This window comes from Lucilia cuprina, chromosome 6 (assembly GCF_022045245.1).
Source record: "Lucilia cuprina isolate Lc7/37 chromosome 6, ASM2204524v1, whole genome shotgun sequence".
NCBI lineage: Eukaryota > Metazoa > Arthropoda > Insecta > Diptera > Calliphoridae > Lucilia > Lucilia cuprina.
The window spans coordinates 18,242,717-18,314,805 of record NC_060954.1 but is presented as its reverse complement, the minus strand read 5'-3'; the positions used below and the strand labels follow the sequence as shown (position 1 = coordinate 18,314,805).

Below are 72,089 nucleotides of genomic sequence, written 5' to 3'. Positions count from 1 at the left end.
ACCTTTTAAATAATAGAAAAACGCCCCCAAAATTGGAGACGAAAAAGCCATTACCACAGTGGCCATAACAAAGCGAAAAAATAATGTGGAATTAAAATTGTCTTTTCGATTTTCATCTCTAATTATATCCAGTTCATCATCGCGACCTAGTTTTTAGAGGAAACTAAATAAATGTAAATATTTAAAAATATAAATTCCAAGAAGAACAATTTTACCTTCCAAATTCCACAACCATATATGACGCACTAAATTAACAACTTTCTTCTTATTCCAGAAAAATACCCACATTTTTATTAAGGCCAATAGAGCTTGGCAAAATGGGGCCAATATATCGGTCATCAAGTCTATATCATGTCGATATTGAGCAGCATAAATCAACATAAATACGCAAAGAGTCGTTAGTAAAGCCATGGGGATCCAGTTTAATAACGGATTAAATATAGTTCTATTCTGTGATGTCACATCGATGCCCATGCAATTGAAAGCGAATTTTTGCACAGCAAAATATGTTTTTAAACCATGTTGTGGTGGTAGGGCATCGGATGTAGATTTGTGTTTAAACAGACGCATTTTCGTTTTTCAGTGCAAATCTTTTAACTCTAAAAATACTTTTATTCTTAAAACCAATTAAATGTTATAGAATAAACTTATTACACATTTCAAGTTGTTAGTTGGTACTGAAGTTTTAAATGATATTAGAATATTTGGATTATTTTATATTTTGCTTTTACAAAATTATGTTCTATTTAATTATACTTTAATGATAATTTATTGTAAACGCCTTGTCTGCAAAACAGAAAACGTTCAATTTAAATTGAATGTTTTATATTTGGATAGTTTTTTATTTAGTATTTTATTTGTATTAGGTGAATGAACTTTAACTTAAATAAATTACTAAGAACCAGATAATTATACTGATCTATTAAAATAATACTTAATATCAAATATTTCAAATCATTTATTTTAGTCTATACTCTAGTCTATAGTTCAATCTGTAGTCTAGTCCATAGTCTAGTTTTTAGTCCAGTCTATAGTCTAGTTTATAAGTCTAATTTATAGTCTAGTCTATAATCTTTTCAGCACGTTATAATACGCATCAATAGAAAGTGTTTTAAATAAATATTTAAAAAGCAGACACAGACCCATGGGGTAAAGCATATAGGGTGGTTACTTCTAGTCAGAAAGGGAAGAAATCCTTACAAATCTAAAAAACCCTCTGGAGATCCCGCGTCTTACAGACCAATCCATATGTTCATGGAAACCAAACCTTGCCTTAAATAATTGGGGGTCATGACAGACGCTAGAATGAACTTCAAAGCCCATATTGATTACATATGTCAAAAGTCATCAAGTGGCTATTGAGCGAATGTTGACAAACGTTGATGGTCCTAGGCAATCTAAGAGAATAACAGTTTCTAGGGTCATCACCTCATTAATTCTCTACGCAGCCCTCTCTGGAAATAATTTGGGCAAAAAAATTCAATCAGTGTACAAACTCTGCGCCTTGCGTGTATGTTGTTTATACCGACCTACATCAGACAATGCTGCGTTCGTCAGTCTAGTCTATAGTCTAGTCTATAGTCTAGTCTATAGTCTAATCTATAGTCTATTCTATAGTCTAGTCTATAGTCTATAGTCTAGTCTATAGTCTAGTCTATAGTATAGTCTATAGTCTAGTCTATAGTCTAGTCTATAGTCTAGTCTATAGTCTAGTCTATAGTCTAGTCTATAGTCTAGTCTATAGTCTAGTCTATAGTCTAGTCTATAGTCTAGTCTATATTCTAGTCTATAGTCTAATCTATAGTCTAGTCTATAGTCTAGTCTATAGTTTAATCTATAGTCCAGTCTATAATCCAGTCTATAGTCTAGTCTATAGTCTAGTCTATAGTCTAGTCTATAGTCTAGTCTATAGTCTAGTCTATAGTCTAGTCTATAGTCTAGTCTATAGTCTAGTCTATAGTCTAGTCTATAGTCCAGTCTATTGTCTAGTCTATAGTCCAGTCTATAGTCTAGTTAATTGTTTAGTCTTTAACTTAGTCTCTTCTATAAATTTAATAAATGACAAATATTTTATTGAAATCTCAAAATTTTCCACTGTTTGCTCTAAACTAAATAGTTGTAAATGCAGCAATTTTGTTCTTATGCTTTTAGCTGCAATTAAAACATTTTTGTTTTTGTTTCTTCTAATCAACCGCAAACTAAAATTGAATTCTTCTTAAAAGGTTTCCAAATACTCAATGACAACACAATATCGAACAAATGAATTAAATGGCATTCGATCAAATGTTTATCAAATCAAAAACAAATCAGTATCATTGACTCGAAGTCACTGACCAAAGTTGAGTTTTTTGTTATTGATGAAGCTTTTCTTGCAATTGTTTTTGTTTTAGTTTGTTCATATTTTCCATTTTTTTATATTCTTTTTTGACCATACGGACAACACCTGTATTTGGTTGGTGTCGTCCGTCCAAATACACAAGTATGTATAACGTACTTTTGTCATATATCAACTGAAGCAGCAGCAGCACACGTACCCAGGCCATGACGACGGTAAGTGATATGATGACCATATTTAATCATCATGTAGTACACAAATATGACCGACCTATCGTCTGGCCATTCACTAGACCCCAGCTAGAAACAATAGCAACAACAAAAATAACTCAAAAGTTGTTATTACTGGAAAATTAAAAACAATAAACTTTCATATGGGAGAGTTCGAATAGATGACAATCCTACTGTATTAAAATGGTTGCTAAATTTTATTTTTTAATAGAAATTTTGCGCAAATTTTATTTTTCAGAAAAATTTTCGATTAATAAATTTAATTTTTCTAATAATTTTTTTTTTATAAATTATATATTTATTCTTGAAAATTTGTTATTTGAGACAATATATAAAAAAGTGTTTAAATTCGATTAAAACAATTAAATAATTGATGAACACAGTGTAGGGTATTTTCAGCACACATTGTAATAATCTTTGGTGAACGCATTAATAACAATAACGCAGAGTTATTAAACTAAAATAATAATAAATTAAAAAAAAAAACACCGAAATAGTGTAATAAATTTTGAAGACCATTAAAATGCCAAACGCTCGTACCAAAACTGAAAATAAACAACAACAACATAGAAAACTTTAATTCCAATATTAAATTAATGTATCTAGCGACGACTACTATGCACAACTATGGATGGTTAAGACTTTTAGTTACTAACACTTAGCTATATATTTTATTTAGTTAGTTTAATTTGCAGTTACTTTATACTTAAATGTAACTGTTTTTTTTTTCGTTTTGGTAGGGGTTTTTTGAAAGGCCTTCGTTTAGAAAAAAAAAAACAACTTAAACATGTTCAGTTTCTATAATTTTGGAATTCTTAAAATCGATTGAAATTCCAATTAAACGTTTATTTTTCTTTTAATATTTTTTCGTTTTTTTTTTTTATAAACTAAAATTAATTAATTCTTACCACTTTTCAGTTTGATTTTATTTTAAAGATACAGTTGATTTTTTTATTTTTATTTTTTACAAAATTTTTAGAATTGTGCAAGCAAAATTTTATAGAACAGTTTGTCTTTTATGGTTAAAACGAAAAATTTTTATGTGTTTAAACTTATATATATTTATTAAAGAGAAATACGATTAATTTTTAAGTTACATATTAAAAAAATGGATTAATTTGTCCTAATTAGAAACTCTTATGTTTGAACTTAAATGTTTAGGTTCATTTAGTTAAGTTATTTTCGTAATTTTCAACAAAAACGTATTTTTGAATACTTAAACGTTTACAAAATGTTTACAAAATTGCATTATTTCCACACAAAAAAGAGGTGTGTCACAAAATTCAAATGAAATGTCTTAATTAATAACTGGTGATTAATTTACTTAACAAATAGTGTGCATGGGGTGCTTCGCTACTTTAAAAGAAAAAATAATATGATAAGATGCTAATTAGTACTAATAGATAGATAAAATCAATTTCATTCTGCAGCTCATTATAAGTAGGACCCTTACAATCCCATCAAATGTAGAATACTTTCCTAGCGCCTTGGATGTGTAGCTTTTGTATTGTTGTTGTAACAGATTGGCTTTGGCTGGATGTTATTCCCCGGGAAAAAAACTTCCGTTTAATACAGATGGTGATAGATAGATAGATAGATAGATAGATAGATAGATAGATAGATAGATAGATAGATAGATAGATAGATAGATAGATAGATAGATAGATAGATAGATAGATAGATAGATAGATAGATAGATAGATAGATAGATAGATAGATAGATAGATAGATAGATAGATAGATAGATAGATAGATAGATAGATAGATAGATAGATAGATAGATAGATAGATAGATAGATAGATAGATAGATAGATAGATAGATAGATATTAGAGAGTTATTTCATGATTCTAGGTGCGGCTATTTGAATTGTTCAGTGATAAATCAGTTACTCACTAACGCAATTCTTTCACATATACAATATGTTGGTATATAAACATATATATTAGGAAAACGTAAAAAAATAAAACCAAACAAAGTAATGTCTTTTAACTTTATATTGCACCTTTTGCAACATTCAAACATTTGTAAAACAAATATGAAAATTCAAATATTCGGTCATTTACCAACTACACTCAACCATTGTACTCTATTTGCTTTTAATTAAAGTCATGTTTAGTGTTAATTATCAAGTTTTGGGCTTTAATTGAAAAAATTCTTACGATGTGGTAAAGACACTCATAATCTTTTTTAGCTCAAAGCAGTCAAAATCAAGAAATTAAGGAAAAATCATCAAAGCAAAGTATGTTTCTTAAGTCTTTTGTTTTTGGTCAACAAAAATTAAGCAAAAAATCAAAACCAAAACAAAAGGCCATTAATGTCATTATTCAATCAACTTTTTGGGCAGTTAGTTTTTTTTTTTTTTTTTTTGAGATGATAAAAGCAATCACAGTTATATCATCGCTATTTACTGTGGTTTTTTATATTATTGAGTAAAGTAAAAAACTAGTGTGCAACTGTATTTGTGGCGGATGGATCACCAACCGCAACAATGCGTAACTTATCACCTCAAATTGAAATTTGTTTTTATTATAAACTTGAATTTAACAGCGGGATATACAAATAGTATCCCATACTTAATCACATACATATGTATATTAGTTTTTGTTTTAATTTTTAATTATTATTATTTGTTTTTTTTTTTGGTTAAAACTCATCAAAAGTTGTAACCATATAAACGTGTATGTTCATTCATACATCTTCATTTAGTTTTAGTTTGTCCGCTGTTATCTAAACAAATACTTGTTGCCTTTAATCTAAACATTCCACTTGAACTAGCGTAAAACTTGCACAGACACAATATCTTTGTCATCATCTGGTTTGGTCATAAAATTGAAAAACTATCGCTGATATAATAATCAATTTTTTATACTTTTGTGTACCCTACACTAACTTAGTTGGAAAGGCACTCTTATATATTTGTGATTTTGAACACTTTAAAATATTACATTATTAAAATTATATTGTGACAATAAAGAAAGTGTAATAAAATTTATAGTCTAGTCTATATTGTAGTCTATAATCTAATCCATAATCTAGTCTATCGTCTAATCTCGTCTTTTGTCATTGAATCTTGAGCATTTGAAGAATACGTGTTGTGTGTCCTCCGTCTCCATACAATTTGGTGAGTCATCATGTCCACATTTGAATAACCACTGTGATTTGACAGAAATTGGGTAAGATAGTAATTCACCTCCCCGTGTCTGGGATCAGCCTGTACGTCCATCTTCAATATTGAGTGTGTTCCCATCTTCTTTGCCATTTAATCATGGTTTCGTTGCGCTCTAATAACTTTCTTTCTCTTCTATTCTCATTTACATTAGCTTCCTTCTCTACATAAAGTCTATACAACTCATCAGCTGCTAAGTCTATTGGGATTATTCCTGCTATTACACGTATTGCATCTGAGGATATAGTCCTATATCCACTGCATACTCATAGGTAAATCTGCCGGAAAAGGGACAGAATTTTTCTGCGGGATGTGTCCTAATTGATTTCGCCCGCGCCATATAGTAAGACAGACGTCGTTATAACAGTATCCTTCGAGATTGTTTGAGTCCTTCAACGTTCGGCAACGTTAGGGCATTATTTACTTCTGCAGCCTTTTTGCATGCATAATCTATGTGATTTTTGATGTATAGTCTTTCGTCAATAATAACTCCGAGGTATTTTATTGCCGCAAATGATTTAATATCTACAGCTCCTACTTTGACTGTTGCAGCTTCATGTTTTCTTCGACTACTAATGATTACTACTTCAGTTTTATGGTCCTCGAGTTCCAAGCCGGACTTCTGAAGCCGTTTATTTATAAATTATTCTCTCCAGGACTTTCACTATAGTTTCCAATAAGCAAATAGGGCTGTGAGATGATAAGTCACCAATCTTTGAGCTGATTTCAATTAATTCCTCTTCCAAGGAGCTGGGGCATTTCACCTGAGTTGTCCTTTGCCCCTTAAGATGTGACATTACTATTCTATAAGCACCTTCCGACGGATTCGAGTCCACTTCTCTCAGAAGCTATTCGACTCACTCTTGTTTGCTTCTTCTTATAGATTACTTCAACAATCTATCTCGCCTTGCTATATGATATGCTTCCCTTCGATTGTTGGAGTCTCGGCTTGACCTTTTTCTTTGGAATATTCGTCTTGTCTTGAGTCTGGTCTAGTCTATAGTCAAGTCTATAGTCTATTCTATAGTCAAGTCTATATTCTACTCTATTGTCAAGACTATAGTCTAGTCTATAGTCTAGTATATAGTCTAGTCTAAAATCTAGTATACAGTCAAATCTTTTGTGTAGTCTAATGTCTATTTACAGTCTAGCCTAAAGACTCTATAAAATAGTCTAAAGTCTAGTCTATAGCCATGTCTATAATCTAATCTCCAGTCTAGTCTATTGTCTAGTCTATAGTCTAGTCTATAGTTTAGTCTATAGTCTAGTCTATAGTTTAGTCTATAGTCTAGTCTATAGTGTAGTTTATAGTTTAGTCTATAGTGTAGTTTATAGTCTAGTCTATAGTGTAGTTTATAGTCTAGTCTATAGTCTAATCTTGTATATAGTCTAGCCTAATATCTAATCTAATGTCTAGTCTATAGTCTAGTCTACAGTCTAGTCACTTTGTTTAAAACGAGAGTTGCCCTTATGAAAAATTCCTGTCCATTTTGGAGCTTTAATCAATGAATGACTTATTTATCATCGTTTTGTCCAAATGATAAATATAAGGATATGCAGCAAAAGTCATCTGATGATTGCTGTAAAGTATTTTACCATCGATCATGCTTGATTATACATTCCAACCTGATTCTTATATTTTCTTAGAGACAAGGTATTATACATTTAAATTACGTTACAAAAATATTGGTCTAATACCCACCTAAGAATCATTTTTTTAATCGATTAAGACATGGCCGTCCGTCCATCTGTCCGGCTGGCTGTCCATGTAAACCTTGTGCGCAAGGTACAGGCCGCAAATTTTCAAGATAATTTGTTGAAATTTATACCAAGCATGTTTTTTGGCACAGGGACGAAGCCTATTGAAAATGGTTGAAATCTAGTCCCCATACAACCGTACCTTCCGATTTGGGCTTTTTATGTCATAATTACGTCAAATATTCTAATATCTCTCTAAAAATTGGCACAAATTTGTTCTATATGACAAGGCAGATTTTCGTAATGATCGGCCCTTAAAAACCCCCCTTCAAAAGTTTTCTTAAACGTCTAAAATTGACTTGTAACCATTTGTATCGCAATGAAACTCAACAATACTAACTGCTATTTAAAAATATATCCTTTTCCCAAATTTACCGAGGATCGGCCCATATTTGACCTATATAAAGCCTCATTCAGAAAATTTTGTTTTTTTTTATCAATAAATTGCTTAAATACTTTGGAATTAAGGTAAAATTTAACATAAATGTTTCTTTAAGAAAAATAAAAAATTTTAAAAATACACTCATGGTGTAAGGTATTATATGGTCGGCCATGCCCGACTATACTTTCCTACTTGTTTATACATGGCAGGTGGAAAGTTAAAATCATAAACTGCGTAAGAGTGTAATTTGGTAAATTTTCATTGAATCAAAATCAGATTCAGTGCCATCAGGAAGAAAAACAGTAAAAAATTGTGTTTAAAGTTTTTATGAAAATTAATTTATTTTAAAACATAGTATTTAAATCGAAGTATATGTATATTGAGGTATTTTCATATTACTTATATAGTTATTGTAAGAATTTTGTAGAAATCTCTATAAAATAGCCCCATATGCTAATATTTTTTTGCAACACAGCATTCGCAATCATCTCAAAATCTTTCTTAATTTCCTAATTTCACAATGAATTCATAACAAGCTCTTGCAAATAATTACATTTTATAACTTAATGTTTTTAACAAATGTTTGTTTTTTTGCATTTTATAAGATTTCTAATAAGAAAATTTGATTTGTTAATTTGAACATTAATGGATTTATAAAACATGCACCAAACCATATAAATACAATGTACATAGTACATATGTACATATAAATATTTATTTTGTTAATTGCTGCGTAATTGGTTTGTGAAATAAATCTCACAACTTTTGGATATGTTGTCCAACTACTTGTAACGTAAATATTTTCTTTGATTTTGCAAAATTTTTTTAATAGGATAAAGCTGACGAAGATTTATTACATTTTAAACGAAACATGGAAAGACTTACAACTTTTAAATAAATGTGTATTTAATAGCATGTTAAAATATTAAATAATAAAATAGTAATATTAATAGATGACTCGTCATCACATAATTTATTTACATTTATTTGTTTTTACGAGTTTTGACTGGGTGTTATGTACATATTTGGATTTTTTCGGTTCCTGTTAGCGCCTTTATTAAGGCAGATATTTGAAAACTTTTTCGGTTCCTGTTAGCGCCTTTATTAAGGCAGATATTTGGAAACTTTTCTGTTTGATGTGTCATTTTGGACACAATTAATTAGCATTTCTGAAATTTTTTTAGTATCAAGTTTTCCAAAAAGTAGTACTTTTTATTATTAGGTAAGATTGATCTAAAAGAGGATCCAAAACGGCTGTTTCCACTACTCACCCATAAAACAATACTTGTCTATATTTAGTATAAGAACGATTCAAAAGCAAAAACGAACGACTCTCTCTTATTGATATTTATACAAGATGAACTGCTAATATGGTACAATGTTGTACTAACTACCACCTCAGTCCTTGTACTCATCGTGCAACTCCTGCAGTGGTCGTTAGATTTCACATCTGTTGACCCTTGAAAACCCTAACAAATTTATTGACTTTCGGCCATAAAAGAGAAAGCCACCTGATCTTAGTATACCTATAAAGTTTCTTATAAGAGATGCGTAATATTAGAAAGGAGTTCCAAATATTGTGTTTAGATTCTCTTCATGTGGACTAAATGATACTAAAATTCGAAATCGTCGCCATCTCGTCAAGAGACAATCAACAAACTAACTAACTTACTAGCTAACTAACTAACTAACTAAGGGCAAGTTTTTCTGATAAAGATAATCTTCATTCTTTGTTTAAACCTGGTTTAATATATGTTTAGTGATTTTCAGTTATCACTAAAGTTACATATTATCTTAGTTTAACTGAGTGTAATTGGCCAATTAAACTCAAGTTATAAGTAAGAAAACACAATTAACAAAAACAATAAAACAATGATTTCGGAAGAACAAAAACTTAATATTTTAAGTAAATTGCAATTTTATGATATGTTTTGTTTTATTTATTATTGTTTTAAATGTTTATTTAATATTTTTCCAAAATTTTTCATTTTACAAAAGTATTGTTTGCAAAAAATAGCTGTTTATTGTTTGAGTGAAAAGTTGCCAATACTAACAAAGTTAACTGACTGAAAAACACAGTCATCGGTTAAAGTCCGCCTAAATTTGTTCCGAGTTTAATCTAACAGCAAGTTAAGCCCAGTTTAACTGAGGAGTAAGAAAGCGGCCCTAACTAACTTATTTACTACCTAACTAACTAATTAACTAACTATATGCATAATAACAAGGATCTGGAAAGTGGAACTATAACATGTAAATAAATCTATAACAAACAAGTAATATTTCTATATTCGGCTGTGCCGAATCTTATATACCCTTCACCAAGTATGATTTCAAAAACAGTTTTATATTTATTTTGTATCTCTGCACACATGTCACACATAACATACACACCGTTGTACTGTAATACCACCGTCAAACTGTATTACCACCCTCAAACAAATATCAGCTGTATTACCTACATATTTCTGCTTTATCTCCTTGTTCTTGTTATACCCACTTATCTTCGTGAGGACAGAACAGCATGCAAACATACAAAAAAAATACACAGCTGAATAAAACCAAATACATCTCCACATGCACATGTACATCTTTATCCAATTCACAGTATTGTTGTTGTTTTTTTAACAAAGCATGAAAAAATTGTGGCTTTTTTGAAGAAATTTTCAGAGATTGTCTCGGATTTTTGCTCATATCTCCGTTATTTATAGACCGATTTTGCTGATTTTAAAAAGCGATCTCCTCGAAAACATGTCTAACTGAATTATTGAAGATTCGGATCTCGCCGATATCTGGGGACCTCCAAAAACTGATTTCAACAGACAGACAGACGGACAGACGGACATGGCTTAATCGACTCCGCTATCTATAAGGATCCAGAATATATGTACTTTATAGGGTCGGAAAATTATATTATAGAAATTACCCTTCTCACGAAGATGAAGGGTATAATTATCAAATAATAACTTTTAACTATTGTAAATTTTACGTTGAAAATGTAAAGTGGTTTCATTTTGAAAATATCCCATTTACTTCTTCGAAAAAGAAGAAAAAATATATATATTTAACGGCTCATTTAAATTGACATCACGCCAATCTGTTTGTAAACAAAACAAAAACATAATTTTGACACATTCCTTTGATTTATGATGCTTCTAACAAAAAGGTAAAGATTTGTTACAATTTAACTTTTAACTTTCCTACACACTACGGAAATATAATGTATACTCCTTTACATAAATATACATATCTGCCTTAAATTTTTATTTTCTTGTACTACAACACTTTTTTCTATGTCTACTCCCGTAGTCAAATTTCAGCAACATAATATCTATTTCTTTGTAGTTGTCCAAACAAAAATCATAATTTAAAATGCCGCTGAAAGAAATACTAAACTTTTTAAAGTCCAATATGCAGAAAATATTTTGCAGAAACAAAAAACTTTCACCTAAAAGTGCTGCAACAAATGCAACAAAATAAAAAATGAAACAAAATTACAAAATGTTGTAATAATTTTTATTTTAAGTATTTAACAAATGAAACGAAACCTCTTATACTTGAACAACGTCCAACAATTTGGTTCCAATCTATCAGTTTCACTATGTAACCAGACACACAATTGTTATAGTTTTCTTTACTGTTGTTCGGGTAGGTCAGTTAAATTTTTTTATTTTTCATATTTTTTTATTATTATTAATAATAAAGTAATATTACAGAGTTTGGTTTTTTACCAAAAATTTTTTTTATAGTTCATTTAATTATTATTTTTGCCCACATTTATGCTCGTGAAAAGTTATACCCTACATGTTTTTTAATGACACTGACAGTTTGTTGATAGGTGTAGGCAATTATAAATCTGAATGATTAGTATGCATACATACTTGTTTGGATTGCCGATCTAAGTCAGAGTAGTACAGTTAAAAATTGGTATAATTGTTAAAAATAATAAAATTAGTGAAGAGCAACAGTGTCTGTTCCTTTAAAATCAAACGAAAATAAGAATCAAATATTTGTCAGCATTTAGAGGAACGGGCACAAAAACTATTAGTTATTGTAGCAAAAAAATAGTCAAACTCTCTTATTTTTTTTTGGAATATTTCGCCTTTCTGAATTTGACCAATTTTTTCATAAAACTTTTAATTTTGTTCTACAATTCTAGAGCTGTAATTAGAAACCAGATGGTCGAATGAGACAACCTGTAGAATGACAAATATCATGTGGTCATCATATAACAGTATACGATAGTTGGTCTTGCTGACTTTTTCACGAGCCTGGCAATAGACCGACGGATTAACGTCTTTACTCGTGTTTCAAAATGGATTGGATAAGATAGAGAGTAATTTAGTCGAAATTTGTTGACCTCCTTCCATAGAATAGACTATAGTCGGAACTATATAGAATAGACTACTGTAGGGATTATAGAATAGACTAGTGTACCACCCCTAATTTACAATTATAAAAGGTATTTATACAGAAAAGTCTACTTTTGTAATTATCATCTAGACTATAGTCAGGAGTAAGCAATAGACTATAATCGGAACTCTAAAATAGAACTCTATATAGACTATTATAGAAAATACTATATTCGGAACTTTAGAATAGACTATTACTGGGACTTTAGAATAGACATTAGTAGGGACTATAGAATGCTATTGAAGCTATTGTCTTGATTATAGAATAGAATAAAGTTCGAACTTCATAATAAACTATAGTCTGGCGTATAGAATAGACTATAGTATAGGTTATAGAAAAAACTATAGAATAGTCGGACTAGTTGGAACATTAGAATAGACTGTATTCGAAACTATAGAATATACTATAGTTGTGTATTTAGGATAGACTATAGTCGAGACATTTGTCAAGACTATAAATAGACTAGTCCGGACTATATAAAAGACTATAGAAAATACTATATTTGGGAATTTAGAGTAGACTTTAGTCAGGACTATAGAATAGACTATATTTGGGACTTTAGGATAGACTATAGTCGAGACATTAGTAAGGACTTTATAATAGACTAGTTGGGACTATAGAGTAGACTGTAGTCGGAACTACAGAATATACTGAAGTCGAGACATTAAAAAAAAATACAGTCAGGAGTTTAGAATAGACTACAATCGGAACTTTAGAATAAACTATAGCCGGTACAATAGAAAATACTATATTCGGAACTTTCGAATAGACGTAAGTCGGACTTTAGAATAGAATAAAGTCGGGGCCCCATAACAAACTATACTCTGGAGTATAGACTATAGTTTATGTTATAGGAAATACTATAGAAAAGACGATAGTAGGAATTATCTAATAGACCATAATCGGACTATTTGGAACTTTAGAATAGACTAGTCGGGACTATTAAATAGACTGTAGTCGAATCTATAGAATATACTATAGTTGTGACTTTAGTAGAGACTTAAGTAAAGACTATAGATTAGACTAGTCGGGACTATATACAAGACTATAGAGAATACTATATCTGAGAATTTAGAATAGACTTTAGTAAGGAATACAGAATATACTATAGTCGGGACTTTAGGATAGACTATAGTCGAGACTTTAGTCAGGACTATTGAATAGACTAATTGGAACAAAAGACCAGACTGTAGTCGGAACTATAGAATATACTGAAGTCGGGATTATAGAATATACTGTAGTGAAGACTATAAAATAAACTATAGAATAGACCTTAGTCGAGACGTTAGAAAAAGACTATATTCAGGCCTATAGAGCAGACTATGGACAGGTCTACAAAAAAGACTACAGTCGGGTCTGTAGAGTAGACTTTACCAAGACTTTAAAATATACTGTAGTTTGGACTATAGAATAGACTATTGCCCGGATTAAAGAATATATAGAACAAATTTTTTAAAAAAATTTAATTTATAAACTTTTTATAAAGTTTTATGAATAAGATCCTTAATAACTGCAGAAACTTAAATTCGCTTTAAAGGCCGACTGATCATATTAAATCATTAAATGGACATTAACATGATAAACATAAATTTATTTTCGTTAGACGCTTCAGTACTTTCATTATTTTAGTATTTTTTATATTTTCATAAATTAATTTAATGAATTGCAATTATGTTTTTAAAATGTTGTTGTAACAAATTTTTAAAAATACCAATATTTCTTTGCACAACTGTTATTGTTAAATTATTGCTGAGAAAAAAACTTTTCGTATATATAAAGATTATAATTAAAAATTATTTAAAAAACATAATTAGGATTTTTTCAACTAATTTATCATAATAATATGTCGATGTAAGGTGGTGTTGTTATAATTTATAATTTGAAAACTAATCTGCTAAATTTCGCTGTAAAGATGTATTGTTATAGATATTTTACACAAAGTGAACAAATGTTTACAATTTTTTATTTTTTTTAATGTTAAGCTTAATTTTGTGGAAAATTAAATAATTTTATAAGAAATTCATAATATTTCCTATGAATTTTATTTTGAATTTTGATCTCTGTAATAAATCAATATTTCACAGCAATCGGTTAGTTTCTTTTTAAAATTCCACATAAAAATTGTAATGCATTTTTAATTAAAAAAATATATATAAAAATTTCAAATCATTTTATAACTAATTCATAGTACTTTTGTGTATGTGTTCAAGTACTATACCTCACACGCTATATGCATAGTGTGACAATGTCAATTTGACAATTAAATTTCTTTGACACGCACCGGTAAAACACATCCAAAACAACAAACACACACACTCACACACACTTGCCATATTAAATTTATAATTTTCTTTCAAGTTTAACATTTATCGATGGATGATTTCTGTTAATTTTGAAATTCCAAAAACGCAAACTTAACTTCCAAAATATTCAAGGTCATTTTAAAGAACACTACTTAACTTGCGTTTGTGCTTTGAAAGAAATAAATAGTTTTCGAACATAAATTTATTATAATACAAATGTTTTTATTTAGTTATTTATTTTTATTATAACATACAAATGTAGATTAATTTAGTACGAGTAAATATTTATTAACATCCCGCGTATGCAATATAAAAAATTCATGAACAAAATCATTCGATATAAATCGAAAAATAAAATTTGTTTTTTTTTTTTGGGCATTTTAATAAAATAAACCAAATGAATTTGCATTTGTAGATCACTTCCTTATTTGAAATAATAAATATATAAAAACACGTGCAAATGTTATTTGAAATAGAAATATTGAGGAGTGTCCTGATACAAATTGTTTAGGTTACCTTGATTAATCATATTTTGTAAATTGTTGAAATTCAGCATGAGTCACGATACTTCTTATACTTCAGACCACATGAGTTTATCAATTCGTCAATCATTCACTAAAATATCTTAAAGAAAGTGAATTGCTACACCCACGATTACCATGTCATTTACGAATTTGGAAATTTAAAAAATTTCTCTGTGAACAGTTCTTTTTTCCTGAATAATTTTTCAGCAAATCATGCATAAAACATATTTTGAAATTGTACAAATGTAGCATTTTCATAAAAATAGATCCAAGTCACTGCTGTATTTATTTCAAATTGTATGAGTGCATATTAGGGGAGACTTTTTTTATAAGAAATTTTTGCAAAATTGCATCTCAATACTAATCTATACCCTTAAGCTTAGTTTATAGTCTAGTCTATCGTAAAGTCTTTAGTCTAGTACATAGTTTAGTCTATAGTCTAGTCTATAGTCTAGTCTATAGTCTAGTCTATAGTCTAGTCTATTGTCTAGTCTATAGTCTAGTCTATAGTCTAGTCTATAGTCTAGTCTATAGTCTAGTCTATAGTCTAGTCTATAGTCTATTATATAGTCTAGTCTATAGTCTAGTCTATAGTCTAGTCTATAGTCTAGTCTACCGTCTAGTCTTTAGTTATTCTATAGTTTAGTCTAGTCTATAGTATAGTCTAGTCTATAGTCTATATTATATATGTCTTGACTGTAGTCCAGTGAATTTAGTTTACAATTAAGTCTCGTATATACGGTCTAAATATCTTACTATATAATGTCATATTATATTAACAACGTAACCTAAACTTCAGATTCATATACGCCACTGCTTCACTTTAGCTACACAATTATCTATATAGATCTCTGTATACAAGCACCTTTAAGTTCATAGTTTACCATGATGCTGTCTGTTGTATACCCTGCACGTCTGCACTGGCTCACAAATATGGAAGTGGCATGTGTTTCTGTTTTTTTTTCAGCAATATTGCCCGAAATCCAAAAAGAGTGTTGGCTGGTATGTAGTCTCTCAAGAAATTGTTTAATGACAAAGATTTAAAGGCGAGAGGAAAACAAAAAGGAAAAACCAGCTGTAATTTTAAGAAAAAAATAACGGAAAATGGGAGCAGTTGAACTAAAATGTTGGTTGTATAAATTGCGTACGAGTGTAAGCAAAAAAACAGCTGAAATTTAAAAACTTGTCTTTAGTAAAATTACTATAAAAAAACTTCAAGTACTTTATAGAGGCTTGTTAAAGCCCCCCAAAAAAAATTGGTTGCATGTTGCACTAATCAAAAAATCTTTATAACAGCAAATTGTTCATTATAGAAAAAAACGCAATCAATATATTATTTAAGTGCGAGTATTTTTGAAAAAATTTAGGTCAGTTTACTTGTTTTTAGTTTATTTTGGAATACAAGAAAATTTACTACCTACATATAAGTACATACATATATTTTGATTATTTTATTAATTTTATTAGCAAGTTTTCAAAACAATATGAAAATCTTAACAATTTGTTGCGGCAGCAGCAGCCCAAAAGAAGTCTTTGTGTATTACATACAAAAACTCTGGCGCAATAAACAATTTTGCGTGTTTTGATGTTTATTAAAAAAAAATTAAATTGATTGAGTCTTTATTATAATTTATCACACGCAGATTGTTTTAGACACCCTACAGCCAATATAGAAAATTATTGAAAAACAAAAGTTTATTTAATATGTAAAAACTCAATACTACAACTTTGCAGCCAATATTATAACAAAGCTGCGTATGTATGTTGTATGTTTAAACAACAGAATGGTTCGGCCCTTGTTAGTCTTAGTCTTCTTGATTTTATCCCAAATCACTTTGTACCACCTTTTATAGTTGACGCTGCTCAATTACAATTATCTTGGCTTAATTACATGTTTATGAACAAGTTAAAACATATAAATATCTTTCGTTAAATTTAAAATGTTTTGACATGAATGCTTACAATAAAAGTTTAATGAACTTTAAAAATAATTATTAATATTTTCTTGTTTTTTTCTGTTAACAATTTTATGTAAACTTATTCATTTTATTAGAAAATTACATACAAAACCTATTACTAAATTTTTTGTCTATAAACACTTTCATTTAATTGTATGTGTTTTTAATAAATAATTTTACAAACAATTTATAAAACTGTGTTAGCTCTAATTTTAACACCCACCATTTCTATGTATAATTGTTTATTTTATTGTAATTATTTATATTATTTCTTAAAATTTCTTTTTTTTTAGTTTGTCATGGCTCATTATGTTTATTTTACTTTCATTACTTTCTTTCTTGTTGCTGTTCATTTATTTGCACGCAAGATTTTGTTCTGTCAAACAAAAGACTTAGGAAACGAACTTTTTAGTAGCTAACATATCAATTAAATTTTAACCTTCGTATTCCCCAAACATATTTAAAATATGCAGAATTTTTGCATTTATGTTGATTATGTCTTCAAATTGGTTATAGGTTCACGTAAGGATTCTTAAAAGTTTTAAAGACATTTAGCCATTAACCAGATTTGAAGTGTGTGAAATAATAATCTGTGTCTCCGTGTTTCCTGTTCATAACATACAAAAATATTGGTCTAATACCCACCTAATACCCACCGATCGATTCAGAATCATTTTTTGAATCGATTTAGACATGTCCGTCCGTCCGTCTGTCCGGCTGGCTGGCTGGCTGTCCATGTAAAACTTGTGCACAAGGTACATGCCCCCATACAACCGTACCTTCTGATTTGAACATTTTATGCAATAATTACGTCAAATATTCTGCTATCTCTCTAAAAATTGGCACAAATAAGTTTTATATAAGTATAAATAACACTGCAGATTTTCGGATCGGCCCTTATTTGATCCTAGCCCCCATACAAACCCCCCTTAAAAAATGTCTTAAACGTCTAAAATTGACTTGTAACCATTTGTATCGCAATGAAACTCAACAAAACTGTTATTTAAAAATATATCCTTTTCCCAAATTAACCGAGGTTCGGCCCATATTTGATCTATATAAAGCCTCATTTAGAAATTTTAGTTTTTTATCAATAATTGCTTAAATATTTTGGAATTATGGTAATATTCAACATAAAAGTTTTTTTATAAAAATTAAAAATTTTTAAAATATACTCATGGTGTAGGGTATTATATGGTCGGCCATGTCCGACTATACTTTCCTACTTGTTTTATATGAAGTAATGAGTTTGAAGGTCCATCTTCCTTTGTGACTTTCTTTGCATCGGGATTGCTAATACTCAAACATGTTTCCATTTCCAGCTTATTCCGTAGCTGGGATTTTAGTTTCCTCCACTCTTTAGTAGATTCGATTTGCTTCTTCAGCTATATCAAATAGAAGTAAGTATATGACATACCCCGATGTTATTCAATAGGAACATCATGGGCAGCTTATTATGTTGATCTTACTTTAAAGGATTTAGACCAAATAGGGGCTGCGTAAAGGTTCTCTCAAGTGACTACAACGTATATGATTTTTCTCTTGGATTGCCTGGACCTCTTTGGTTTGGCATTAACTGCTTTTTGAAATACATATATAGTCGCCATGTGCTTTCGGCTAGATCTAGATCTAGCCCTTATGTATTCGATAACTCCATTTGCTATAAGTTATCGATTTTCTGCCTTATTCATAATAATTTATAAAAGTTTTATTGAAAAAATTGTTATGAATAAGGCCATTGTCTATAAATATTGCCGAGACAGTTACAACAATGTCGTCCACAAAACCTATAATGTTCACCTCGCTAGTGCAAGAACGTTGTTTTACATAATCACCCCTATTCTGCATTATCGATTACTTTTACGCATTCAGTTACGCAACGATCGAAAAAAGATATTACAACAAACAACTGAATTGTAAGAAAATGAAGAAGCAATTTCATTTCGTTTCAATGCTTTACGAACGTGTGTATTCTGCTTTACGATCGTACCTACGTTTTTTTTAAGTTGTTGTTTATGTGGCGGAGAGTCGATTCGAAATGCAGAATACCAAAGAAAATTTCGATTCGAATTGAAATGCAGAATCGGGGCCATGTTCTACAAAATAGGTACTAATACGGAACTCTGGGACAGTATCCTTATGCTGCTTAATACCCTCTTCTTTGTCACAGCACAGTCTTCTATTAGAAAAAAAGCTCCAGGGGTCTGGGAAAACATCTTCCCACAAACATTGGTTAAACAAGTGTAATTGGCCAATTAAACTCAAGTTATAAGTGGGAAAACATAATTAAGAAAAACAATGATTTCGAAAGAACAAAAACTTATTATTTTAAGTAAATTGCAATTTTCTGATTTGTTTTGTTTTATTTATTATTGTGTTAAATGTTTATTTAACATTTTTCCAAAATTTTTACATTTTACAAAAGTATTGTTTGCAAAAAACAGCTGTTCATTGTTTATGTTTTCGAGTGAAAAGTTGGCAATACTAACAAAGTTAACTGAACTTAAATCTAAAACTGAAAAACACAATCATCGGTTAAAGTCCGCCTAAATTTGTTCCGAGTTTAATATAACAGCAAGTTAAGCCTAGTTTAACTGAGGAGTATGAAACTTCCGTTACAGGTGATGTTTTATAGAACAGATCATATTTCACGTAATGAAACAGAATATTCTAAGATGAAAATTTCAGAGAATCTGCCCATATTGAGGATGCATATAGGATAGTACTTTTCACTGCCTTTTAAAGCATTTTTCTTTGTAGAAACTTTGTTTCTCTTTGTGTGTATGTATCTATCCTATCTACCTATCTATCTATCTATCTATCTATCTATCTATCTATCTATCTATCTATCTATCTATCTATCTATCTATCTATCTATCCATCTATCTATCTATCTATCTATCTATCTATCTATCTATCTATCTATCTATCTATCTATCTATCTATCTGCCATTTTCGAGATCCGGTCTCGCAACGCAGGCCGGCTCCTTCAAGTGTGTAATAAAATTTGCGAAATTCAAGGAATGTTCTATAATGATGTAGTCCCTCTTATATTAAAACCACCATGAATATGTTATTTTTTTTGTTTTATTTCTTTATATTGTTCACATTTATTTGATCGTTAATATAATAACACTCATAGAAGTAGTAAACAAACAATTTGTAAATACACTTTCTTTATTGTTTGTTTACTTGTTTTGTTGCATTTCTTTTAACTATTTAATATAGATTTTTTATTGATTTATTAAACTAGTATAATTTGATCAATACCAATACTTGTTTAACTGCTCAAAAACAGAAGAGGATAATTTCATTTTGAAGTACGTAATTAAAAATAATTTACAAAAATATTCAATTGCCTTGAGTATAAAGTACTAAAAATGCAAATAAAAATATTTTCACGATAATAATAAAGATGATAAAAATAAATTTTTTATAATTAAATTATATTATAATTGTTGCATATCATATGAAATATGTAACAAACATATAATTAAAATTTTATTTAAAATAACTTAAAACTAATGATATAAACGGCAAATTTTGTATTTTGGGCAGAGGAATTTGAGAAAAGAAAGAACTTAATTATAAAATATAATAAATATTTACATTTAGATAACAAAATACAAAGCATGCATAATGGTATTTTATTTAAATACATACAATGATTTGTTTTTTGAGTGAATTTATGGGGAGGCTAACATTTTTTTGAATAAAAAAGAAAAATTTTGAATAAAAGGTTAAATTTTACAGATTTTTAACAGAAATTATTAGTTAATTATATATTTTAAAAAGGTTTTAGTTTTCGTACACAATTCTTAAATATAAAAAATGTATAAAATGGTTTGTGTAAAATGTGTTTGCAAGACCCAATAAAAATTTAAATATAAAAAATTTGGTATATTAAATTGATCGAATTTTTAAACAAGGACGGTTTTATTGTTCGTATTATAAGCTTCATTGTTTAAAAGAAAAACAACTATTTATTGTAGTGTTTAGGGATTTGTAAAAAAAGTTTGGTTAAAAAAAGGAAATTTTTCATTTAGTGATGTCGTTTTTTCGTAATTGTACTGTTTTAAAATCACATTTTAAAATACCAGGTTTCTATTCAATTCATTCTATATTTAAAATTGTCATAATACTTTTTTTCTGTAGTGTGATATAATTGGGAACTATGGAATGATTTGATGGGGGTACCAAGTAGTTGTTGTTGTGTTGGATTATGTTGTTAATGTTGTTGTTCGTATTTTGGGTTTAGCTTAGGAAGTAGTTTCTAATAAAACAGCAGCTGCAAGTTCTAAACTCCAGCCGGTTTTTTGTAAAGCTTGTTCACATTGAGGACGATTAGCAAGACCAAGTCTGAAATAAAAGAAGTGAAAGTGCAAACATTTAATAGAAATTTGGAACAGTATTTTTAAAGAAGAATATTAAATAATTGATATATTGAACTATAAATTTTTAAAATCCTTTTTTTTCATTTAATATATAAAACTTTGCTTAGCACTGTCCTGTTTGTATTAAAAACAAACGTCATATCATCTGAAACTAACTCGTTTTTAATGCAGCAATATTATTGTAATTGTCAAGCGGCCACTGTTGTTGTAACAGCTAAAACTATACAATAATCTAGTTGAGGGGGTTCTACATCAATGTCCAAGCCTAAAAATAGCGCCACTTCAACTGGATGCGTCCAAAAATCCATTGCACAGGTGGATGTAGGTTTGGCTGAATCGTTGAATGTGTAGTGGGTGTCATGAGGACCAAAACCACATGCAGGACATTCATTGCAGACGGTCTATACGTGAGCAGTAGGTAATAAGCCTGTTGCTCCAATTCGACATTTGTTGTGACAAAACAACTCTTATTTACCGCCGCAGGTGTCTTTCACTGTAATTTACTTTATTGCAAGAAGATTTGTAATAACGCATGATTATTTCTGATATGATAAGGAAGAAGGGGAATCAACGGCAGTCAACTATTGTCTCAGTACTGTGGGGTTATCTGTAACAGCATTTGAAAGCAAAAATAGTTCTAGAATGGGAATTAACGGCAGTCAACCACTGCCTCAGTGCTGTGGGGTTATCTGTAACAGCATTTGGAATTAAAATATTTCTATCAAAACTAAAAACTTGTTCTTTAATCCTTAAAAAAGTTGTTCATTTGGTCCCTAACAAAAGAGTCATGTCTTTGCAAGTAGTTGTTGTTGTAACAGTTCGACTGTGGCCGATAGTTCTTTTCTAAAAAAACTTTCGATTGATACTGTTGTCGCTGGGTTGACAATCTTTGGCCTAGTATGACTCGGAACGTTCCGGAGCGTAGATCATATTATCGTCCCCATGATAGTTAAAAATTAAAACATAGTTTCCATATATAGTTATTATTCCCTACTATTCTTCTTTGCTCTGGTTATCCAAATCAGTTAGATCTAAACCCAGTAGACGTGGCGCATCTAACGGCTCGGTTCAAAGGGATTCAGGTTCCAAACGAGTTGGTGTTGAACATTGTGTGTGATCTGTGACATACGCAGGCCAGAGATCTTGAATGGTGTCGTTTATTCTCGACCAGTATGAGTTTAAACGGGTACACCGACCCGATCTAAGCTGTGCCAACATCACTCGAGTACGACAAGATAGGTTTCGTTCCTCGTTTACAACGGGTGGGGAACGACCTCCCAGTGTTATACTATTTTTGGCGTCTTCCACCGCCTCCTGGTGGATAGTATTCAAAGCTGTCCTGTATGAGCTCTCATCACCTATGTTATCCAGTTGTTCTTGGATGTCGCTCTCATACAGACGAAGTTCTTTCCTGACATTCCGTTAGATGGTGGTTCGGGTGGTCCCTCCGACAGCATGATGTTGTGTTCCATGACTGGAAGCATCTTCGTTTCGTCATGTAGGTGTTCTTCTTCGTTCCCTCGACAATCGGTTTTTTGCACCGGAACGACTCGAAGTTTAACGAACAATGACCAAGGATTGTCAACCCAGCCACACCTACTTTACACGGTGGACGTTAAGATCTCCGGTTGCATGCAGTAGTTTTCAAACTATATTTTAAACCATACCTGATCAGTCAATCACTATAAAAAGTTGTCTGTTAAGCCATTAGAAACAAAATTGTCCGTTAAGTTAAGAAGTATCGCTTTATTTTAAAGCTATTTTCTTTGGCAGTCAGAAGCAAGTTCAACAGTTTGAATCGAATTTTTCAAAGTTATCCTGTCCTTTCAACTTACCTTGATAATTGATCAATTTTATAGTGTCTTATAGCTAAATTCGTATCACCACTGGCAGCTCTTAAAGCATTTCGTACATCGATTTCTTGAGTATTTGGTCCTAAATCCTGCATCATCTGTTGTATTTTCTGATGTTCTCTTTCATAGTCCGAAGGTGGCGGGGCATACAGCGAACTGCTGCCTTCCATTTGTGACTCCTGTTGTTTCTTTAGTTTTTCCAGACGTCGTTGTATCTGTTGGGCTGATAGTTGAGGCGGAGCTAAGGGAGCAGGACGATGTGGTCGTAGGTAATCATCTAAAGTTACCTCATCATAAATAGCCGGTTGTGTTGGGTTATTAGCAGTGCCATTGGAATAGTTTTGGCCATTACTATTTGAGATATGACTTAAAGGTATTTGCCCATAATAAGTTGAGGGTGTAGGTGCAACCGTGTCATACATATTATGTCCAGTTACACTGCCATAGATAGAAGCAGCAGAGGCATATACTTGATTGGCGGTTTTAGGAGCCACCACACGATTAGATATGGCCACAAAACTATGATTACTTTCATTAGCCGTAGTGGCTGTGGCAACAGGTGTGGCTTGATATATACCTTGATTAGAGTAGATATTCTCTAAAGCTGGTTGGGCATAATATTCCGATTGATTAGCTACCCTTTCATACCAAATACGATTGACCACACTTTGAGTATTATTGGCTGAAGCGTTTTCTAAATTACTGGGTTTTTGGGCGATAGTATCGGCTGTTGCAGCACCGTATATGCTATTACGATTCTCTAAGACATTGTAATGACCGGCCTGTCTTTCAATATTATGCATTTTTGGTGAAGCTCCATTTATTGAAGAGGGACTGGAGTGATTTGAATGACTGGCTGCTGCTGAATTTTTAAGGGGCGTTAAATTTTGTTTAAACACTGCCTCCTTGTTGGCATACATTTGCGAAGAATTGCGTTCATAATCCTTTTGTCCTTCATTGGAGTACATGTCCTTTTCTAATTCAGCTATAAAGCTTTTATCCAAAACTACTTGTTCGTTAGTGTTTGTTGCTGGTGGTGTAGTAGTTGTTTGTTTCTCCAACGAAAGTGTACTTAAGTTTCTTTGCAATGCCGAATCTTCTGCAGCTGATATAGTTGACGTTTGTAGTTTTGTAGTTTCATATTGTCTGAGAGTTGTTAGGTTGTGGCCAGCTGTTTCTGTAGATATTTGTGGTATGTTTTCTTTGTTGCCTGTTAATGATAAATTAGAAGCTGTTGTGGCTAAACCCGGTCCAGCACCAAATAGACTTTTACGTGCTGCTGGACTATTAATATTGGAATTTTGTAAGGAAGTGTTTCTGCAAAGAGTAAAAGAAATTAATTTAAACTTTTAATTATTTAAAATGATTGTAAACTTACCTTAGGTGAGTATCTTGTTGCTGTTGTTGTGTTTTTATCACATTCGAGTATAAAGCATTAATATCATCATTGGATGTATTGGTGTTGTTAGCGCCATTAAAACTAATTCTACTGGTATCGAAGGGATCTCTTGCTGTTGGTTGCTGTTGACTAAATTCCATTGTATTCGAGTATGTGGGTGGCATTTGATAAGGAGGTGGATGCGGACGTGAAGGCGAAGCACCAAATTCAAAATTATTATGTGTTGTAGGAGTTGGAGGCATAATACTGGGGTTGGAAGCCTCATTGTCCAAGTAATCCTCTCCTTCGGTAGGCACATCTATGGGAGCATCGAGTATACAAAAAGTGCTATCGACATGCATTGAAGAACTTTCACCCAAGTGCAGTAAAGAGGAGTTTTGTGTGAAGGAAGAGGGACCACTAACACCGCCACCACCACCAAATTCTGGGGATATATCAATTAGAATACCTTCTTGTTGCTGCTGCAGTTGGGGTGGTGGTGGCCTTTGTGGTCCTTTATTTTTGTCACTTTTGTTTTTCCCACTGCCACCAGCAGACTGCATTGATTGATGGCGCTGCAGCTCAACAGCTCTCTCGTTTACCAGCTTGTTATAGGAGAATTGTTTGTTTACAATGGATTTGCGTTCTTTAGCATGATGCAACTGTTGCATGGACTGAGCCTGCAAAGAAGCTGTTTTACGTGCTCTCTCAGCATGCATTTCACTACTACTGGTGGCCATAGTGCCAGCTCCACCCCAACAGAAACCGAATGGAGAACCTGAATGACCGGTAGCTCTAAGATTTTCATGCATTGGTCGTATGAGGTCACTGTTGGTTTGTTTGGTTTTCTCCAAAATTTGTCGTGGAAAGATGCCTATATCAAAGGTTCTTTGGTTTTGTCCCTTAATTAATTTAAGTTCGGGTCTACCATCTATAATGGCGATAGTATCACCTGCCTCAATTTGTAAACGATTTGCTTCATTAAAAGCTTTGGCTGCCTTAACCACTTGTGGTGATACGCCCACCAAAAATTCTCTTTACAAGGAAACAAAAAAACACAATTAATGGACATTTTATTTTCCTTTAAAATCCTGCAAAAACTTACTTTATAGCTGCAAAAGTGGGGCGCTCAGCTGGTGTCTTATCCCAACATTGTAACATCATTTCATATACATCTGGCGGACAAGCCTCAGGATGATGCAAACGTTCACCTTCCCTATCGATTTTACGCAAAATTTGCGAACCATTCAAACCCACCCATGGATCTTCACCAAAGGTAAACATTTCCCATAAAGTAACACCAAACATCCAGGTATCGGAGGCATGAGAAAATTGTCTAAAGCGCAACGATTCCGGAGCACACCAGGGAAAAGGAACTTTTTTATGTTCAGACATAACATAACAGTCATCTTCTTGAGGTAGAGCTCTCATCAAACCAAAATCACCAATTTTGATTTTATTTCCTGAAGCCAATAAAACATTACGGCAGGCCAGATCGCGATGTAAAAATCTTTTTTGTTCCAAATAGGCCATACCGGTGGCAATTTGTACCGACCAATTCCAAATTGTAGTTAAGGGAGTATGTTTGCACTGTTTGCGCAAAGTGTCGAGTAGGGAACCACGTTCTGCCAACTCTGTAATCATCATCATGGGTTGGGATAGCACCACGCCGTACAAACGCACCAAATTTGAATGATCTAAAGCATGCATAGCCTGCACTTCACGAAAAAAGTCCTCTATAATGCCGGGTTGTGTAAGATTATCCGCTTTAAGAACCTTTAAAAGGAAATCATATTAAATAACTATAAATATAAGCCGTAAGTTTTAAAAAAAACCTACCTTAACTGCCACCGGTAAATGTTTACCATTAGGTGCCGTTAACCATTCTCCCCGGCGCACTACACCAAATGAACCATCACCCAATTTATTGCCCAGCGTTATATCTTTCTCATGTATTAGGCAGGTTAATTGAGTATTCTGTTGTTTATCTTTATTTGTGGCATTTGAGGATTTCTTCGACGAAGGCTGTTTACCGCCACCTATTAATTTCGATAGAATATTTTTACGCCATTGTTGGGCTTTTTTCTTGCGCACCGCTTCCATTAAACGTCTTATGGCTGGTTTACCCAGACCACAACGTTCCAAATCTTCGGCTTGTACATAATCGAAATGTGCCAGACGTGTGACTTGTAAATCATCGCGTATACGTTCTAGGAACTGTTCTAGTTGAACTTCTTTAAGCAGATCTTCCAGCCATTCGGTATCGGCGACACCTTCCATATGACTAGACGATGTCATATTGATGTGTGAACAGAGAAGTGATTGAACTTATATAAAAAGGAAGTATCTGAAAAGAAAGAATAATGATGATTAGATTTTGTTGTAAATTCATAAAGTTATAGGTTTAGAAAGAATGTTTCGAGAAAGTTGTGTAGAATTTTCCCAATGAATCTCAATAATGGAACCATGGCATTCAAAAGCCACCTTGTTTTTGATTCCCATGGAACTACAACAGATATTAAAACTAATCGCCAATCTTTCTCACGATAATCGGTTCTTCGCTCTGGAACGATTTGGAGTTCAACGAATAACTTCCAAGGATTGTTAATCCAGCCACTCTGACTTTACACATATCGCTGCTACAACAACAACAACTAATAACCAATGCAAGAAAACTACATCTATATTTTAAGGCCATTAAGAAAACTATTACCTGACGTAATAGATCCAAATCCTTTTAATCCTTACAGGAGACCCAAATCAAATAAACCTTTTAATCTTTATCCAAACTAATAATTCTTATATTCAGATCCTTTGAGAAGAAGTTTATATTCAAACGATATGCAGTAGTTACTTGAAAGACAAAAATCCATTTAGATCTAGGTTTATTTGGAAAATCATTATAATGACTTGTTTTTCTGTTAATCTGCTCCTTAAGGCAGAAGTATGTTCTGAAGAGCTTTTAATAAGTTAAAATTCCGAGAGTCTAGGAAGATAAAAAGAAGAGTAATTATTAAATTTTTTGAATATGACGCACGAAGACGACTGCTTTCGTATTTAATTTCAGTAGATGTTGTTGTTGATGTAAAAGGTTTGCTGTAACTGGATGTTCTTCCCTGGGGAAAAAACTGCCGGTTGATACAGCTTTTGCTAAGTTCCGGAGTCGATCCAATTATCATGGGAACGTAGATGTTGTTGTAATGATCGCATAGCGGGCTCAAGATAATATTATGCTCTCCTCTTATCTATAATATCGAGAGAATATATGAAGATTCGACGAAGAGAATAAGAACAATTTCACTATTGTAAGAGAAATCCTAAATCCAAGAGCCATCAACCACGTCCCTAAAAAATTGCGCGAAATTCCAGAAATTTTAGAAGATCGAGCTTCTACATTGACTTCCAGAAGAATTCGTTGTAGCAGTTAAGATCGAACTAAAAAACCCTACAAAATGAGAAAGACGAAGAGGAGAAAGAAAAGTAAAGCTCTAGAGTTTTTAGAGGCCATTGAAAGATCAGAAGTTTGAATTATCGTTAAAAGAAATAAGGAACAATGTATGTTTTTGTTAATAGGTGATACTACAGGACATCAAATGTATAACCCAGAAACTATGGGTTATATTGAGATCCGCTACATCCGGCATTCAATACTAGTAAAGTCCTCGAAGAGTGAAGGAAAAAGATAAAATATGTTTAAGGAAAAGTTAAATGATGTTTTTAAGAAAAGATCATATAGAAATTTAAGAGAATCTTCTTCTTTTTAAAATTCCAATAAATTAATAAACTCACTCAACTTAACTCCTATTAACCAATAAATATTCGATGACTTCATCTAGTGAACGAAATTTTTTTTTCTTAGGATAAACAACCTCAAATCGTACAATTCTGATTGCAACCTAAAAAAATTTACCAAAAGGTTCATTAACTTATTAAATTTTAAAGAGTAAAACATTTCAAAATTATTGCAAACTTCTCTTTTGTAAAAAAATCGATTCTCTCATTATAAACAAATAAAATAAATAAGTTTCAATGTCATTGAATATACAACGAAAGCACCGCGTTCCATTAAAAGCCACTTAGCTTGACACACAAAACAAAATAAAAGCAAAATAAATAAAATAAAAAAACAAAACAGAATCAAAAAGAAAAAAAAAACAAAAAAGTAAACAAAAAATTTCACAAAAACAAAAACCAAAATAAGAAAATTGTTAAAATGAAGATGAACAAAAAATAAATTTAATAAACAAAAGGCGTATGCAAAATACTTTGTTTATTAGTTAAATAAAAAAAAATCCCAATACTTTATGAATATATTTAAGGGTACATATGTGTAGTAATACATTAATTGGAATGTATTATGTGAATTTCTTTATCAAAAAAGGCATTCTTGAATATCAAATTACGTTCATTTAATGTGAGTTTGATTTTTATACAACACTTTGCCAAATTGCTGCTGGTCATACATTTTTATTTAATATTTTTTGCTTTTTTTCTATTTATTATTATCAGTTATTAAGCTTTTTAAATCACCAATCACCCACAAAAAAATTACGTGGATTTTAAATAAATGGGCACAAAGGGGGATTCACTTAAAAGGTACGAATAAATTGCTGCAATTGTATCAATCTCAGGCCTGGAAAATTTAAATTTTGAAACAGTTCTAAATTTTATCAAAACCATAGTCCAGTCTATAGTCTAGTCTATAGTCTAGTCTATAGTCTAGTCTATAGTCTAGTCTATAGTCTAGTCTATAGTCTAGTCTATAGTCTAGTCTATAGTCTAGTCTATAGTCTAGTCTATAGTCTAGTCTATAGTCTAGTCTATAGTCTAGTCTATAGTCTAGTCTATAGTCTAGTTTATAGTCGAGTCTATAGTCTTGTCTATAGACTAGTCTATAGTCTAGTCTAGCTTACGTATTTCCGTGGCGGCAATAAGATATTTTCTTTGTCAAAAAATACTGGAAAAAATTACAATAGTACTAAATTTTCCATGTCTGACCTTTCTACTTGTTTACAATAAATGTAAACGAATTATTTAACAAATGCATTGTTGTTAAGCAAGAGTATTTTTTACAACATTGAAAAAAGAGGCGAGTGCCCGAGTCGTTAAAAAAAGAGGAAGTTAAAAATGTTTCAAATTTATAGCAACAATATGATGGTTATAATAATAATGATAAAGCGTGTACAAATATTTATATATTCAGTTCTATAAGAAAATGTTGTTTGTTATCTTTATGATTTAATAAATAAAAATTACAAACCGAACACTTGTGTTCAAATAATTATGATAAGAAAATTATTAATGAAAATGTGTATATTTTGAAAATTGTTTAAAATATCAATTTACGCTTTTGAAAAATACACATACTACTACCAGTTTGTTAACAAAAGCTTATTATTATTTTTTTTTTAAATTTCACAAGAGTTTCAATTGTAAAATGGAGACTCTTAAATTAGAAACTTTTTATTTTTTAAAAGGTATTTTGTAACTAGTTTTTAAACTTTAAATAAATTTATATATTTTTTTTTTTGTTGCAAAATATGTATACATTAATAATTTATGTGCTAAGGGTTTTGCTGGGTGTATTTAAAAAGTGTAAAAGTAATATAGAAAGTAACAAACACTTTTTAAACAATTTACTTTCTAACATAAATACTAAATTTGTTTCGACCTTGAATAACTTCCATAAAAAAACATATCGTAATGGAATTCCATCTATCATACTTTGTTCATTCAAACGGTTATGTATTTGTGATGTGAACTATCTCGAGTACCATTTCCTTCTTTATTACCGATTGTCTTCGAGCTTTCAACTTAAAAAATATTCGGTTCAGGCTTTCTTATAGTCCTGATACCACAACCTCCTGGTGCCATATTTACTCCAGCTTTTCTACAAAAGTAATTTGGATCATTACACTTCCGTAGCAGATAGCACGTGTATCTCTATTCCCTATTCCTTTTCACATCAGTTACCTCATCCGATTGAAAGCTAAAGAATGTGAACCTGCGTTTATCCATAGCGTTTATCTCGTCGCAAAATTTGCTCGTGTAACGTCCGGATTTACAAAAGTTTGATAAAATAAAAACAATCGATGTTTTTCAAGTTCATCATCAAGAACATGATTAAATAATAGTCCATATCTCTCATTTACCGTTTGAATATTACGTCAGATAGAGAAAATATTGAACTCACTAAACTAATTAAGATAACTCAGTATTTGTAATGTAATTTCAATAAGAAACAAGTAAGAAAATATAGTCGGACGAGGCCTACCATAAAACACCCTACGCCTATATTATGATTTAGGGCGGGTTTTTTACTCATCAGTTAAACTAGGCTTAACTTGCTGTTAGATTAAACTCGGAACAAATTCAGACGGACTTTAACCGATAATTGTGTTTTTCAGTTTTAGATTTAAGCTCAGTTAACTTTGTTAGTATTGCCAAGTTTTCACTCAAAAAACATAAACAATGAACAGCTGTTTTTTTTGCAAACAATACTTTTGTAAAATGGAAAATTTTGAAAAAATGTTAAATAAACATTTAAAACAATAATCAATGAAACAAAGGAAATCAGAAAATTGCAATTTACTTAAAATATTATGTTTTTGTTCTTCCAAAATCATTGTTTTATTGTTTTTGTTAATTGTGTTTTCTCACTTATAACTTGAGTTTAATTGGCCAATTACACTCAGTTAAACTAACATAATAAGTAACTTTACTGATAAATGAAAAACATGAAACATATATTAATTCAGGTTTAACCAAAGAATGAACATTATCTTTATCAGAAAAACTCGCCCTTAGTTGTCATAATAAAGCAATTAAGTTGAATTTTACCTTGCCTCAGATATACAAACTTAAGTCGTTTATTGTTAAATAAAATTGTGAACATTTAAGTGAAATTTTGATGGGGGTTTTTCATAGGAGATAGGGTCATATGAGGACCTATTATTGTAGAATTTATAAAGGAGTCTAATATAGAACATGGTTTTGCAGCGTTTTGTCGAGATATGAGTGTATTAAACACAATTATAAACTTTAAAGTTGTATGGGAGCTAGGTGAAATAGTGGATCGATGTAAACCATTTTCAACAGGCTTCGTCTACGGTTCAATGGAAGATCATGTGCCAGATTTTATGGAATTATCTCCAAAATTGCGACCTGTAGTTTGAATACAAAATTTACAAGCCTTATTCGGGGGTTCAGTCGTATGGGGGATAGAAGAAATAATGGACCCATGGTAACCATTTTAAATAGGTTTCGTCTACGGTAACATAAAAGATCATGTGCCAAATTTCATTGAATTATCTCCAAAATTGCGATCTGTAGTTTGATTACAAAGTTGACAAACTCTATTCGGGTGTTCAGGGCTAGGTGAAATAATGGATCGATCTTAATAGGCTTCGTCCTTGGCACAATAGAAGATCATGTAAAAATTTCATCGAATAATCTTTAAAATTTCGACCTGTAGTCTGATTACATGGTTTACATGGACGGGCAGATGGACGGACATAGCTAAATCGACTCAGAGCTTTGAGTCTAAAAATTAAAAAAGAAGATACTTGACTTTGGTTGTAGTAATTAGTTCTATCTTAAAGGTCCAGTTCTTTTTTAGTGTGATTTGACTCTTTGTTAAATATTAAATGTTCATTCTTAAATCGACCATTTTATTTGAAATTACTTAAAAACTTCAATAATAGTTCACACAAACAATTCCATTGTTATCTCAAGTCAATTGAAATTTTGACCTAAAGTCAAAACAAAAATTTCACACAATAATTTTATAACTTTGAATAAATATGTAAGACCCTTTCATACTTCATTTTTGCAGATTTTGTTATAAACTTACAAAACTGTTGGATTATGAAATATTTCTGAAAATTACATAGACATATACATATAAAATTCAAAGAAATAGACAAATCTTTTTTTTATAACAAACAATTCACATATGTGAGTTTTTCTTCATAATAAAACAAATAGAAAAACAAAATGAAAGAATAATTGTAAAAACTTTACAATTAAATTAGCAAAAACAAAAGTACCGAAACAAAATGAAACTCTAACCAGTGCTAAATAAGCTATTTAAGCCAACTAATACTTAGAACTTGCTTGAAATTTCCACATGATAAAATTTTGTCTGTGTTTAAGTATTTTCTGTTAAACAATATATTTTTATTGGGTTCGCACAATGCTGCTTTTTTAGCGAGGATTAATAAATAATTAAATTAAATAATAAATTGTACTGATTTGCGACGGATAACAGAAATATCATATTTTTGAACGAACTTTAATAGGGAAATTTTCGGTAAACACTACAAACAAAACTTATATGTCCTATGATAAGTTTACTCAAATCTAGTATATTACAATTTCAAATATTATGGGTCTTGCTAAATATAGTATTTTTGCTAGACTTGTAGTTGCTTAATACAATTCGAAAGTTAATCTTTATTAGGAGTTTATTCAAATCAGAAACCGTATCGGTAGACTTTTACAGAATTTGCTCATGTTTTATAGCTACATTTGCTACATTGAACTGTAAGTTTACTATATTTCCATTTCTTTTCTCTTTCTTTTTTTTAATTTTTTTAATGATACAATCATGATTATTCATAGTATTCTTAGATTTCGAGAACTTATCGTTAGACCTACTTATTGTATAAATGCAACAGAAAAACACGTAGCATAACATTGAGTGCAGCAACTGAGCAATGTCATCGCCATCATTCCGAGTACATGCATACATACATATGTAAGTACAATTATAGCAAATATGTTGTACAATATACGAGGGTTATTCCAAAAAAATGTACATAAATTGAGCAAATGGCTTTTGCAAGAAAAACTGAAAATACACTAGAAATATTTTTATTAAAAATGTAGCTGATCTGCCATCAATTTTTTAGACATGGAACGTCAAAACTCTCTCACGAAAATCCATTAAGTTCTTGTTCAGATGTAGTTCTAGTTCAGTTCTAGTTCAGTTCTAGTTCAGTTCTAGTTCAGTTCTAGTTCAGTTCTAGTTCAGTTCTAGTTCAGTTCTAGTTCAGTTCTAGTTCAGTTCTAGTTCAGTTCTACTTCAGTTCTAGTTAAGTTCTAGTTCAGTTCTAGTTCAGTTCTAGTTCAGTTCTAGTTCAGTTCTAGTTCAGTTCTAGTTCAGTTCTAGTTCAGTTCTAGTTCAGTTCTAGTTCAGTTCTAGTTAAGTTCTAGTTCAGTTCTAGTTCAGTTCTAGTTCAGTTCTAGTTCAGTTTTAGTTCATTTCTACTTTTAGTTTTAGTTCAGTTCTAGTTAGTGATCACAACTACGTGATCACTAAATGAAGTTCCAAAATTAAAAAAAAAATACATATGTACATTACGAAACAACTATTTAACCAACCCTCGTAACTGCAGTTTTATACACTTCATTCACTTTATTTTCGCTTCGCTGATGGTTAGCAGTGGCATGCAACAAAAAAAAATATTTAAACTACATATAAATAAAAGAAAAAAATAATAAAAATAAATATATGCACATAACAGCGCAACATAAATAAAATTGCAACGTGCAACACATGTTCTGCCACAGATCACCACAATGGTCAATATGTATTTCCAGAGAATTATATGCACAATGAACATAATTCATAAATATCGAACAGATACTTGCAATAATTACAAACAAAACAAAAAAATCCAAAGATCGTAGAAAAAGAAATTCAATTAAAAACAAAATGTGAACCCCTTTTTATAGACAAACAAAACAATAAAATGCTAAATTGAATTTAACTTTCAATACAAATGAAACATTTTTACGAAAATTTTGCAAAATAAAGGGGAATAATTGAAAGATGTTGTTTTTAAAATGGGGATTTTAATGTTATTTATAAAATACAATTGATTTTCTGCTTAAAAGTGATTCGATTTAAAAATAGTTCAATACCAGTGAGCATGTTGATTTAGAGAGCTACAGTAGTTTTAATACTCCGCAGCAGTTTTATAAGTAGTATATATATGCGTTTTTCTGATATTAATAAGATTGTATACTTTATACATCCTAGGTAATCTAAAGTGTGGTTAATCATTAGTTTAGGATAAATTAGTCTATTTGTCTAGACAAATGTGTTTTTATGAAGGAAGTACAAAGTGCTGAACTTCCTCTTGAGTTAAAACACTGGTTCGAGATAATCGTCTAGAACTAAAGGGTCTCTTACGACAGACACTTAAAAAATAGCAGACAACTGGCAAGAATAAGAATATAAAATATCGTGTTTTATTTATTTACTAGAATATGTTATTCTAAGTTTGTCTATAAAAAATTTTAAATATTTAAAATTAACATTATTGGTCATAGTTGGTAGGTTTTATACAACAATTTTTTACGTAGTAACTCTTCTAAAAAGTATTATTTATTCTCTAACTGCATTATACATTATACACAAGTAAAATAACACAATACATACTTTTCCATTTAAAATCTGTTTTCATCAGATGTCAGTTACAATAAGTCTTACTACTTACTTAAGACGTAAATAATAATTCAAATACAAAATCAAGTTATAGTCAAGACGTAAAACGTGATAAAAATTTTAAAAACATCTTTTATAAAGGTTGTAGTTATTGTTATTTCTTTCTTTCTCTATATGTAGTTATCTATGAATAGTTATTTTCCTTTATCAATAGAAAACTTAATAAAAACTTTTATAAAAAAAAAATTAGAATTTTATAAAGGGTTGGCTACAGTTTTTAGTGTGTGGCACCGTTTTTCTAAGAATTTTTATATTTGCAATTAAAGTTTCTAATCGTTAGGAAAACTATTGTGGTTTTTTAAATAAATGTTTTGTAGTTTTGTGAAAAGGCAATATAAAATATTAATATGTTGCAAATTTTTATCGCTACTGATTACAACTAAATTATTGTAATTATTAAGCACTAAACTAAATTAACATTAGTAGTATTCACAGCTTACTCTTGCAAACTTACAACACTATATGTATTCACTCTTTACAGTTTATACAGGCCTTGTACACCAACAAAAACATTGCAGATTTCTATATCATTATATTTTTCTATAATTTACTACATTATAAAAAGTTTGCAAGACTTTAAAGTATGTCAAAAAGTTATTGGAAATATGCAATATCTTGTAAAAATGCAATATCTAAGTTCTACAATTAAAAATTCCAAGTATAATTTTGCTAAAGGTCCTCACTTTTAGCATATTTTTCAAACTTCTAAGAATGTTATTTTAAAGCAATTGTAAATTTTGTAAATTTGCAATATTAAACATTGTATATTAATAAAATTAAAAGTTCATTAAACTTTAACTACATTCATAGGTTAAATACTTATGAGGGTACTATTTAATAATACGCACATACATATTTTCATTACTACTTAATGTATATATAAATTTAATTTAATTAACTAAAAAGAGCAAAAGAAAAAAAGCGAAGCGAAAATAAAACAGATGATAATAAATTAAATGTAGGTATCGCGCCAACATGTAAAATTTTAATAATAAAAGAATTTAAAGTTTCACTTAACACTCTTTATTAAGAGTCATTAAAATATATATATAGTTAATGTGTCTCGGAAATAATATCACCCAAATTAAGAAAAATTCAAGTAATCAACTGCTAAATAAATCGCAAATTGTTACCAAACTGATGTTAATATTATTTTATAATTATTTCTCTCCGATCTCTAGGACCGTCAATTACCAAAGGTGTTGTTAATGTACTACTGTTGCCGCTTTGAATTTGTCAGAAGCATTTGACGCGGTAGATCTGCGATTAGGAATATGATCATGAAAACTCTCTCTTAGACCTCTTATGAACAATATACTCTTTTCTCAGCTACACTCAATAGCAGATGTGTGAGCGAATGTGTATTACTTAAGAGGAGAAAACCAGGTTAGTTTGACATTTTTGCAACAGCATCCAAAACATCATTTCATCAGAAGATGAAGAACGTATGAACTCGTAATTGATTTAAGACAAGAAATTATGTTGATAGTCTTTTCGTCTTCTTCGCTTCTCAGCCAACGAAACATATATCTATTCAAAGATTAGGAATAAGATCATCAAAACTTTTTCTTGTACATTATATGAAGAGATTGTGGCGAGCAATTGTTAGCTCTCTGGTCAATTATGCATTCGCCATATTCTCTTTCCTCAGTTACACTCAACTGCAGGCGTGTCTAGAATGTAAAAGATTGTTCAAAATATCATTCCATAAGAAGATGTAGGACTTTTTACCGGCAACAATCAAATTTCGTAGAAAAGGTTTAAAATCATAATCGATTAAGGACATAAAATTTAGGCGCTTCCTCAGTTCTTATTGAACGCATCTTATATGAATCTAAAGGTTAGGAATAAGGTCATCAAAACTCTTTTTGCTCCTTATATGAAGAGATTGTGGTGAGCAATTGTTACCTCTCTAAAGTTCTAGCGATTGCTGAGAAATAATTCAGAAGATTTAGTATTGGGCTACTTTCTTAGAAGAATGCAGTTTTCTGAATTTCTATTTCACTAAGAAAAGTCCAAATAGCATCTTGCTACGCATTAACAAACAAATATCTGTTGTATCGGGGAAATCATTACCTGGTATTCAACGAGCGTAACGTTAGTGGAATTCAGGCTCACAGAATCTTAATATTATGGTTCCATGGGAAATCAAATACATCTTTGTAATATTTCAGTAGTCGCTCTCGTTTAAAGGAACAGTCTCAAAAAAAGTGTTAAACAGTTTTTTTGTTCTTTGTCTTCAAAACTTTAGCTTTAACTCTTAAGTAGACATCATAAGATCTAACAAGTAAATAAGGGAATTCAGTTCCTTTTTTAATTAAATACTGGGGCAGATCATTTTATATATTCTATTCAAGTGAACCACTTAATTTCCGATTTTTCTTTTTATATATTAATCAACAGTCTTTAGAGTGAGCCTAGCCAGTAGACCAAAGACTAATCAATAGGCAATAAGTTATATGTTTATAGACTGGTCCATTTTTTAGTTATTAGTCTAGTCAAATATCTTATGGGTCGATAATGTATGGCAACCAAACTTCAGTTGCTTAGCCAGCATCAAAATAAGAGAATTATTTCAGTCTGGAAATGGTTCGGGTCAACCAAAAACTCATTGGATAAAGATTATACTACTATTTTATATATTAATCAATCTCAATAAATTTCTCAATAAACTTGTGCATCGACCCGTCTAAACTAATCCATAGTCAATCAAATATTCCTTAAACCAATCAAAATCTAGTTAAGAGACAAAAGTCAAGAGACATGGATCAACACTAGTCAGTAGACTATTCCATAGATTAGTAATTAGATTCGTCACTAGATAATAGACTAGTCTAAAGACTATAGTCAACAAAGTAGTCTGTAGTAGAAAATTTGTCAAGTAATTAAGTACTATTTATCCTAAAACAAGTAAGAAGTTATAGTCGGGCGAGACCGACCATATAATACCCTCCAACTGTATACAAATAAAATGTCATTTAGTTTACATAATAAAACATTTAAGTTCAATTGTACCTCGACTCAGATATACTTAAGCCATTTATTGTTTAATATAGGGGCTAGGGTCAAATGAGGCCATATAATTATAAAGTTTATAAACATAATTTTGAACATAAAATTCCAATTTGGCGGGTTCAGTTGTAGGATAAATAATGAAACGATGTTAACTATTTTCAATAAGCTTCGTCTACGGTACCATAAAAGATCATGTGCCAAATTTCATTGAATTATCTCCAAAATTACGACCTGTAGTTTGATTACAAGGTTTACAATCCCTACTCGGGGATTCAGTTGTATGGGGCCTAGGAGAAATAATGGACCGATGTTAACTATTTTTAATAGGCTTCGTCCACCATAAAAGATCATGTGGCAAATTTTATTGAATCATCGTCATAATTGCGACCTGTAGTTTGATTACAAGGTTTACAATCCATATTCGGGGGTTCAGTTACTTCGGGGTTAGGTGAAATAATGGACCGATGTTAACCATTTTCAATAGGCTTCGTCTGCGGTACCATAATTCCAAATTTCATAGTTTGATTACAAGGTTTACATGGACGGACAGACTGACGGACATAGCTAAATCGACTCAGAAAATGATTCTGAACCGATTGGTATACTATAAGGTGGATATAGGACTAATATTATTGTGCGTTATAAACATCAGCACAAATGCAATATATCCTCCCCACTAAAGTGGTGTAGGCTATAAAAAGTACTCTTTGCAATTTTAATTTGTTCGTGATAGATATGAATATGTTTAGTAAACCATTTCGTCTAGTTTGACAGATGAAAGTGACAGCATTTTGAAAAAAATATTTCATTTTTATAACCTTTCAGACAAGAATCTGGAGAATTGCAACACTGTATATGTATGTGTCTCTCTAAATTCTAAATATTTTTCGCTTTAAATAAAAATTCTAAAAACAATTTATAAATTGATTAAATTTGTTTAGTTAATCACTAAAAAAATAAAAACAACATAATACAAAATCTAAATTTATAATCTTGTTGATAAAACTAAAGGTATTCGTTTGGAAGTACATACTTATTATAATCTTATTTTTTCCCCTATTTTGAAATAAAACTACAACATTTATTACGCTTTATAAAGTACATATAATATTAAAAAATCTAGTAGTAAATAAAGATTCTTTTCATTCTAAATTGTTTTAATTGAAATAGTTTTTTGCTGCATTTATCTACAAACTGATAATTGCGATTTTTTAATGAATATAGCGTAATGACGTTATTTAAATTTCTTATTAATTTGTGTTGCATATAAAAGCAGAATACAGAGTTTAAAACAAAGTCTACAATTTTGTATATAGGTACAAAAAACAACAAATAACTAATGAAATCTTATACATACTTAAAAAATGTTTGTTTAGTATCTTTGAGATCTGAGGTTTCATATTTAAGTATTTAAAATCTTGTACTTATTTAGCAAATATAAACAAGAGACAGCTGTTAAACTACTAAGAGATTTATTTCGAAGGAGATGTAGCAGGTTAAACATGTGAGCATTATATTAGAAATATTTGAAATGTATTTTAAATTTTAATGGAATTGGGAATTTCCCATGGACAATTTATTATAATATATTTGAAATATTATTAAAACTAAAGGTACATAAGTTATACTTTAAATAAAGTTTAATTTAAAATCTTTACTTTTCTTATCAAACTTTTACGTTTTTTTTATCATTTTTTATGTATTTTATTAAAAGCACAAACTTTTTTAATTTTGCATAGGAACAAGACTATATTTATTACAAATATATTATTTATCAAAGTGGCTTTTAAGTAATTTAATCCTCTAGATGTTGTTTTTTGTCTTTTTATTAAAAAAAACTCTTTCATAACATCATTCTGAGAAAGAAAAGAATATAAAAAAGTATATTGAACGACAAAATATAACCACATTTTACTTCCGGTTTTAAAAGTAAATTAAGAAAACGTTGGCTGCATTTAAGATGTATGTATTATGTTTAAAGACAGTGTGACATAAATAAAAGGTAACAAAATGTGCACAATCTTCAAAACAAACCAGGAAAACCTGTAACGTTTTGAAATTATATCGTCATAATTTCAGCAGACAAAGTGGTCAAGTTCTAAAGATCTTTGGTTGCAGTAAAGACCCTTATTAGATTTAGAGCGTAGATGATCCTTTGGTATCAGTTAGAGCTTAAGTTCAGAATGTTTCATGTCATTTTATTATTTAAAGACCTGATTGGATAACACATTTAGAACTTCGAAAATCTGACTACATATAAGTAGAACTTGATTCGAATATCAGAAACATATACTCCACCTTCATAATATGCAATATTTGACTGTGTAAAATAGTACATTGCTATGGAATTGAACTTGTTAAGAGTAATGAGTTAGCTTGAATTGGAATTTGTAAAGAAACTCCCTTAGTGGGTAACTCCCACGAGATTGACACTTAGAAATCTATAATGAAGATTTATTTCAGGATGCTAAAACCAAAGCAAGTCAAAACTATTCTTGGAGACTATTGAATATAGTCCTATATTTGCAAAGAACTCTACTCATTGTGCCCGTAATATAAGGTCTTTCAGGCTTTGAGGTCTAACTGAACAGAACTGATACATAATAATATTAGTCTGGAGGCTATGGTAACAATTTATGTGTATAGTAAGACTACACTTAGAGTATTTATTTTTATGTTTTCAACAATGTTCTATACTACAATGTTCATGGTAATGAGTTAATAAAAACAAGTAAGAGTGTTATATTCGGCTGTGCCGAATCTTATATACCCTTCACCATAGTGTATTTTAAACATCTTTTATATATTTCAAATTTTTTCCCGACTACATTATTATTACATCAAAAGCTAAACAAAAAGAACAACAACAACGTTATTTACCGACCGATTTTGCTGATTTTAAATAGCGATCTTCTCGAAAGCATGTCAAATAGAATTATTAAAGATTCGGATCTCGCCGATATCTGGGGTCCTCCAAAAACTGATTTCAACAGACAGACAGACAGACATGGCTTAATCGACTCCGCTATCTATAAGGATCCAGAATATATATACTTTACAGGGTCGGAAAATTATATTATAGTAATTACAAACGGAATGACAAACGTATATATACCGTTCTCACGAAGGTGAAGGGTAAAAAAATTGATGCTATTACGTTTGAATTTTCATCTACAAGAAAAGGGGGAAAAGTTAAATCCACTCATTTGTAATGAAATCCGATAAAATAGATAGATATTCACCCCTATCGCCAATCATTATTTCACGTAAAATATCTTCCCTTTTCACTTTTATCGCTGTAAACATTGGACAGCTGTTGCATACAAAATTAACTATTGTGAATGAATTATTTAAAACAAGTTCACGATAGCAATTTTCCATTCGGGGGAAATGAATATTTTAAAGAAACAAACAATTTACAATTCTCTTGACAATAGGGGTGATAGTCTTACGACTATATCAGGAATTATAACGGAAATTTTTTTAATTAATATTTTTCTTGTTAAATCCCTTGGGCCTCAGTCTATTTCCAGAAGTTTATATTACTATAATCTCTCAGTTTTCTTAATTAATCAATAATATGGACACTTTTCACTTTCTTTAAACATATTCAGGGTAATCTAATGTTCATCTGCATGAAACAGACGAGAGGAAAGTCCATCCATTTCTCACAATTATAGTTTGATATCCGATAAAATCCATAACATAGATTAGTAAGACGTGGTCTTAGGTCTGTAAGAGAAATTAAACCAGAAAATTTCTCTAAAAGAACATCTCTTAGCATGTGAAACAATGCTAGTTTAAATTTCATGGGTCTAAGCATACTTTAAGAAGTTTATCTTACGATTTTCTTTCAGTTTTCTCAATTAATCTCTATTATGGACTTATCAATTTCTTTGAAAGGAATCACAATGGACTTTAGAGGTTTTTAAATGAAATTACACATTATTTGTGTATAACTATTCTTAAAGTAAGATAACCTGAGATTCCTACGCAGATTATTTAAATTTTATTCTAGAATAACTTTTCGAAACACAAGTACATCGTACATCAGTTTAGGTGTAACTATTGCCTTTACTATAGCATGGTTTATTTCGCAATGATTTCACTATGGCTCTTCTATAGGAAAAAGAACAGTAGCCTCTCTTAATTGTATTTTCAACGCAAATTCCTTGCATATATGCAATAGCTACATTATTCAGATTGGCAATTAGCAAAATGTTTACTATACCTATTTGATAATTTCTCAAGATTTGCAAGGGTTGTTTGCTTGCTATACATTAGAAGAAAAGTTTTCCAACTAAAAGTAACATTTGCTACTCTATAGTATTGTATTCAGTTACAATACACTATTTTTTATAACTATAAAGTTAGTAGACACTGTAGTTTAAATGAAAGTGAGTTTTTATGTTGTCACTTGATGACAATGCAGGTTTATTGTTATTGTCGATGTTGTTGTTGTTCAAAAAAAAAAAAAAAAATAAAGAAAACAAGTAAGAATGCTATATTCGGCTGTGCCGAATCTTATATACCCTTCACCATAGTGTATTTTAAACATAATTGATCTTACAGTCTAGTTAATAAAAACATTAAAAAAATTTGAGTCGATTTAAGCCGAATGTTTCGGCGGCGGCTCAAGCAACTAAATATAGTTCGGCGGCGGCTAAGCTCCGGCTCGAAGCCGGTCGACTTCGACCTCTGATTCATTGCTGGTAAACATTGACGAGACGTAGATTTTGTTTTTGTTTATCGTAAAAAAATTGTTTTAAAAAGCACTTGGAAAAAATTTGTGTTAGTTTTAAATTTCAAACTTACATTATTCGCATAAAAATTATTGTACAATAACTCACAATCTACTCTCATATAATTGAAAACGTTTTAAATACTCTTTTCTATTCATCAAAAATTATATTTGCAAAACAAAAGGGAAAATTATTTTATTTTAACAAAAAATGCAAATCATATTTTTTTGCTGTGTATACTTTGTATGTTTGAATTCCAAACATACAAAAAAAAAATAAACAGCTGAATAAAACCAAATACATCTACACACACGTGTACATCTTTTTCTATGTACAGTGTTTTTAGTGTTTTTGTTGCTTTTTTAAAAATTTTTTTATGAAATTTTCAGAGGTTGTCTCGGATTTTTGCTCATATCTCCGTTATTTACCGACCGATTTTGCTGATTTTAAATAGCGATCTTCTCGAAAGCATGTCTAATAGAATTATTGAAGATTCAGACATCGCCGATATCTGGGGTCCTCTAAAAACTGATTTCAACAGACAGACAGACAGACAGACAGACAGACAGACGGACAGACAGACAGAAAGACGGACATGGCTTAATCGACTCCGCTATCTATAAGGATCAAGAATATATATACTTTATAGGGTCGGAAAATTATATTATAGAAATTACAAACGGAATGACAAACTTATATATACCCTTCTCACGAAAGTGAAGGGTATAAAAATCCATAATAATCTTGTTATTATTGATGTTGTTGTAATCGTTGTTGTAATACGCAAAAATGTTTGTCTTTGACAAACCTCTAGTGATGACGACAATTATGGTGCGATCCCAACAAGCGTATAGCTCTACTAGCTGCATTTATGAAAGATTAAATGAATGAATATGACAAGTTTTCATTTAGTATTATTGAGTATGTTTGCTGTAGTTTTTTTGTTTTCAACTCATTCAAGTATTATTGAACCATATACAATAGACCATCACACAAATACCAGGGTGTGTAGGTTTATCTTTAGCAATTATATATGGATTATGGCGTTGTAAAGCGAGTTTTACACGTAGAAACATGTATGGAAAACAAGTGCATCTGCTTAATAAAACAAAAGTTTTTTGTTTATTTTATATAAGGGTGGGCAAGTGGGTTTCTTTTTTTTTCCTAAGAGAATAATGATGAAATTTAAAAACATAATACTTTTAGTTTATGTTTTAAAAAACAAGCTTTAAAAGGTGTGTGTTTTTTAAAAATTAGTAGATTTAAATGAAGATAAAAACTTACTAATTTTGAATGTTTTTGTTAATTATAAATTTAGATTTTCTATTAATTTTTCTCAATATTTTAACCAAAGATACTACTTTAAAGAGAGATTCCTAGTATTCTTAGGTGCAAGAATACAAATTTCGAGATTTTTTAATTATTTCTCTTAAGAACACATTTGGAAAGTACTTTATTTTCTTTCCCCTTCAAACGATTAGAAACAAAATACAAATTGTGACATATTTTGTCTTTTAACTTTTTGAAGGAGGGTTGTTTTTTCTCTGACCATCTAAACATTTATAACAAATATAATGAGGGTTAAAATAGGTCATGGCTAGAATAACAATGTTGAAATAAAATTAGAAAAAGAAAACAACAAGTTGACAATAGAATAAAAATACTAACACATGTTAGATTCCATCCCAATAATGACAAATACGAGATAAACAGTAAAAAATCAAGAAAAAAAATTGCAACATTTGTTGAATAAACTGAGAAACAAGTGCAGATGTTGTGGGTTTATTAAATGGAAGACAAAAATAAAACTGACATATTGTTATAACTATTAGTATTTTGGCAAGAGACAAGATTTTTTACCCGACAATATATCGATTAATATTATCTATCTATCCATCTATCTATCTATCTATCTATCTATCTATCTATCTATCTATCTATCTATCTATCTATCTATCTATCTATCTATCTGTCTATCTATCTATCTATCTATCTATCTATCTATCTATCTATCTATCTATCTATCTATCTATCTATCTATCTATCTATCTATCTATCTATCTATCTATCTATCTATCTGTCTATCTATCTATCTACTTATAATGGGACTTACTCATTTAAACTTAAAATGAACTTTATAATAAAGCTTACCTTATCAAGAAGAAATGCTGGCCAAAGGAACAGCTGTCAACATACAAACAAAATCCCACAAAATTAACAACAACAACTACACACAAAATTTAAAAAGAGCAGCTGATAATTTGAGAGGAGCTAAATGAAAAAACTGGTTTTGTTTTTTTTTTTTACTTGTTGGGGAGGGGGCAGCTGTTGTTGTTTTTATTACAAAAAAAGTGCAATAGCGTTCGCAGTTGTAAATTCTGTTTTTGTTGTTTTTGGTTTTATTTTAGGAAGAGCAAAAACCACAAAAAGCCAAGACAACTTTTTTAAAGAACCTGCTGCAAAATGAGATGATTTAAAGTACTTTTTTAAAGCATTTGTAGTTGTTGTGCTGGAGATGCTTTGAATAGATGGCGGCTGCTGCTGGTGGCGTCAATAAAATTGAACACTTGTAGGCCAAAGGCAACTGGTTTCTGTAAGTTTTGTGGCTAGACGGCTTTTTACAGTTTTTTTCTGTTTTTTAATAATTGAATATGATGTCTGGCAGGCTTATCAAAGGCCTTTTCCCATGAAGTGTTAAAGTCCTGTATTTAATTTGTTTCCTTTTGTGTGAAGGAAAAAGAAAATTATGAAATATTTTATGAAAAGCTGTTGCTGGTCGTTTTTTTTTCAAGGGTTTTCTTTTTATTTGCTTTGCATTGTTATTTTTTTCTATTTTGCAATTTATAATTAGCACTATTACACAAAAACAATAGCAACAACGTAAAAATTAATATGTGTTGCAATTAACAATATAATGCAATATTTATTTATTTATTTATTTATTTATTTATTTATTTATTTATTATTTTTAACAGCTTTGTTTAATTATGAAGTAATTTTCTTGTTTCCGCGTTGCAAACTAACTGCATACAAATGTAGATGTTTTTTTTATATTAAGTAAAACGTTTCGATTAGTTTGAATAAATTTTATTAATTTTTTTTTATATATTTTTTCATTTATTCTATTTGTAGCAAAATGTCAAACACAAAACAAAACATCAAAAATATTCACAAACTAAAAAGCAACAAAAAAAACAACAACACAATCATCATTAGCAAACATCATTATTCATTTGCGATTCATGAAAAATCATTTTCACTAGCTCTATTTTATTTAAAGATGAAAAAAAATTTTATATGCACCTTGATTAATTAATTTCTACACTTTTTTGTTATGTTTCAACAATTATTTTAAACGCTTCAATTATTTGCCATTTTAATTAACAAACACGCACTCTTTTTTTTGACTTCTTTTCTATAATTTATGTTTTTTTCCTAATTCTTTTTAATTATCTTAGATTTCTACACGCAAATAAGTTCTTCGTAGTTTAACAACAACATAATCCAACAACATTGATTTCAATTTAATGACTGAATTCATTTCGTGGAATTCATCATCAAAAACACAAATGTGGATTTTACATTGCAGTGTTGTATTTTATTTGTAGTTACAGTGTGGTGAACATAAAGATACTACAGGGTAGTTCAGCTAATAATTTAAATAAAGTCGTACATTTGTTTTGTATATTTTTAACGGTAGTTTTTTTTAATATGTACTTCCTTAAGAAATGTATTTATACAGTTACATACAAATAAATGTTCGTGTAAGCCAAAGTAGCCATGTTTGACAATATAGAACAGACGCTACATAGTGATGGTTTCCTAATCTTGCGACAAATCTGATATTTCTAAAGGGCTGCACGATCGGTATAAAAATCGACATGAGTGTTACAAAGATTTTTTGATGTTTAAATTAAGAATTTGAACTTTCGACATGTAGAACTTGTAAACAACACTCACTTACCCGTCACTGTTCAAAACTTCACCACTTTTTAAACTAAAACAGATGATTGTCAAATCATTCAAAACAAACGCAAATTTATACAAGATGGTCTTTCTTATACAAGTTTGTACATTTCAAATGTCAAACTCCATATAAAAAAAGATTGAAATCTTCTTTAATTTGCTCTAATCATGCTTTAGTTATTCGCCTTAAACAAAGCTTTTAAATATAAATTTAAATTTTGTTTACAATTTTGTTTAATTAATTAAATGTTACTTAAACTTGCAACCAAATGGAACAAATAACAAAAGAAATAGAGGAACAAGCATCATCCCCACAAACTAATTCTTCCCGACGGGAATTGGCAGAAGCAGAACATAAAACAGAAATTCCTTGTGGCAATGATGATGATGAAGAATTGAACATTGCAAGTGAACATTTCAATCCTTTAAAGGCTTTATATGATCCCAACTATCGAGTAACAGAAAAACAGCCCAAAATTATCTATCAGAATATGGCAGCCTTCGAGACGGCTCTGAAAAAGTTTGGTATAATGGGTTTAAATAAAAAACCCAAAACTAACTTAGCTGCAGACAGCAAAGATAACAAAAATCCCTTATTAGTAGAAGAGGAAAGAACACAAAGACGTTTTCAAGAACATCAAATGGCCATAAGGACACAAGCAAAAGTTAAGCAAAAACATCAAAGAAATATCCTAATACAAATGGCACAATCAGAAGGACCTATCAAACAATTGCAGCAATTTGTTAAAGAAAGTCGTAGAATTAGAGTTCTGGTAAGAAAAGAACATGGCATTAAGGGCTATATTGAAGGGGAGCTAAAAATGTTTGATCGTCATTGGAATCTTTTGTTAACAGATGTGCTAGAGTGTTTGGAGCAGCGTAAATATAAATATGCTGAAGATAATTTAGTTAACCATCAACAGCCAGAAGATTGTTCTTATGTATTGGATCAATTAGGTATAACCCTGCCGCAACAAAGTGTTAAAAGTTTGTCTAGAAAACGTGTGGAGGTTAAAAGACATTTACCGCAACTTCTACTAAGAGGGGAACAAGTGGTTTTAATATCAGCTAAAGGTTCAACTTAATGTATAAATTGTTTTACTTTTATTGAACTAAGTAAATAATTTAAGATTATTTTTTACTAAATGAACTAAATTTGTTTATATACTAAACCTAATGTTTCAAAAAAAAACGGTTTCTAATCTATTTGAAGATCCTTTGAAACTCTATTTAAGGGTTTTTTAGAGAACTATAGAAATACAACTAAAAATCTTTAAACCTAAACAAACAAAAAATCATTTCCATTAACTTTTATTTAAAAGTTATATTTATTTTTTACTAAAATAAAAATTAGTAGCGATAATAGTAAATTACTAATTTATGAAAAACTGTACATAAAAAAATTAAAAAAGAAACTTTGTAAAAAAGTGGGAAATACGCCTGCGTCAAAATAAATGTCAAATTAACAAATTATTCCTGCTCCACAGTGGGTATATTAAATACTTGTCGTACTGCCTCAAAGTTCTTGATGTTGAAGACACGGCAACGTGGTGGCTTCTCACCGCCAAAAGCCAAGGTGAAAGGATCTTCGGGACACTGTTTCATACACTGCAAACGACCCATTTGGAAGTCATGTGAGTAGACTGGCTTAATTTCAGCAGAATTGAAATTCCAGATTTTCAGACAACCCTCCGTAGAAGTGGAGGTTAGCAGATTCTTTACCTCGGAATTAAAGCAAATGCCAGAGATTTCCTCTTCGTGAGCCTTGTAAGACCATAATAACTTTTTGGGTTGACGTTTGTCAGCATAGTGTAGAGAACCCTCATTGGAGCCAATAATAAAGTAATTACTATCACAAGTATTCCATAAAACCTTCTCAACTTCTCCAGGTATTTTCCATTTAATAAAGGAGGTGTTTACCTGTTCTGGATCACGACAATCAAATAAGCGCACCAGACCATCAGCAGAGCCGGCCAAAATGCTTTGAGCTTCCTCGGGATGGAAACCAATGGACTGGACTTTCTCTTCAAAAGCGGTAATAGTGGTATGAGGTTGTCCTTCATCCAAATCCCATAGAATTAAAGTTTGATCTACTGAGCCAGAAGCTAAAATATGTTCATATTGACGATTCCAGGACAAATCTAAAACAGCATCTTTATGACCATAGGCTTCCTTGTTCTTTTTACGACTGCCTTTTGAACCCAATTTGAAGGTGGGTTCTATAGAATCTTGTATATCAAGATCCCATACGGTGATTACAGGATCCATACAGCCAATAGCACACATATTGCCAGGTTTATCACTGCCAGGATCATGATTCATCCACTCAATACACAAAGGAAAACTAGGCAACAGGAAATCATGATGAGTATATAAACTTTCTTCTTCTTCATTGAATACCCAAACTTCCATACTGGCAGCATCATCCTGTACATGACCTACCAATAACAAATTGTCAGTAGGTTTTATAATTTCATCTTCAGCCTCAGAGTCATCATCTTCATCGGGTAACTGATGATCAGGGTCTACTATGTTACCAATATCAGCCACTCTTGGATTACCCTCATTGTCATAACGATCGAAAGCAAATTCATCATCAGGATTATGATTCTCATTGGTCTCCTCATCTATATCATCGTCGTCCTCTTCCATTTCATTGTCAACATCCATTTCATTTTCTTGCTGCTCTTCTTCATCGTCATCTTCGGCATCATCGTCATTATCACTATCCAAACGATCTTTGGTATCTTTAATAACTCTAGCCAATTCCTCTTGTGTCAAAACAATTTTGTCCGGCTTTTCTTTAGCTATACCGCGAGGTACAAAGCAGATAGCGGGTACAAAATCAATAGTTGCCTCAGCTGGTCCCTCTTCTTCCATTGTGTGGTTTAAATTGTTTTTATTTCTTTTTAAATATAAGAAATTTAAGTTTTTCTTACAAAAAAACACTGCTGCACTTCTTTCTGCTATTCAATAACAAAATGTAAACACGTGCTTGTCTGCTGTCAGTTTACTTTGCAATATAATTCGTGATGACAAAAGCATTCAATTAGAGATGATGGTTAAACGATAGTATACAGGGTTGTATTAAGTTACAATATTATTTGCATTATATTATGAAATTTATTTAGAAAATTAAACAAAAATTGTAAACATGAAGAAAAACAGTATAAAATAACTACAAACTAAAACAAAAATTTTATTAGACAATAATAAGATATTTCTATTTGTTTCTAAACAAATGGAGTATACAAAATAAAGCTCAACAACATGTTTACATACAAAAGACTTTAAAGAACTTGAATACAACATTATGTTCTATAAACATACATTTGTAAATAAAAAGAGTCGCGTTAATAAGTGACTGGTTCGTCATAGTGTAGTCAAGCAGCTGAATATAGAATCATAATTTTGGTACATCTTTTTTGTCCTTAATATGGCATTTAAGTATAATTTCGAAACTAGAATTATATTAATTTTTTATATAAAATGTCACTTAAGTGGAGAAAATTAGCAAAAAAGGGAAAACGTGACCTTAGTTATACATTGCGTTTGTTATTTATATAATTTTCTATATTTATTCTGTACCTTTATAGGTAGCGGTATGGAATAAGGTATGTCCGTTTGTCTGTCCGTATTCATGTATGTTGAAAACCTTTTTTTGAAGGCCCAGATATTTGCGAAATCGCAATCTATAGTGTTTTATATCGTTTATATACATGGTTCAAAATAACTATAACAAACTACCGGAAAATGGATTTATTGTTAATAACATTCTCTAGAATATATTTTCACAAAATTTTGCACATATAAATTGAATATCAATAGAATTCATATTACAAACTAAAACCTGGGTCGATTCATATGACGATATCACCCATATAAAGTTCACTTTCGATATTCAATAAAAAAAATAACTATATCAAAATTTATGAAAAGTAGTTATGAAATTGCTGAACCGATTTTCTTGAAATTTTCACTGTGTATTCCGGTATCCATGAGAAGTGTCACTACTATATACAAGGTTAGTCTTAAAAGTTTTATATCTCAGAAACTGCAACAGGTACTAATTATTTTTATGACAACTTAGACATAAGAATATTTATGGACAAAATGGGAGGAATGGTTATATTGGGTTCTGTGTTCGTAGTAACTTTAGTGTTAATATGATCTTTTAGGACAAAAAGTGTACGGAAAATAGCATGGCGTTTATCTTGAAATGTTAGAATATTAAATAAAATTAATATGCATGTTAACTGTTGGGTAATAAATTGGCGGACTACTAATAGGGTGAGCGGCACCTCCCATATGAGTTAAATACAAAAATTCGTTTATGTGCGAAAAAATAGAACGTGATTTTTAAATTTTTGTACTAAGAACTTAAATATTCATCTAACGATTTTGGGAAATAAAGGGCGGACTTTTACCAAGAGAAGCTTGGAATGAATTAAATATAAAATTTGTATATTTTAGAAACTATTAGATCAAGAATCTTAAAATTTTACATGAAAAACTCTGATATGAATGTCAACATTAAAAGAAAACTGGTCGGACTTTTAATGGAGGGATTGGAACCTTCCATTAAATACAATATTTGGTTTTTAAATTTGAATAGTACTTTTTTAGTTTAAAATCTTCAAATCGTTAAGTGTTTTTTTGTTGTATATAACTTTTAGAATAGCAAGGCATACCGGGTATAGCTCGTTGCTTTTAAAAACAAGTATCATGATGAAAATCTGCATAAATAAAGATATTATTATTGTAATTATACATTTATCCATACTAACATTGATGAGGATAGGCCCATTTTCAACGCTGACAGCTATGTAACTTTTTTTTTTGAAAATAACTTTTTTGTCATAAAAATATTTCAAAACTAAGGTATAAACAACATAAATGCGTTATTGTAAAAAGTAATATGCATTACTTTGAAAATACTCATTGATGTAGATACTTGATTTTGATGTATTTCAATTAGAGTAGCGAAGACCTCCGGGTAAGCTAGTATATAAACATTACATTACATTACACATCTCTACATTTTGCGAAGAAAACGAGATCTTAGCAACATTCTTATAAGAAAACAAAACCACATGTAAACCCTGGTTCACACTAGGAAACTTTTTTGGGAAACTTTTGATTTTTGTGTGTGAGAGAAAGAGAAAGAAATATCAACCATCTTTTTCTCTCACACACAAAATAAAAAGTTTTTCTACTAAAGTTTCCTAGTGTGAACCAGGTCTAAGAAAACATTACACTTGATTTTTATGTATTTCAATTAGAGTAGCGAAGACCTCCGGGTAAGCTAGGTTATAAACATAACAGCATTAACACATCTCTATATGCTGCAAAGAAAAATAGATCTTAGCAACATGTTTGAATATTCTTATAAGAAAACAAAGCAACATGTAAACAAAAAACATGTTGAGGTAAACTTTGTTATTGTTTTTAATGAAGCCGCGTTGAAAAATGTCAAATAATATAAAAATTATCACTGTAAACAAAATGTTGACAACATGTTAAGGCTGAACAGTTTTGTTGCGGGTTTGTTAAAAAAACTATTGGATGCCGTGGTTTTTACTTAAATATATATGTAATTACCAACCATAGAGTGGGAGGGGGTCTTTAAACTCAATCATTTATCTAAGAAATACATGAGTTTGTGTGTGTGTGAATTGTCGAATGATTAAGGAGAAAAACAAAACAAAATAAAATTGTGAGCAACATTTGATGCAGTTTTTTTTACTCCAAAAATAAAAACACTCTCTCATATGCTCTGGCTTTTGGAGAGAGTATACTAAACTCTACACGAAGTTAGCAATAATTTGTAACAGAAACAAAAATATATGGTTGACTGGACTATTATTTTGTAGCAGCAGCATAACGAGAAGCTAAGCTGGTGGTTAACGACGGATGAATTTTATTTAAATTTTCGACTTCTTCTCAAAACGTTGAAGACGGGTACGACGGTTTTAGTTTATTTTTTTGTCACAGTGTGTGTGTGTAGTTGTTGTTTTTGTTTTAACAATAACAACAAATAAAAATATAAACAAATTGTAAAAAAAATACAAAAAGGAAAAAAAAGATTTTTCAAAGTGAAGTGAGTTAAAAATTAAAAAAATATAACAAAAAAAGAGATTAAAATAATTAATTTGTTAAATAAAACAAAAAACTCAAAGTGTAAATGTAAAATAAAAAATAAATTACCTTTTGTTGTTTATTTTTTCTTGTTGATTCATTTTTATTTTAGTTGACAGCAACAGTTGCAGTTTTTCTTTTAATTGTTGTTGTTACTGTTGCTATTATTATTATTATTATTTCAATAATCGTGGGTATTGTAAGATTTTTGTTGTGTCGTCATCAAAATCTAAACAAATCCAAACCATTCCTAAAGCCAAAAACCAGCTAAAGCCTTTCCAAAGCATCTTTTTTTTTAAAGTCTGTGTAACAAAAACTAAACAGTGAGTTTCATAATATAAAAATTGTTTTTGTTTTTGTTGTGTTTTTTTCCTCTTTTAACTTCTTTTATTCAATCAATTCAGAAACCCGTTTTCTTTTTTCAAATCTTAAAGAGTCATTCGTTCTCTTCAACAACATTAACAACAAAAACAACAACATAACATGTATACAAAAACAAAAACGTAAATTTAACACAAAAAAATCTAAATTAATATAGAAATAAATAATAAACACTACTATTTGAACAACGAAAATTTAATAACAAAAGCTTAAGATTAAATTTTAGAAAAAGTTTAAAATTTCAGCAAAAAATAAATTTACATTATAAAAAGCAAAATACACAATTTAAATAACAATACAAAAATATACAATTATTAATAATTATAAAAAAATTTGTGATTTTTACATTAATTTTATTGTTGTGATATTAAAAAGTGAAAATTTGTGCACAATATTTTAATAGTTTTTTTTTTTTTTTTTGGAAATTTTATGAGTGTAAAGTTTTAATTCCAAATTTTAACCTCCAATTTTAATTAACCCTTCTTGATTTAATGGTACACTTAAAAAAAAAATAAAACTTTTTGTGGAAATAATAAAAATACATATTAGAGAATTTTTATAAGAAAACTATCTTCAAAAATAGTTAAATTTTCAAATTGGATTCAACTCCAACTAATGTTCAAAGGTTGATGGATTAAGGATAAGTTTTTAGACAGTTATTCCAGTTGAAACCTACGAATCCGGTAACTTGACAAAAATATTAAACTTTAAATTGGAACTTTTTTATTATTATGTAGGGTAAATGCACCTAATGTCGGCATGATCCAGTAGTCGGCATATTTTAAATAAAATTGTAAATAAAAATGTTAATAAATACGAGAAACAGTGCAAATTTTTAAAGGTTCCATCTATATTTGATAGAAAATATGGTGTTTTTGCTCCATGAAATGAGTAAATTTGAGTAGTATGAATAATTTCATCTCTATTTGACATTATTTAGTGACACCTTTTCAGCTTTTTCAGTACTGTCAGTTTTCTTAAAAAAAGATTAGTTTTAGTGCCACCTTAAACAAGTAAATATTAATATTAAATGATTTATTTGACAAAAATTGGTTTTAATGAAAGAAAACAGTTGAAATATTCATTTTTAAGTGAAAAAGTCATTTAAAAATACATTTTTTTTAAATTTTAATCCCTTAAGGGACAAAATTTTCTATGATTTTCTATTGTCGGCATCGAGGTGCCGACTGCTGGGTATTAAGTTCGAACATACGTATTATATAGTCGGCACTTTAAAATTTCTAATTTCTCTATAGAAAATTGGATATATATTGGATATATTTGTATATAACAATTTTCTCTTCATAAATTATATGTATACGAGTTATTTTTGCAAAGAAAATTTATGTATAACACTTTTTTCTATAAAAATATTTGTGTATTACAATTTCCTCTATAGAAGATTGATTGTACAAAATTTGTTTCTATAATTAATTATGTGTATACAATTTTTTCTATAGGAAATTTTAGGTATAACAATTTTTGATACAAAAATTATGTGTATAACAGTTTTTCTATTAAAAATTGTGTGTATACCCAATTCTTTATATAAAAAATTACTTCAATAATAGCTTTTTATATAGAAGATTAACATTTTCTCTACAGAATATAATTTTCTATACAAAAAATATGTGTATAACAGTTTCTTCAATTAAAACTTTTGCATATTGAAATTTTTCTACAAAAAATTGCTTCCCAACTGTTTTTCTACAAAAAACATTATGAGTATAACAGTTTTTTTCTATAGTAAATTATTATAATATGACAATTTTTCTATAGAAAAGTTTTCTTATGTTAAACTTATGTTTAATTTTTTTTCCTATAGGAAATTGCATATTTTTATACAAGATTTTCTTTAAAAAACAGTACATATAAAAAAGTACTTTTTTCTCTAACAAAAATTATAATTTTGTATAGAAAATTGCTTGTATAACTCAATTTCTATAGAAAAAAAAATGTTATTATATATAATTATTACAATTACAATTAGGTTTACAGAAAAAACGATATTATTACAGATATTTCTATGGAAAAAATTTAATAAACCATTTTCTTTGGAAAATTGTGTATATATCATTTTTTTTCTATATAATTATGCCTTTTTTGAAACAAAAAATCTACTGCCGACTATAGGGAAATTTTTTGCAGTACTCAGGAACACTGGTGCCGACTATTGGAAAATTTGGTGTTTTTAACAAAATTTGCAAATTACTAAAAATAGTTATTTGTTTCTCAAAAATGTTAAGTAGATCTAAAACTTAACTAAACACATAATTGTAATAACTAAAAAATCATCGTAATAACATTTTCGACACTTAAGGGGGATAGTTTGAAAAAGAGCAAAACGTTGAACTGCCGACTACTGGTACATTTAGCCTACAATAAACGGATATCAAGAAAAGTAGCATTCTCCACTTGCATTTCAACTATATTCTTAATAGATTTCAAAACAACTGTTGTCATTTTATTACCTTTTGTTTGCACCGATAAGTTCAATACCAAACAAATCTTATTAATCAAGTCAAAAAGAAGGCAGGACGGACACACATAGTTAGTTTGCTTAGATACAATTATTGTATTGATAAAAGTATCTGAAATCTGTTTTGTTTTCTAAAAGCGATAGATATAGAATTAACTAGCATACCATGGGTGCTACCATACTATGGGTGCTACCCTAACTATGTTCAATATCGTAAAAATATCAAAAAGTACCATCGGAAAAACGAAAAAGTACAAAGATCTCTTTCAATAAATTCTCATTTATTAAGGATCGTGTGTTCCGGTTAACCATTTTAAAGAATCCATTTGAATAATAGAAAAGTACCAAATAGTTTCCACTTCCAGAATATTATTTAGTCAAGACCATGTATGTTAAAATTAATGTTCCTAGGTTGAATATTTTAGAAAATTAAAAAACTACAATTTATGAGATAAAAAGTACTAAAAAGTTGTCTCTTAAAGGATCTTATTCAATGTGTTTTCAGTTCATATTAAAGAACATACATAGAGTATAATTTGAAGGAAGAAAAAGTACAAAAAGTGGAATAAAGTTTACCTAAGTGGAAAGTACTAATAAAAAGAGTACAATGTTTCCCCTTTTCGCGAGAATTAAGTTTACAAAATGTTCCGTATTTAAATCTACATATATATCACAGATAAAACTCAAACGATTCAAATCTGCATTCATTTATTCCAGAAAAATTGTGCTTTAAAAAAGGTACCAAACAATTTACTCGAATTTGGTCCTATATATGCCTTAGTAATCGAATTCCAAAATAATATACCAAAAGCTTATTTTGTGTGAGTAAATATTTCACTGTTTTATATATATTACAAGCAATGGAACTTATTTCCGATACCCATATATTTTTACACAACACAGCCATTATTGGTAGATTTGCCAATGACATAACATACTACAGGGAATAATCTTCCTGCATAATCATTCCCTAACACTTATAATATAAGAAGATTTATATGAAATGACCACAATACGACCTCTATACTATCTCCAACAATATAATACAGTGTCCAGCATAAGTACGGGTTATCATCTGGGTACTGGTCCTAGAAGATTGTTATTGAATGCAAAAGAAATGCCTACTTCTTCATTAATTAAATGTCAAGGAAATCCTAGAACCTAACCACTAATGATTACTGTTACCTTTTATAACATACCATCTAAATGGGGGACATTTATTTATATGATGGCGAAACATTTTCTAGCAGAACTGTAGAGGATTCCAGATTATCAGGAGATACATGTTAATACCTTTGGCCCTTTTGATAGATCCCATATTGTATTGCAATCCGGGGGTAGATAGGTGATACCAATACCTCTAGTCTGGCCGGTACTATAAATTGGTTACAGTCTACTTGCATAGATTGAAAAGAGGTCGAACCAAAGCACCTCATAATCTGGTACTACTGCTGGTTAGTTTCCAGCAGGACTATGTCCGAGTTGGTTGAGGTTCCTTCGGTATCCACGTAGTGGCTGTGGTTTAACCCAAATTCGCGGGAAGAGTGGGTCGCGGTTAAAAGACTGATGTAAGGTAAAGTTAATATTTCGGTGCTGTTGCCGAAACAACAGATACCCCACAGAGGAGTGACTGTGGGACTAAGCGTTGGAAATGAGTTGATATTAATTGATTTATTTGGCCCTTTGAGCATGTCGGGGTAGTTTCCTCATGACATCTGTCTTTCCCCAACGTGACAACTATGGCAAGAGATTAGATAGCTCGAGTACTTGAGCAAAGTGCTTTTACACGGACCGGTATATCCATGTACACAAATTTCAACCTACGTGTAAGAAACACAAAGGGGCAGTGGTGAGTTGTTTACTTTATACTCACCCAGTGGTTAAGAAAGTACCACCGTGAGATAGGGCAACATGCCAGATACTCACGTAAAGCACTTCGACTTCATGCACCTTTGAGCTTCTATGGGGTTATTAAAGACCTGGTTCACACTGGAAAATTTTTGATTTTGTGTGTGAAAGAAAGAGATGGTTGATATTTCTTTCTCTTTCTCTCATACACCAAAATCAAAAGTTTCCCAAAAAAGTTTCCTAGTGTGAACCAGGTCAAAGTTTATATTAGTATCGATAAGTTTTCCCACAAAATTGTTGACATTTCGATATCAAAACAAAAAGGGAAAAGTTAGTTCATAAACACAGAGAAAAATTTACAAAAAAAGGTTGTAAAAAACTATTACACTATATTTGAAATTAAAACAAACAAAAACGTATGGAATTTAAATTGTTAAATTTATTATTGTTGTTGTTGTTTTTTATAAAATAAATTAGAAAATTTTCCTCACATTTGAAGCATTGACATGATCCATACATACACTCCCTTTTAGGCAAATGACTTTTTGTTGTCGTGTTTCTCTAAACAAAACGTTTCATTCATTTGTTTGTGTTCGTGTTGTTGTTGTTGGATTAAGTTTTTCTAAGCTTTGGACTCTCTCATAGCTACGTTGGTTGATTTAAGTTTTAATTTAAAACAAAAATCTAGTTCTCAGTTAATGTTTTGTTGGTTTTAAATTCTTTTAAAAAGAACCTGTCTAGTTTTACAACAACTAGAAGTAAATAGCAGCAGCAGCAACAACAAAAACAACTCTTTGATATAAAAAAGAATCTAAGTTTTATAGAATGTAATATATTTGTTGTTGTTTTTTATGCTCTGATTTATTTGTGGTGTTTCTTTCATGATGTTTTTCTATTTCATGTTTAAAACAAAACAGTCTTCTTCGCTATAAAACAACAAAAAAGTAAATTAGAAAAAGTTTTACGAAAAAAACCATAATAAATGAAATAAATATGTGTAAAATGTAAAAAAAATAATAATAAATTTTAAAATAATTAAAAATATAATAATAATACAAAATAATATAACGAATAGAAAAAAAGTGTTAACGAATAAAAATAATAAAAGTGCAATTTACATTAAAAAATTCGGCTTAAAATAAGGAATGTGGATTTACTTCTGGCGAGTACTTTAAATTCTATAAGGTTGGATGATTAAGAAAAAAAGGTAAATTGAATCAATTCTCAGCAAACAAATATCAAATTTTTAATTGTGTTTGTTTATTAAGATCAAGTACTTTCAAAATATGTCTACTTCCCTTAATCATTTATCGGCATATTTCACTTTTTTTCGTTAATTTTGATTCTATACAAAATACCCCTTTAGCCCTTGGCTATAGCTTTGAATTTTTGCCGTTGTTGAAACGCTTGGTTGAAATTGTTTTTTTTTTTTTTAATTTCTATTTGAAATCCATAGAAAATAAAAAAAATAATGAAAATATATTTTTGATTAAACTTTAATAATATAAATAGCCTAAAGGTTTATACTTAAATGTCTTAGATAATACCAAAATAAAGATAAATGATTTGGTTAGAAAATTAAACTTAAACTACAAAAACAATAACAGAATCAATAACTCAATACTCATTATTTCAAATCATTAGATTAGTTTTCTTTAGAACGTAATTATAGACTTGGTTTCAACCCTATTTTAAATACAATTACACAGTTTATAATCATCTATTTCGTTGTTATACAATCCAAACATTAAGGTCGGGCTTCTTACTACTCGGTTCAACTAGACTTAAGTTGCTGTTGGAATAAACTCGCAATAAATTTAGACGATAACCGATAATTATGTTTTTCAGTTATGTTTTTATCATCACTTAACTTTGTAAGTATTGCCAACTTTTCAATCAAAAACGTAAACAATGAACAGCTGTTTTTTGTAAACATTACTTTTGTAAAATGAAAAATTTTAGAAAAAAACAAAATAAACATTTAAAACGATAATAATATTGATAAAACAAATTAGAAAATTACTATTTACTTAAAATTACAAGTTTTTCTTCTTCCAAATTCATTATTTTATTGTTTTTGTTGAGTGTATTTCCTTGCTTATAACTTAGGTTTAATTGTCAATAACACTCAGTTAAACTAAGATAATAAGGGCGAGTTTTTTTTTTTTTTTTTTTTTTTTTTTTTTTTTTTTTAAATACAAAATATCTAAGAAACTAGAAGAACTAAATTTTTCAAATGTTGCACAAAAAACCTTATTATTTATCGAAATATTTTGGAGAAAAATGTGTAGAACTTTCATCTGGTGGGAGGAGGCGGGTTTGGGCCCTCATATGAATTAAATAGAAAAATTTGTATATCTGAAAACTATAAGCTCGAATTTTAAAATTTTAACATAAAAAACTTTGGCACTGATGTTACATTTAGAAAATAATAGGTGAACTTTTAAGGGGGAGGGTAATTGCTTGGCAGATTAGATTACATTAAAATCTTAAATAACATCCGAAAAATTGACGAACTTGCAGTAATGTGTTTGATATCTCCCAAATGTAACAAATTTTACATGTGGAATACTATAGTAGTTAGAATCATTAAGTGGGTTTTTGTTGTTCGTTGAGCTCCGAGTCGTTCCGGTGCAAAGAACCGATTGTCGTGGGAACGTAGTGGGTTTTTCATTTATATTGCTTTTAGGGTAGCAAAGCACACTGTGTATAGCAAGTTATTTATGAAATGATATATGCCACCTGAAAGTTTAGTTTCATCTGACTATGGTTTAAAAATTCGACGACCTGTATAAACTATGGACCAGCAATCATTAGACTAATTAATTGACATACTAAAGAACAGACTAAATAAAATTCTCCTAGAATATATAATAAAGCTTTTCCAAGCTTTATTATGGCAGACGTGTACACAAATATTGTATTAGGTCAAGTCAAGTTTAAAATTCGTAATAAAGACTTTTCTTATCAGTTTAGTTTTAATAATTTCTTTCTATTATTTTGCAAGTTATCTGTTCAAAAATTGTATTAAATAAAAACATTCATTAATTCAAATTTATACATTGGGCTTTGAAAAGGGAAAAAAAACAACAATTTTAAATATTTGTAGGGAGTCTTAATGTGTGTAAACTTTGGACCTTTTGCTGTTGTCCATTAATGGAAAAAGTAGAATAATTATAATCGACTAGAAAATAGAATTGTTGACGTTTTATTACATTTTATTTGCTATTAATTACTTAGGGTATTATTCATAAAATTTTATTAAAGGTTTGTAAAAAAATTAATAAAATAACTTTTCTATAAATCTCTTTGATAAATGTTTCTTAATATTGTTGTTAAATGGTTTATAAAACAATTTTTAAATATTAAAACTACGTAGAAAAAAATGAGTAATGACTTGTACTTAAACAACTACTTACTTTACAATTACTTTATAATGACATACTTTTATTTTTATCAAATACGTGAAGCTTTGGCAATTACAATTACTTTTAATTGTAATTGAAGCTTTGCCAATTACAATTACTTTTAATTAAAATTGACGATTTTCCAATTAACAATTAAAAGTAATTGTGATTGCTGCTTAACATTACTGTAATGGTAATTGATCATATAACGAATTACTTTGTGTAATCAATATCTCCTGTACGTGAGAAATACAATATTTATAAGTACTTATTTAAGTAGTTGCTTGGAATCAAGCATGGTAAGTACTTAAAATGCTAATGAATAAGTAGTGGGAAGCGGCTTTTTAACTCATTACTTTTTGCTGGGTATATATGTATATGAATAAGACTTTGTAAGACTTAGATGTTAGAAAAGCTTTTAATTTGATTAATTTTTAATGTGAAACAAAAACAATTTAATAATAAAATATTATTTCACTTGAAATCAACATATGCGAGAAAAAATTATAATTGTATAACTTTCTATAAATGTGCAAAAAATATAATTTAATAAATGTTGTTTTTAAATATTTCATTTACAAATTTTAGTAATTAAGTTATAAAAAAAATTCCAGTGCTTCCTCATTTAATGGTTGGACCCTAGAGACCTTTGCATAATTGCACACAGTTATAAAGTTTTAGTGTCAATAATCTTGTAAAGAAATTTTAAAACTGTTTAAAATTAGTTTGTTTACTTAAATAAATAAATTTACTTTAAACAACTTACTTTTCAGTAGGCTAACAATAAAGTGAATAATTAAAGTGATGTGTTAGAAATGAATTTAATTAAAGGTAATTATCTTATTTGTGTTTTAAATGGATAATTTATATGTTTATCATATAATAAAAAAGATTCTAATTAATATCTATAAAAGCTGCATATGTTTTTCATACAATTTACAATGACTTGTTGTAGTTCTTGCAATGATAACACCGTTTAAAATAATGACTTCAAATGATGTTTTAATTAATCTTAAACCTCTGCATTACCATGAAAGTTTTTGCTGGGATATTATCGTGTGAATCTTAGGGTACTTAGATCGGTTTACTTTAAATACATTATATTCCTTAATGAGCTACAGCTTTATAACTACTTTTATTGTTTATTTTTTAATTTTTTAGCTACCGTTAAATTCACTAAATAAGAATACGTATCATAGAGTGTGTACAAACTGAGGAACTGGTAGGATTATTGTAGGAACCCATCAGATGTGTTTTCTTTAAATATCGCAACATCTAATAAGATAAACTTTCTCAATCTTGAATAAGAAAATTAGGAAAGATAATTCCACTTTCTATACAGTTGTTAGATCTTATGGCAGAAAAATGTTCAGAAAATGTCTTACAACCTTCTGACGCGTTTTTTTTCTATAAGTTGACAGGATTGATAGACATTTTTTACTGCCAACATTGTAAGATTTGAAAACCATGTATCACAACTTTAACAGTTTTAAAGTTCAAAAGGAAAAGGTTCATCGAAAGATGTCACACTAAAAAAGATCGATTTACTTTTATAAAGTTAATAGCTGGCAATTAATAAAGATGAGATTGGATCTACAAATATGGAATTTTCGATACAAAATCTGATTGGACACGATCCAATAAACAATAGGGGCCATTCAAAAGTTTTTAAACAACTCATTGAGTTCCATAAACGAAAAATTGTTAAGACTGATCATTTATCTAAAAGCTAAAGTGAGCGCGAATTTTTTTTGATCAAACTAGTTGAACTTGTAAGAACACTTAATAATCTTAAATGAATAGTACAGCCAAATATGAATTCGCTGTTCAATATTTACTCGAACTAATTCAAAATTCCATATATCAATCAACAGTTTTAAGAACTATTGTTCATTAACCTATAATAATACGAGATGAAAGTCCCTCTACCACTTATTGATAGTATAAAAGTTCGGAATATAGAACAATGATGAATGTCCTTTAAAGCGAATACTAATTTGTCGGGTTTATGGTAATGACTTTCTGAAAGTATGACCCCGAAAATGAATCCTATCCATGCTGCTAATTGATTCCATTAAGAGTTTGGTTCATAATGTATATAACAATCAAGCGCGTTCCTCTATAAGCCTTCAAAAAGTAAAGTTGATTGATGCAAAACCGTTATTAGGTCATCTTAGTAATATTGGAATAGTGAGTAAAGCCACAATATTGTTATGGGCTGACCTCAATGAGAACCGATGTTAATATGATTGGACATGAGATTCAGACCAATATTCATTACATTGCGAACTACCTTCACTGATTTTTGGCATATTTAACGTACCACCTCGTTGTCCATGCCGTGCTCGATGCAGAGATACAAGCCGATGCAAAATGATCGGCGGCGGCAAAATTTTCGGCTCAATTTACACTTTTCTTTACAAATTGACCTTATAAACGTTTATTATATTGAAAAATATCTGTATAATAGTCTGTTATATATAAACCTGTCTCTATATAAGTTTTTTCTACAGACATATGAACATTTAATATTACCGGCTTGAAAAATATTACCGGCGGCCAGCCGCCGCCGATTTGAGCCGTTTCGGCTTGTATCTCTGGCTCGATGTAGGCTTTTAGATGCCAACGCGCAGCGCCACTGTGTTTCTGCTTGAATGTGGAGGGTGGTGTTTTTGGTTCTATTGCAACCGGAGTGACGGCGATAAAGGATTAGGTATTAAGAACATATTCCAGTAACGCATCTCCGTTGGGATATGTACCTAGGTAGAGTTAGGAAATTAGTTCCCCAAAGTCGAATGATCTTTGTTTTTTATTAGTTGAAAATTCACCTGAAATAGAGAATATTAATAAAGAAAGGAGAACATCATGCAACAGAGCCTCTTGCTGAAGAAGTGCAAAAAGATACAACCGGACAGTACACAGTACAGTATTGCTATTCATCTCATGGTCACGGTACGGCTAATAACCTGGGTTAAATTTTTTTATCGAGCGTTCACTCTATATCTGTCATATTTAGCAATGAATGAGATATACCTCGTCCTTGACAGTACCAAGTAGTTATCTACATTATGCATTCATACCTCTGTAGCACTTGCTACTTCCTATACAGAGTTACCTGGTGGAACGTAGAAATTTTGGCATAGCGGTTTATTTAGAGTTGGTTAAAACAAGAAAATGGTGAATAAATTGTTATTGTTCAAAGATGTAAACATATCAAGAATTTTTCATTTAGTACTACTTCTTGAACTAGATTTCCAGAATTTAATAGCGACAAACAAAAAACACGAATTCTTCTTAAATTGTATTAAGGATAGGGGAAATATTCTATTAATTATCTTAATAAGATTTTAATTTTTAAACACGTTTTAAATTTTTTTTACAAAACTAATGAAAATTAAAATACCAAAAAAAAAAAACAAGAATACAGAAAAATATCTGAAAAAAATCTATTAGTGTATCGATAATGATTTTGTGTAGGCTTCTTTTTTTCTCCATTCATTTCGTCTAACTTGGTCATTAATATGTACTATTTTTCCATCCACATTTTTAACCAGTTTTTGTTAGTGCAAAACCTCATAATTTTGTAGTTGTTAGTATTATACTCAGCTGTTTGTTTTTGTTTTTATTTCATTCGACCGAATTGTACCTGAAATGAAGTGAAACAAATAAACGACAAAAAAGAAAAACAGACAAACAGGAAATGAACGAATGTTTGTTGATTCTAGTTCATTCCCGGTGTGTGCACTTAAAGTTCATTTTAATAGAAATTAAAAAAAAAAAACAGGGATGTTAAATGGAACCAACAAATTGTATAGAAGTGTATTTTAAAGTTTTTGTCATAATCAGGCAAAAACTTGAGTTTTTTTAAGGAACTAGTTACCTGCCTACAACCAAACAACTAGTCATGTAACTAGTGTAGATTTGGAATTTCTTATGACAACAATAAGTTAAAGTACATTTTATATTTAAGTACTTTTAATTTTTAAATTATATCTATCAGCTTTTTCATCCCCGTTAATGTTTAAATGGTTATATTTTTTATTTCATTTTGTTTTGGTCTTTTCTGTCTCTCTCTCTCTCTCTTTGTTTCATGTCTTAACACTTGACTGATTTTTTTCTTCTTTTTTTAACAAAATAAGAAGAAATTGTTTTTAAAGGTTGTGGCCGTTTAAAATAAATGATACAAAATGTGATTCATATTGACATACAGATTAAAAATTTCTGTATTAATAGTCATCAATGTGTCACAGTTTTTATATGAATATAAATATTGAAAACACCTTAATTGAAGTGTTCATTTGTACTCACTTTAGCGTTTATAAATTTAATAAAAGTTTCATTCGCGAATATTCTCATTTAACTCTTAATTCACTAAGGTTGGCAAACGTTATCGTTAGGCTATCGTTACCGTTTTCACTATTATCGTTATTGCTAAAATGCCTATATCGAAATAAACCAAAATACCGATAACACAAACCGTTATCGAAATAGAACTAAATATCGATTATGTTCACCATTTTGAAACAGTTGACAACCTCACATATTAATATTTTATCATTAAGTTCTAATTTATGTCAAAATCGTGTATTTCGTTAGTCATATTTAATCAGTTTATTAATCGACTTTGGGTCGGTAAATCAATCAGTTACAGATCATACCGAACTTTTCGACTTTTTGCATTTTATACAAAGTCGATTTTTCGACTTTTTTCATTGAGTTAAAAGTCGACTTTTAGACTTTTAATATTTTATAAATAGTTACTTTTCGACTTTCCGACTTTTTTTCAACTTTTATTTTTTTTTACTTTTTTTCGAGTTTTTCCGACTATTTTAGTTTTTGAATTTTTGAATTTTTTTTTTGACTTTTTTCTATAGTTTTTTATGCAAAGTCGATTTTTCGACTTTTTTCATTTAGTTAAAAGTTAAAAGCCTATTCGACTATTTTTTTTACTTTTTTCTGAGTTTTCCGACTTGTTTAGAACTTTTGACTTTTTTCCACTTTTATTAAAATGTTTGACTATTTTTGACTTTTTTTCGAGTTTTCGAGTTTTTTCTACTATTTTCGAGTTTTCGACTTTTTACGACTTTTTTTGGAGGTTTTCAACTATTTTAGAATTATTTACTTATTTTCCACTTTTTTAAATTTTCGTCTATTTTTGATTTTTTTCGACTTTTTTTACCTTTTTCGAATTTTTTCGACTTTTATTTACAAACTTTTCATAGTTGAGTTATCGACTTATTTGTAACAAAATAGTCGACTTCGACTCTTTTCGACAAAAAGTCGATTGTTCGATTATTCGAAAGTCGATTTATAAAACCCTACTATATGGATTTCAAGAAATTGGGTTATATATAGAATTTGACAAGTAGAATGTAGGATAGGAGTTTGGGAATGTGTAAAGATCGTAATCAAATTCAAAAAGAACTGATGAACACAGTTTGTTATATCCATTTCCGGCCAATCTCATAACAGAAACTGTTGTTGGCCAACAGAGGTTAACTAAGATCATATTATATATTAAAATATAATCGGAAATAAAAGTCAATAGATCAAAAAATGTTTTTGATATAATTTATGGGAGCTTGAGGAAGTTACACTTACAAAAACGTTCGAAATATATGAGGACCGCATCAGAAACACTTGAAATTCTATAGAGTCTTGTGATTTGTATGCTGGCGCTCATTCTTAGTGGAACATATTCTCAACTTTATAAAAGTGGAAGATTGAATTCAGACGAATGTATAGCATACGAATAGGACAGTCATATGCTGAAAATTTTTCTCTGCTAGACTTTCATAAGATCTGAATGTTTATCGGATCGATTTATTTCCAGACATTATGTCACTGATTGAAAAAGTCTTAAAAACTATATTTAAGAATCTGAGTTTTTCTAAACTTTGGGTTTATCTTTTATTAAAAGTAGAGCACAATCAAAACTCAGTTCAACCTAACCTAACCTCGCTTTATAACCAGTATTAAAGATGGTTATATTTAACTGATTTTTTTATAAAAAATGATTTTCCAAATCCTGTGTTAAAAAATGTCAATCACTATAAAAATATTTTGAAACTTTATTTTTATAAATTCTTATTCTTTCTTGGAATTAAATAAATTTAAATTTAAACAATTGTTGGAGTTATAAATTCAATTTAAAAATTGTAGTGATTAGTCGTGAATAGCTTATATTTGTAAAGTCATGTAAAATTTATTTACGGATTTGATGTGGAAGATTTGTAATCTATAAATTATAAAAGGTACGTGTTGAAGTATGTAGGAAAAAAAGTACTGGGGTCTATTAAAATATTTATCCCTGTAGTTATAAACTGGAACTTAAGGATTTTAAAAATAAAATTTTTTCGTAAATGCTTGTAATATTTCTTGTTATAATAACTTAACAGTTTCAGAAATCTCTCAGCAACAAATACATAAATACATATTACAAAAATATTTACGGACATTTTAAGGAAGTAGCGTATTTGTACACTTTGCAGACGTATAAGCATTCATCGATAACGATAAACCGAAATTCATGAACTAAAGTTTACTTATGAATGGTTTGAGTAATGCTGAATCCGAAACACCGAAATTCCATCAATTACTTTAGGTTCACTAGATATTTTAATAGAGATGAGACACTAAAACTAATCGCTGATTTTATGCGAAAGTTTTTGCAGGCAGACATGCTAATTACTCAAGCTTGAGATTGATAGAAGGGTTGAATTGATTCGGAAACCTTGAAATTTCGTTTATTTTGGTTTGAATCAATATTTTTATATCCAAAATCAGAACAAGTTTATTAACGTTAGTTAAGATATCAATGGTATTAATTATCGACCATTTGGGATATCATCACGTTAAGGTGATAGTTAAGATGTCAAGAATGTCTAATCCAATGTGTAGACTTGAGAGCGATCTACCATGCGCCTCTGAATCTATGAAGAATTCAGGTTCTAATATTTGTACATGGCTGTGTCGGTCCATGTAAAAGCACTTTGCTGAAGTACTCGAGCTATCTGCTCTATTGTTTTAGTAGCTTCGTTGCGAAATGTCTGGCAGCATGGGATCAGTATCAACCATATCAAGTTCTCGTAGCCAAACTACTGTGATGGCCCTGTAGTTTTGGCAACAGCACCTAGATATATATTTGGTTGTCCGAAATTCGCAACCAACAAATCAGGATAATGTGACAAAGGATGTTAGGAATTCCAAAATCCAGTCAAAATCAATACATAATTGCATCGACAAGTTGAAAGGCAGGTTTCACTCAACCAAGTCGTGTAGCATGAAACAATATGCATCCTATTGAGAAGGCAACAGCACCAGAGATTTAAGAAGTATACTAAATTTGTACTAGTCTCTCGGAGTCTTTGCCGATCGTTCACCTACTTACATCAGTTCCATTCTCAGACCATAAGGAACAATCTACGGAAAGACGAACCTTCTACGCGAAGAGTCAAAGAATCAGGAATCAAGAATAGGTTACTCTGTCACATCATCAGTCCCGCCAGACTGGAGGTATTGATAGCATCTCTATTCGGGACATTGCAATAACACCAAAATAGAGTTTTCATTAAGATAACATGGCAACGGAGTATAGTTTACTCTGACTTAAGGTCAGACTGTCGAGAGTTTTAACTTGATAAGGCCGTCGTGTCGGCCTTATCCCACGGTGGTCTTTTTCATCCACAGGGTAGACTTGAGAACGGTCTATCATCGCCCCTTTGTCTTCAATGAAGACTCAGGTGGCAATTTTTGCACATTGGCTATGACCGGTCCATGCGCAAGTACTTTGCTGGAGTACTCGATCTATCTAATCTCTTGCCAAAGCAGTCACGCTGGAAGACAACCACACTACTATGGCTCTGTTAATTCGGCAACAGCACCTAGAGACATAACCGGTGGACCGAAGCACGATCCATCAATAAGCCGTAGACATTGTTCTTACTCACAGTGACACGCTGTGGTAAGTCTGATATGAACAGAGTATACTCTGAACATATCTGGACAAGGAATGAAAATTAATCGGTATCACTTGTATATTATACCTTTCATCCATCATCATTCAACCCAGCACACATCTCATTTATTCGACACATTCATAGAGAAAAACATACGACACAATCATTTAGATATACGGGTGGGTAAGGCCCGCATACCTCTACATTCACTCCGTATCATATACAATTGACTCCAACCCATTTCCAACGCTTAGTCCCATAGTTACTCCTCTGTGAGGTATCTGTTGATTTTCGGCAACAGCACCGAACTTATCCCGAAATATTGACTATTATCATGCATCAGTCTTTTAACCGCCACTTACTCTCCCCGCGAATTTGGGTTTAAACCACAGCCACTACGTGGATCCCGAAGAAACCTCAACTAACTGACCAGCCTGGACATAGTCCTGCGGGCAACTGGCCACCCGTAGTACCAGATTATGCGGTGCTCTAGTCTGATCTCTGGCAATCTATGCAAGGACTAAGCCAAACAGTAGACTGTAACCAATTTTTCAATCCCGGTCAGATTGAAGGTATTGGCCACCCCTATATACCCCGGGATTGCAATAACGCCAAGGCGGAGGTCTCGCCAAGGTAACATGCCCCTGGGGGGGAAGACTTAAGGTCAATGTTACAACTGTTTGTTGTACAGAACCAGTTACGGAACTAATGTTGTGCCATTTCCCATTATATATTAGATATTTACCCCTATCGCCAATCAATGTTTCACATGAAATATATTTCTTTGTAGTTCTCTAACTTTTTTGACGTGAAAAAGTTTCTCTTGTTGTGAAATTTTTTTTATTTATATATTTTGTAAACAGTAAACATCTGTTTTAAATAAAATAAACTATTGTGAATGAATTGTTCGAGTCAAGTTTACGATAGCAATTTTCCCTTTATAGAGTGATTATGATCTTATGAAATTCGTTGCATTACTCTTAGATTATTATGTGTAAACTTTGAAAGTGGTTTTGCAATGATATTTTATATTTTAAGACAATATTTGTACGAAAACTGTCATAATATTGTTAGAAAAAAAGGAGAAGATAATAAAGTAACAAAATAAATAGATAAAATATTCAAATTTATTCCATACAAATCTATTAGAGTATCTATTAAAATTTAACATTATTGATATACATAAAAATTTGTATCTTTTCTTAAATCTACTCCCCGGGGTGTAAAACAAAAAATGTCTTTATAATAAAAATAAATTACCAATAAAATTACAGTAAAAACAAGATCAAGATACAACCAATACAAAGTCAAAACAAATTTTATCCAATTTCTTTCTTCTTCTTTAAACCGAATAAATTTCAAAAACAATTTGTTGTTGTAAACCTTTTTTTTTTCGTTTATTATAACACTAACAGAGAGTTAGTCGTCCCCCCATTGAAAATCAATTAAAATTAAAGTTACAATTTGTCTATGAAGAAAAGATACTACTTCAATGTTCGAAGACAAGTGTATAAAAACAACAAGTATGCGGGACAATGTAAATAAAGTAATTTTATACCCAGAAGATATAATAGAAAAAGAAAAATATAAATACAAAAAAAAAATACTTAAAAGCAACTGAAAAAACCCCCTAAAATATATTCTTGTCATACATACATATATTAGAAAATAAAGATAAATAAATAAACAAAGAAACAAAAATCGAATCGAAGAGTCCCTCATGAGTTGATATACTCCATTCAAACATTGATCGGTGGTTTAGTTAACGAAAGTGTTAAACAAAAAGTATTCACAAAAATTGCATTCCACTAAAGAATTAAAATGTAATTTAATACAAAACGAACAAAAAAATACGATAAAAACTAAACTAAAAAGGGAGAAAAATAATGCAAAAAATTAAAGTATTTTTACTAAGAATCCCTATAAATGCGGGAATAGGGAAATATTTTTGCAAAAAGTTACCACAAAACAAAGGAATAGTTTACACTCAAAGGATTGTTTTCCAAACGTCGAATACAAAGGAATTTTATAATGGTATTGAATAGAAAGAGTTTAAGTTCATTTAATTTGTTAAATATACGTAGAAAAATTAAACGAAGTACTTCCAAAAGAATAACATTTATCACAACTTCAAAAGTAGCACTAAGTAAAATTGTATACCAATTTTTTTTAATTAAAGGTAAATTTATTTATGTTAATACTAGCATATCCTGGGTGCTTCGCTATCCTAACTTAAAATAAATAAATTTGATGAATGAAAAAGTACCAAAAGTCCCTTTCAGTAAATACTCATTCACTAAGGTCCCTACATTTTAAATATTATTTTCAATATGTTCTATGTTCAATATCGTAAAAATATCAAAAAGAACCATCGGAAAAACGAAAAAGTACAATAATCTCTTTCGATAAATTCAAATCTGCATTCATTTGTTCGAGAAAAAATTGTGATTTCAAAAAGGTACCAAACAATTTACTAGAATTTGGTCTTATATAGGCCTTAGTACTCGAATTCCAAAATAATATACCAATAGCTTGTTTTGTGTGAGTAAATAAACTACTTTTTGAAATTTTATAAAAATTGGCTCAATGAGTTTGAATAAAATAAAATTTCCCGTTTCCCTTTTTGGTACTTTTTCCCCCAGAGTTAGTCCGTAATTTAATAGGAATAATTCAATAAACCGAACAAGTTTTCTTAATGTGATAAAAAGAAATGCACTAGATACAGTTTTCTCCCTTTTACATCCAAAAAGGACTGAATTTTGAAAAAGTACGAAACAAGTGTCTCATAATTTTGGGAGATGTATCCAAAAAATTTAGAAAAATTTTATTATGTTAATTAGTTCAAAAGTTATAAAGGGCCAAAAAAGGTACCAAAATCACCTTTGTAACGTAATTTTACCCCTTAAAAGTACGAATTTAAAAAAAGTGCCAAACAACCATCTGCTCATT

At 30.1% G+C, this 72,089-nt stretch overlaps 5 protein-coding genes across 9 annotated transcripts in view; 2 read left to right on the top strand and 3 right to left on the bottom strand.

Annotated features, from left to right (window-relative positions):
• Positions 1–570, bottom strand: part of LOC111679733 (odorant receptor 45a-like) — a 2,254-nt gene extending 1,684 nt beyond the window's left edge. Inside the window, exons 1-2 of the mRNA XM_023441326.2 lie at positions 216–570; positions 1–146 (exon numbers count right to left, since the gene is read on the bottom strand). The exon at positions 1–146 is cut by the window's left edge and continues 41 nt beyond it. Coding sequence (XP_023297094.2) covers positions 1–146; positions 216–570 — 501 coding nt within the window. The remainder of the gene's footprint in view (positions 147–215) is intronic.
• Positions 571–20,925: 20,355 nt separating this feature from the next.
• On the bottom strand, positions 20,926–46,500 carry LOC111679721 (activated Cdc42 kinase Ack). 4 transcript variants are annotated; one of them, XM_023441310.2, is made up of 7 exons: positions 46,267–46,499; positions 45,115–45,683; positions 26,533–27,040; positions 25,799–26,469; positions 24,694–25,728; positions 23,298–24,632; positions 20,926–21,427 (listed from the first exon to the last, which is right to left on the bottom strand). In XM_023441310.2, the coding sequence occupies exons 3-7, from the start codon at positions 26,989–26,991 to the stop codon at positions 21,328–21,330; spliced, it is 3,600 nt and encodes a 1,199-aa protein (XP_023297078.2). In that variant the 5' UTR covers positions 26,992–27,040; positions 45,115–45,683; positions 46,267–46,499; the 3' UTR covers positions 20,926–21,327. The 4 variants fall into 4 exon arrangements, with proteins under 4 accessions (XP_023297078.2, XP_023297079.2, XP_046809762.1 ...); XM_023441311.2 differs by lacking the exon at positions 45,115–45,683 and having other exon boundaries at positions 46,267–46,500; XM_046953806.1 differs by having other exon boundaries at positions 45,115–46,499.
• Positions 46,501–47,047: 547 nt separating this feature from the next.
• LOC111679742 (U7 snRNA-associated Sm-like protein LSm11) lies at positions 47,048–48,237 on the top strand. Its single transcript, XM_023441336.2, has one exon. It carries the CDS (start codon positions 47,199–47,201, stop codon positions 48,012–48,014), a length of 816 nt encoding a protein of 271 aa, XP_023297104.2. The 5' UTR covers positions 47,048–47,198; the 3' UTR covers positions 48,015–48,237.
• LOC111679734 (periodic tryptophan protein 1 homolog) lies at positions 48,234–49,933 on the bottom strand. The gene has a single exon (XM_023441327.2). It carries the CDS (start codon positions 49,807–49,809, stop codon positions 48,400–48,402), a length of 1,410 nt encoding a protein of 469 aa, XP_023297095.2. The 5' UTR covers positions 49,810–49,933; the 3' UTR covers positions 48,234–48,399.
• Positions 49,934–58,778: 8,845 nt separating this feature from the next.
• Positions 58,779–72,089, top strand: part of LOC111679747 (serine-rich adhesin for platelets) — a 170,368-nt gene continuing 157,057 nt past the window's right edge. The window contains exon 1 of one of the 2 annotated variants that reach the window (XM_023441345.2): positions 58,779–58,982. The gene's annotated coding sequence lies outside the window, so the exon portion shown is untranslated. Of the gene's footprint in view, positions 58,983–67,415; positions 67,437–72,089 lie in introns of those variants that run through there. The other variant, XM_046955327.1, reaches the window with a different exon arrangement.

Excerpts from the sequence above, each read along its gene's own strand:
- LOC111679721 (XM_023441311.2), bottom strand. The coding sequence starts at position 26,991 with ATGACATCGTCTAGTCATATGGAAGGTGTCGCCGATACCGAATGGCTG. Across the intron at positions 26,470-26,532 it reads ATTTACCGGTGGCAGTTAAG|GTTCTTAAAGCGGATAATCT; the intron begins GTAGGTTTTTTT and ends TTCCTTTTAAAG. Across the intron at positions 25,729-25,798 it reads CCCACTTTTGCAGCTATAAA|AGAATTTTTGGTGGGCGTAT; the intron begins GTAAGTTTTTGC and ends TTCCTTGTAAAG.
- LOC111679742 (XM_023441336.2), top strand. The coding sequence starts at position 47,199 with ATGGAACAAATAACAAAAGAAATAGAGGAACAAGCATCATCCCCACAA.
- LOC111679734 (XM_023441327.2), bottom strand. The coding sequence starts at position 49,809 with ATGGAAGAAGAGGGACCAGCTGAGGCAACTATTGATTTTGTACCCGCT.